We start from the raw sequence: 63,620 nt of genomic DNA on the forward strand, positions 1-63,620 counted from the left end.
TTGAGTGAAGTAAGTCAGACAGAGAGGGACAAATATCGTGTAGGATATCACTTATATGTGGAATCTAAAAAAAGTGGTACAGGGCTTCCCTGGTGGCGCAGTGGTTGAGGGTCCGCCTGCCAGTGCAGGGGACGTGGGTTCGTGCCCCAGTCCGGGAGGATCCCGCGTGCCACGGAGTGGCTGGGCCCGTGAGCCATGGCTGCTGAGCCTGCACGTCCGGAACCTGTGCTCCGCGGCGGGAGAGGCTGCAGCGGTGAGAGGCCCGCGTGCAGCAAAGGGAAAAAAAATAAAAAATAAAAAAAGTGGTACAAATGAACTTATTTACAAAACAGAAATAGAGTTACAGATGTAGAAAACAATCTTGTGATTAGCAAGAGGGAAAGGGGGGAAGGGATAAATTGGGAGATTGGGATTGACACATACACACTACTATATATAAAATTGATAACTAATAAGGACCTACCATACAGCACAGGGAACTCTACTCAATATTCTGTAATGACTATATGGGAAAAGAATCTTAAAAAGAGTGGATAGATGTGTATGTATAACTGATTCACTTTGCTGTACAGCAGAGGCTAACAAAACATTGTAAATCAACCATACTCCAGTAAAAATTAATTTAAAAAAAACTATATGCCAAAAAAAACAAAAACAGAAAACCAAAAATCTGAGCTTAGAAGTCAAAGCCAAGGATACTCGGCCTCTCCTGATGCAACAAACGGCAGCTTCTTTAATAATGAAAGAGTCACAGGATAGAGAGGAAGTACGGAGAATAATGACATTTCAAGATATTCTGCTTCATCAACATCAACAGATGTAATGATTCATGTGTCTCAGAGCATGTTCAGGGAATAAGCAAACAGAGGAAAGAAATAGAATTAAGCAACCTTGGCCCTACTTTGCCTCCTAACTTCTTCAATGTGACATGGCACTCGTCATGTTTGTTTAAGCCACTTTTCCTCACGGCGCTAGGGACTTCTTGATCACTCTTAAGAGCGATACTGATTTTGATTACATCTTTGAAGATTACGTCTTTGATTACATCTTTTTAAAATTTTATTTATTTATTTATTTATGGCTATGTTGGGTCTTCGTTTCTGTGTGAGGGCTTTCTCTAGTTGCGGCAAGCAGGGGCCACTCTTCATCGCGGTGCGCGGGCCTCTCACTATCGCGGCCTCTCTTGTTGCGGAGCGCAGGCTCAGTAGTTGTGGCTCACGGGCCCAGTTGCTCCGCGGCACGTGGGATCCTCCCAGACCAGGGCTTGAACCCGTGTCCCCTGCATTGGCAGGCAGATTCTCAACCCCTGCGCCACCAGGGAAGCCCCGGATTACATCTTTGATTACATCTTTGTAATTTTGATTACAACTGATGATACCGTAATAAGGAGAAAAACGGATAAAAACGTAAACAAATGATTCATCGTGTGGACACCGGCAATTGATTCAGCCCTGTTACCACTGTGTGTGCAGCGCATTTCCCACAGTCAGGGAGAAAAAACACTTTGTACCTTCATACAAAATAAAAATAATACAGCCACTCTGTCTAGTTTTGGTCTCACCAAAGAACAAAATCTCGAGCATTTCCTGTAAGCCTGGCCTCTCAGCAGGGACCACGTCTTCCTGGCTTTGGGGTTAATGTCTGAGACAGTAGAACAACATCAGGGTGTGAGGAGCTGATCCTTTCCCACCATGAACAGACAGATGTAAACAGGCAATCTTGTGCGGTTTTATCACATTAGATACTTGTTGGATTTTTTTATTGGATGAGCTGGTCTTATTGAAGCCTGGCTCCCTTGCCCTTTTTGCAAATAAAAAAATTTTTTTCATCCTGAAATACTTTTTGCCTCTGAACCTTGCCTTGACAGACTCAATGAATTTGATCTCACAGTTTTGAAAAGCCATACATGTCGCTCTTTGTAGAGCCATGTGGAACATCTAAGGGGCCCCAGAGCCCCAGTGCCCGCTTTCCCATGGCTCCATCCCAGGGCTGCCACCCTCCTTCATGGTGAAACTGGCATCAAGGCTCAAGGGACAGCAACGGCCTCACTGGAAGCCTGGAAACTCCACGGGGCTGCCTCTCTCAGCCCACTGTGTATTCCATGCAATTGACAGTGCTCAGCTTCATCTCCTTGAGAGAGTGTTAGCCCTGGGACTGCAGGTGGGCAAGATGTTGCTGGAGGAGTTTGGTGACCTTTGAACCAAGTCCCCATCACCTAGGGCCATTTGTAGGCATCCATGTATTTGGAAAGAAACATGGAGATCCATGGCCTGGTCCCTGGACCAGCCACAACGTGTCTGAAACCACCTCTGCCCTGCAAATCCAGGGCTGTGCTCGCCCCACCTGTGTGTCTGCTTTCCATCGGGGCTCCTGGACCCGGGAGGCTGCCCTCACTAGAGGAAGCTCTGCAGGCGGCATGTCAGCTCTGATGGAGGGAGGGCCGTCCCATCAGTGTGTCCTAGCTCAATGTCAAAGCTCCGGGGTTCTAAGGGTCCCCATGGTCCTGTGGCAGCTGCCTGTATCACGCCTGCGTTACACGGTAACTGAAGTCTTCTTACCATAGCAGGGGGTCACTAGCAGAGCACCTGTCCCGTCCCTGCTGTTCGGCCTCAGTGAGAGGACCTGAGCGCTGACAATCCCCCGCGTGGACCTTTCTGTGGGGAGAAGAACTGCTGCGCGCAGACCTGGCGGAAGTGCTGCGCGCGCCGCGCAGGCGCAGGACGGGTGCTGAGACTGGCGGGTGCTTTCTGGTAGCCGTCTGTCCACACCCTTCTGTCCTCCTGGGGACTGGCCCTCGATGCTGCCCTGCACTGTCAATCACATTGTGGTGCACCGCCACCCCCACCCCGCCAAATCGGAACCGGGCACCTGACCCGGGGTCAGCTGGAAGCAGCATTTGGTCCTGGATGAGACCGTGATCCAAATGGTCCAGTCGTCTCCCAGATTGGTCTGTGGAGTGCAGAGATGGGGGGGGCTGCTTCTGCGGGGCTGGGGCGTGCCATGTGGGGGTGGCGGTGCTGTGCGGCTAGGACCCCGCCCGGGGAGGGAGCTGGGAGACAGAGACAGGTGGAGGCGCTCGAATCGGGTCTGAGGACCCAGTCATGCCCGCGTCCATTCCCTTTGCTTGAGTAATGGGAATTTACTTCCTTCCCACCTTTGGCTTCAGCTAGTTTGATTTGGGCTTCTGTCATTTTCAACTAAAACAGTCCTAGCTGTCCCTTGTACCCAGGCAGCTACCTAGTGGTTAAAGGCACAGATGCCCGGGTTCTGATCCTGGTTCCACCTCTCCAGGTGTAGGGCTCTGACGCCCCAGCCTGTTTCCTCAGGTGCGAGGTGACCCTGGTCGCTGTTAAAGAGCCTGTTGGTCACGCCCAGGTGATAACGGGTAAGAAAGCTTCCAACACCTGCCAATCATTATGACTGGGTTCTTTCAAGGCCTCCAGCTGTTAGGTGCTCCAAAGAAGAGCTTTCCTTTGGAAAGAATGTTCTTATTTTTGAGGCAGTTTTAAGTGTAACTGGATTAACCTGAAGACCTCTACTTGCTTATTATAGGGAAATGTATCCAGAGGAAAGGAACACATTCCCATTTCTCCAGAGAGCTCTTCAAGAAAGGAAATCCTCCTTTACCCCAAACTTTCTGCTAAATTCCAAGGCAGAGGTGTTTTAATTAAGTGTGTAATAAATACCTATCATGGCCAGGACAGTAGTAGGTCATGTTCGTCATCCAGCTGCAGAGCCTCTTTTAAGAGCTGCAGGGCATTGTTTTGTAGAGTTCTGATTGCTTTTTGTGAAATTGCTGTAGGCGTTCATTCACATAGTGATTTGTACGCAAATCCTTGCAGGAGGCTGAAATGCTGTTTGTTTGCTTTCTTATTGTTTTTATGTTTGTTTTTGTACACTTTCTTGTTCCAGAAAAGGTTTATGATAAGTTATACAAGATTATAAAAGATAAAATAAAAACAAATAAGTGAAGAAATTGGACCATGGAGGGTGGAAAACTAAGATAAATCTAGGAGTAAGATTTATAGGCAGATATAAATAAACCATAAATTTAATTCTGAGCTTAGTAGCAGTTTACACAGAGAGGGAAATACAAGCAGGTATATGTTTGTGTTAATCATGCCTTTTTTAAAAAAAAACATCTTTATTGGAGTATAATTGCTTTACGATGTAATCATGCCTTTTTATTTTGATGCTTTGACACCTTGGGGTCTTGATGACCTTGTGAAGACCCTGCCGCCCTCCCCCTACAAGGGCTGGCTAATTCCTGGAGATAGTAAACAACTGGCCTTCAAGCACCTTCCAAATGCAAACCAACCAGTACCACACCCCAACTACCTCCTCTAAGGGTCTCTCACTCTGGGCCACATCCCCCTGCCCTAGTCACCCAGGGCCAGGTAGCAGACACCTAGGGACAGCTCCTATGCCCCAAAGCCCACTGAGATTATTCAAACTCAATTACCCAAAATCAAATTAGCCAGTATTATACCTGCTTCCCCTGCCTCTTGCCTTGCTTGCAGAAACCACAATAAAGGCTCCTGACTGAATTTTCCCCACTCCCTCTGTCTTCTGGCTGACCCTGGTACTTCCCTGTAATGGTCGTGCCTCTTATTTCTAGGGACTTGTGGATATACAAAAATTTTTCCTTCATGACAGATATTTCCATGTCTGCGTGTCTTACCATACCTGAGTAAAACAAATCCCTGGCACATTCTACAATAGTGCTTCATGACATCCAAGGAGAAAAACAAGCCAGAAGCACAATTATTCATAAAAGTGAGGCCAGAGGTAATTATCTCCTGTGAGTCCTCTTAAAGAGGACATTGTGCCATGGTGTAAACAAAGCCTCAAAGGCAAATCCACAACAGAATGCCTTGGTATCAGGACACTTTCAGCAGCAAGTGATAGAAAACTGACTGAAAGAGGAATAGACACCAAAAGTTCAGAGGTAGGGCGGTTCCACAGAATTTACATCTCCAGGGGAGCTTGGTTTCTTTGTGATTCTTTGGGGGTTTTTTTTCTTTTTTTTTTTGCGGTATGTGGGCCTGTCACTGTTGTGGCCTCTCCCGTTGCGGAGCACAGGCTCTGGACGCACAGCCTCAGCGGCCATGGCTCACGGGCCCAGCCGCTCTGCGGCATGTGGGATCTTCCCGGACTGGGGCACGAACCCGTGTCCCCTGCATCGGCAGGCAGACTCTCAACCACTGTGCCACCAGGGAAGCCCGTAAGAAAATATTTTGACGTATTAACTGATCATTTTTACTTTTGGTATTCCTGTCTACCCTGTGGCCTTTCTTTTTAACATTAGAGGCTAAGTCCAGAGACAAAAAAATGGAGTCAAAATCTTAGCCTTGACTCTAAATAAAATAGGCTTGTGAAAACCATAGCAGAGGTAATGTCTTGAAAACTAAGGATTTCAACTGACAAGAACCTGGCCTTTGGAGGAGGATCAAAAAGATCACAGTGAAGAGATGAGTGCATGATATTTACCTGGAAATGACAACTGGAAGATCACCTACCAGCCCATTCTCTCCACCACAGAGCGAGGGGAGGAAGGCCCTTTCTGGGCTACAGGGAGGAGAGTTTCTCCAAATTTCGGAGAGTAGGATAGTAGGGAAGGCTACTGATGCTGAGAGTCTCCGAGAAGGAACTCTGTGTCAGGCACGCCCAGGCTGAATGAGCCATGATAATGACCCTTTGATAAGTTGGTAGGACCCCCGAGCACTGGGATCTGTGTCCTAAGAAATGGCCAGTGTGGACCAGGGCTCAGAGCATCATCTAAGCAGGGTCTGTGCGTGGCCAAGGCTATGGTTCTCAGGGTAAATCAGGGAAAGGTCCTGAGACTCCAGGAGGTCCCAGAGGTGCTGAGAGAGCTGGGGGAGCCTTGTGGTTCTGGTGAGGGGGTGTAGCTACTTACAGAACTGGGGATCTGGCATCCAGGACCATAGCAAGGCTGCGGGGGATGCAGAGGCATGGGAATGAGGACCAAGAAGGGCTAGGTGGGCAGAGATGGACTGAGGCCAGCACCGTCTCCTCATAACTGCAGCACTTACCTGGGTCCCCCAGAACCTTGACCCATCCCTAGGGTAGAGCAGGGGAGAAACATCTGAACTTAAATCCTGAAATGGCTCCATAGGCATTAATAGAGTTCGTCTGGAAATACCAAGATTATTTTTGCTTTTGGGAGAAAATAGGGGCTCAAAACAAAAGGAAACATGATCATGGAAAAATACTGTTTCGTTTTCTCATGGTTGAGCTCACAGATCCTAGGGAAGCTCGGTGTAAGGTATTTTGGTGTTTAGTAAAATAGTTGTTTCACTCCAACTAATACCCAATTATTGGTTATTAGCTGTAGGCAGGACTCAAATGAGTCTTAAATTTTCTCTTTTATCCTTATAGGAAAAGAGCTTGCCTATATTTCCTCATTTTTATTAATTTTCTATAGTGAACATTATTGCTGTGGCATTTATTCATTCAGTAAACACGACTGGGGACTTCTAGGCACCAAAGGCATCATGCATCAGTTTGGCATGAGAGACAAAATATCAGTGACTTGAATAAGATAGAAAAGTATTTCTCTTTCTTATAAAATTCTGGGAATAGACAGTCCAGGACTGGAGTTGTGGCTCCACAAGGTCTCAGGCACTCAGGACTCTTCTCTTGCCGTGTATGGTCTCATTTCACATAATCACTTCCTGGTCTAACATGGCTCCCCAGGTCCAGTCATCACACCCATATTCTGGCTAGTGGGAAGGAGGAAAACAAAGGACATGCCTAGCTGTCTTCTATGGAAAGCTCCTGGAGGCTGCCATGTGATACTGCTATTTACATTTCCTTGGGCGAATCTTGGTCAAAATGCATTGCTTTAAGAGTGACACAGCAAAGTAATTTTTATTCTGAGTGGCCATGTACTCAAAAAAGTGGCAGTTCTATAAAGATGCAAGAAAGGGGAATGATTTAACAGGATAACTATCAATCTCTAACAAGCACTAACAAAATCTCTTGGCATGTTTCATTTATGTCAATTTAATTCAACAAACACTGATGGAGCATTTATCACAAGCCAGAAACTGGCAAGACAGGTGCTGGCGGGGTCCTGCCTGGCTGGCCTTCATCCCATCGTGCTGCTTTCCCTCTGATGAGGCAACTGTCTTCTCATTCCCTTCTGATCTGATTTGGCTTTGCAGAGACAGATTTCTTTAGACAATATTTTCTGCTAGCAATGTTGCCTAATGCTGAACTTTGAGGGTAAAGAATTGTTTTACTTACCTGCCACTTTGATTCTTTATGAGGAATCACCTAGCCTACAATTACCTCTAGGCTTTGAGTATGAATCATCAATTGATACTAAATCACTTAGACCCAGAATTACAGAATTTTAAAGCTAGAATGGTCTCAGAGAATACTGAGCCCACCCCACTCATATACCCAGGAAGAGATGCAGAGGCTGGCCAGTGCCAGAGGGTGCCCGGGGTTTGGGGTCCTCTCCAGGCCCTCTTCCTAGCCCTCCACAATGGGAGCGGCAGCATCCTGCTAGAGGCCAGTGCGCAGTACAATCCCAGGCCTCTGTCACATGTCAGCAGGCAGTGCAAAGGGAGGCTGTAATTGATGCTTCATCCTGCTCTTTCATCCCCAGGTGGCTTGTCCCAGTTCTGCTGATACACATTTCTGAGCCCTGCTGGAGGCAAAACTTGATTCTTGTTGCCTCTCTCCATCCTCCTCCCCTCACCTCATCTGAGCCTTCCAGCCACCCACGTCACCGTCCACCCCCTTAGCACTTGTCCATCTGTCCATCCCTGGGTGCAGGGGGAGGGGGCAGAACTTCCCTGCACCCGGCCCGGGCAGCATGTCCTGTAGGCGGGTTGCGTGTAATTTGTTGTCCTAATAGTAAAAAAAATCTGGTGGTAAGTGACTGAGCGGGTGTATAAAGAGTTAAAATTACCAAGGTCATTCTTACTTGGGCTGAAGTTACAGCCAGGAGGGTTGGGGATTAGCCTGGTCCTGGCACACCTGGAGGCTGAATCAGAGATGCTCCTGGCATCTCCCCCAGCCCCACCCTGGTCACACAGCCTCCCGCCTGCGATCGTGTCCCGCACCTGGCCGGCCGGCGCTGCCTGCCGCCCCTTCCCCGCGGTTTCCGTCCTCGGAGAGGAGCGCATCCTCTCCTTGGCCCCTCGCGGGCACCACCTACGCTTCGCTCGAGCTTTCCGGGCACGCGCGGGAGCCAGGGTGGCCAGCGTTCTCCCCTCCTGTGCGTGAGTAACCCAGAGGTGCAGACAGGGCAGTGGGACACGTCGGGATAGAAAAAGACTATGGGAGCATCTCACTCCAACGGATGCAAGATGAGTCCCCTTCCAGTCCCAGTCTCGGGGAGCTGGTCGTCAGATGTCTCCCTGATCCGGATTCATCTGACTCAAGGTTCCAACTGCTTGCCACAGGGCAGGGGTCGCTCAGGGCTGTCAACACTCTGCTTTTGAGCCATCCTTTAAAGAACTGGGGCGGGGGTGTGCGATGGGGCATAAACGTTGATAAGTGTTGGGGGAAGGGTGTGTGTATTCTCCACAAGGAGGTTGAGAAAGTGTTGCCTGAGTTACAGAAACTCCTTTTTTCCACACGCTTTGTTGTTCTCTCTGTGTGTGTCTCGTGCATTTCAGAATTCCCCGCAGAGAATCGAACCAGAATGGAAAAAACAAATATTCCGGGCTGAAAAAGAAAGATGCTTCCCGGAAGTTATGATGGTATCGCATCGCGTGGGAGCGCCTTCCTTCTGTGGCCAAGAAAATGGAGGGCTATTAATGGATACAGATTGTGGGTGGCCTATTTCCTTGCAAGTCATCCTAAGTGGAAGGCCTAACTGTGCTCCGTCAAGCTCTTTTCCTCGAATTCATTTGCAAAAAATTGCTTCCAGAGTTTCCCTGCAGAGGAAGAATACACCATATTATTTTAGAGAAAGCCAAACACCGCCCGAGAATTCCTGGTCCCCTAGCCTTGTCTTCCACACCCTTGTGCATCCCTGACTGCAGGCTTGCATCTACTTGGTGCTCACTGTGGCTGGCAGGCTGGGGTGGGGGAGGGCGGCCTCCGTTTCCAGGCTCCACCACTCTTTTAGGGCACAGATGAAGGAGGGGTGAAGTGTGTTCCTAGGCCCTCGTCCTCAACACAAAGGTCCTGGTCTAGTGCATTTTGGATGTGACTTCGAGAGACACCTATGTCCACAAAAATGTTCCCAGGTAGCAGTAGCCAGAGTCTGGGAAGGCCCTAGGGCCAGAGGTCCATTTGGCTACCTTGGGATCTGTCCTTAAGGCCACAGAACAGCCTCAGCTGGGGTCCCACTGGAGCCTGTACTCGCACTTTTTCTTCTTCTAGTCCCGATTCCCTATCAGAAACCTAGTGTTTAAGGTGGGAAGACAGAGGTGGTGAGGAAGAATTAGACTTGGTCAGTGAATCTTCTTTTTAGTCTGAGAAATAAGTGAAGATCTATTTCGGGTCATCTTATCCTAGCTTTAGACTTAACAAGACAGGCTATCCAATGCCACAGGTGGAGGAGATGTTATTCATTGAAAGTTCTCTTAGGGAAAGTTCTCTTAGGTATTTATTTGGAAGCATGTGTCCACAGAATGAAATCCCAAGGGTATAATGAAACCGCAGAAGGTGATTCCCAAACTGATAAAAGACCAGAGGTACTTGCTTTGCTTGGTGGCGGAATGGGGATGGCTAGGGAGAGATAGAGGGAAAGGGACCAGTGAAAAACATGAGCCCTCTGCATTATCCCCAATCTTCAGAAAATACACTTTACTGATGAACTCACCAAATGCTCAGAGGCTGGATGGGGGAGGGTAATGGGGTCACAGACATTGGGGGCTTCTATTCTGATGGGCCCCAAGATTGATAGTTGGGTTGGGGATGGGTCTCAGCCAAACAAACTTAGACCTTAGGGTGTAAGGTGATGCCAGTGGACATGTGTGTTCCATCACAAATAAACAAGTGAGTGTGGAATGAAAAGCAAAATCAACCTGCACTTTCCTTTTTATGCTACTTGAGAATGTCACCCATTTCCAAGTGGCAGGCTTTGGTCTTTGAATGTGTTTGTGCTTGACAATGAGTGTCCAACATCCCTGCTCACCCATGTGGATCACGTGAAACATGCATCCTTGTCCATGGCAGGCAGGGGGTACGATTCTCAATCTGCCTCCTTGACTGAGAATTCACACCCAGGGGGCGACACTGTGCCTCCGAATACCTCCAACTTTTCCCGTGGTGACTTGGGTTTCCTTTTGAATCTTGCAGGACCCCCTTTCTGCCTTTTTCTCAATTCTCCCTCCCTCACAGTTGGGTCAGTAGGTCTCAAGTTTTTGGTGCAGAGTATTGCCCGGGGGTCCTATTAAAATGCAGGTTCGAATTCAGTAGATCTGGGTGGTCTGAGATTGTATTTTTAACACACTCCAGGTGAGGCAGGATGCTGGTTTGTGGACCACAGTTTCAGTGCTGACCCTCTAGATCCCAGATGAATTTCTCAGCCCAGTGTGGTCCTCAGACCGTCGGCATCAGAGTCCCGGGGAGGTGGGGTGGGGAGGAGGGACTGGGCTCCAAACAGAATCTAGGGAGGACACCTGGCACCCACAGTCTAATAAAGTCCCAGATGACGCCTGTGCAGACAGACGTTGATGAGCAGCTGCTCCAGGAGAAGAAAGACTCACAGCCTGGCCCCCCGAGCCCCCCAGCCCCTCCCCGGGCAGAGCCGAGGTCGCAATGACCCATGGGCTTGTGCTGCTGCTATGTGCACAGCCTCCTCCACCTGGGCCCCCAGGTTTTGGCCTCGCGAGTCCTGGAAATAGGAGATCGTCTTCGTGGGATGGCTCCAATAAGTAGCACTTCAGATCTTGGCATAAAGAAGCCCTCCTCGAGGGGAATACCACATAAAAGAAAAATCAGCCAGGAAAGCACTGGAGGGGGGCAGGGTGGGGAAGGAACCTCCCCCGACTTTGTTCCATGGAGCATCCCTCAGCACAGGGGAATCCCCTGAGCCATCGCTGAGGCCGTGAGGATGGTGAGCCAGGCAGAGCTGGTCAGCAGGACCCTGGCTGCCAACCCAGGATGCCGCCTCGGGGCAGCACCAGCACCCTCCATGGTGGACGCAGAACTTCCCAGGAGATGCGCCTTCCCGCGGGGCAGAGTCAGGCATTTAGCCCGGTAGACCCTGCCCTGCCCCAGCCCCCAGCAGAGCATGCACTGGATCCCATGCCTGAAAAACACAGGTGACAAACCATGTACAAATCTGATCACATGAGTAGATGGTGTGGTCCCCTTGGCATTCATACCTGGTGGCTGCTGAAACCCTAGAGAGTGTAATTAGAGCGTAATTTCACCATGCTTGCTTCATACATTCATTTCCCTTGTCAAGTGAGAAGTCTCATCCTTAACCAATGGTTTTATCTTTCCTGAAGGCTGTCTGCCTGCCCAGAGTGGACCTACGGATGATTTCCACTTTCATTTTAACGTATACGTAATAACGACCCTAATGGTACCACCACCTCCCATAGCAATGATGGTGCCCCTCGTGTGTGAAAGGACTTGCACTTTGAAAGCATGGTTCCCCAGCACCAGATCCCCGGAGACTCCGAGCCGCCTTCCTACCCCCTTCCTCCAAGTACGCAGGGTGCCTGCCAGGTGCGGGCATGGAGAAGTGCAGAGACAGACAGCCAGTTAGACCCCCTGTGATGAGTGCGATGAGGAGGGCACAGTGGGAGGGAGGCTTCTAGAAGCCCCCCATGCCTGGACTGAGCCCTGGAGACCGAGCGGGAGTTTTATAGGGAAACACACCAAGGCTGGAAGGTCTCTCCCATTCAGGGAACCAGAAGCAGCCAGCACTGCTGTCGCTGAAGATGAGCATGGGCTGGGGAAGGTGAGGAGAGAAAGGCAGGCAGGGGCCAGAGCAGGAAAAGCTTCCTATGTCCTGCCTAAGGTTTTGCCCCCTCCTCCCCCTTCCCACCCCCACCCCCGCAGGAGCCCCTGTAAGGCATTACGCAGAGGAGCCTTTAGGAGTGGGTCCTGGTGGAGGCACGAGCTGGCAGTGCGCTGCTGCCCGCCTGGAGAGGATGGCCTTGGCATGCATCAGCTCTGCGCTTGCATGGGCGGAGAGGTCTTTGCAGACTTTGGTGCTTGGCTCTTCATAGGTCAGTTCCCCCACTACCCTTCACGCCCCGGTTGGTGCCCTGAATGGATCTAGAGTTTGCCATATGTCTGCGATGGTGGCGGCAGGACTGAGGGAACCCAGCCATCACTTGGCACAATTAGAGAAATGGTTAATATAGTCTTACTTAAAATGGAAAATTGACCTTAACAAAAAATCCAACAGAAAAACAAGCAAAGGACATGTGTAAACAAATTAGTTAAGATAATATATAGAAGCACAAAGACCATAAATAAATACATAAAATAAACAATACACACGAAAAATATTTAATACTATTTGTGACCAAAGTCATGACCATTTAATCAGAGAGTTGCCACTTTTTGTATATCAATTTGGCCATATTTAAGAAGCAAACACCCAATTCAGTACTGAGAAGAGTGCTGAGGTATGCCCTCCCCAACACTGGGGGCATGGAAATTGGAAACTTTTCTGAAAGCAATTGGGGAAATTAAACCCAAAAGCCATGACAATTTCTTGTTCTGTGATTTTACTTTCAGGAATTTCTCTTAAGGGAATAATAAATGCGGCAGCAGATGTATTCTCTAGGACACTGCAGTGTTAAGTGGTGAACCTTGGAACATAGAAGTTAAATGTTTGACAAACAAAACAAAACCAAGAAACACAAAAAGTCCTCTATGAGGAAGTGTTTCAGGCCATGGGACAGGCCAAAGGGGAGTGCAGGCCACGGTCCACCAGCTCACGCCTCAGGGCAGGCATTCCCCAACCTGTGTTTCCTGATGCCATCCTGGATACATGACCCTGAACAGTTAGGGCTGGTAATGAAAACCTGCCCCAGTGACCCTGGGTGCAGTTGGGGTCAGCCCTGGACCCCCTAAGGAGCTGACTCCTTCTAGGGTGCAGTTGGGTCTAGGTAATGTTTGTTAGGTGTTTGCTGAGTCCTGGCAAACCCACAGGGCAGGGGGCTTGTCTGTTTTGCTCACAGCCGTACCCCCAGTGCTTGGAAGAATTATCTGCCAGAGCAAGCCCATGGTCAGCGCCAGGGCCGGGGTCCCTGGGCCTGAAGCTTGCACGATTTGGGAGGGCCTCTTTAAGACAGAGCATTCAAAATTTTTTAAAAAATGGTTCAAAATAAATAATTTATTTAGCATGAGAAAACATAGCACATTCTAAGATTTTAAAAGCCTACAAAGGCCACAAATATACAAGATACAGGAAAATAGTAGAATCGTATTAACTAGCTGACTGACTCATCTCTAATATGTTCACACAGACCAGCTTCTGTCACCTAGTTTTGAGGCTGTGGCTCCACATCTTCCAGGGCTGGGCTCAGTAAGGCCCACTTTGTCACAGTGCTGTCCCTGTGCTGTGTGGTAGCCTCAGGGTCCCAGTGGGTCAGCAGGGGGCAGGGTCCCAGAGCCACCCTGAGATGACTAGCAATGACGGAGGTGACCACATACACAAGCACCCCCTCCAACTCAAACTCAAGCGTCCCCATCTCAACATCTCACCAGCCAGGTCCCAAATTACCAGCAGCCATCCCCATCCCATATGAAGCGAAATGCACTGGACGGAAAGTTGTGGTTAAATATCTCACGTTTGCAAATTTCACCAAAATCTATGACTTTCTAAAAGTGTTGCTAGAGTCCCTCCCAGAGCTGGTCCCAACAGGGACCAGTTCAAGTGGGGGTCCCCGAAGCGAAAGACCACTTCTGTGCTTAGTAAATAGGTTTGCTTTGAGTAAAGGACACTGTGATATTGTGATTTATAATAAGAAATACTCATTTGGTCTTTGTCCCTGTTTCTGATTCTCAACTCCCAAAACCCTTGGAATTTCCTGAGCAGTAAGAGCTCCAGGAGCATCTTTTGTTCTACTTGGTCTCTTGTCCTCTGAGCCACAAAGGTGACATGGGTGTCTTGTTGTTCACAAGCCCCTTTCCACCACTACTGGGCTTATGTCCATGAGGTTTTTGGAAGCACCTGCGTATGGGAGCTGGTTGCCAGGGGAACCAACCATAAACAGAGGGGTGCAAATTTCAGTCCCACCCCCGATTTCCTGGGAGGAGAGGGGCTGGAAATTGACTCAATCACCAATGGCCTATGACTTAATCAATCATGCCTATGGAGTGAAGCCTCCGTGAAAACCCAAAAGGCCCATTCAGAGAGCTTCTGGGTTGGGGAACGCATGGAGGTGTTGGAAAGCTCCACACCTTTTCCCCATGCCTCACCTTCTGCGTCTTCTCCACCTGGCTATTCCTGGGTTATATCCTTTTATAAAAAACCAGTGATCTAGTAAGTAAAGGGTTTCTCTCACTTCTGTGAGCTGCTCTAGCAAATTAATCAAACCCCAGGAGGGTATCCTTGGAACCTCCAAATTATAGGCAGCTGGTCCGAAGCACAGGTGCACTTGCAGCTGGCGTCTGAAGTGGCGGCAGTCTTGTGGGGCTGAGTCCTCAGCCTGCGGGACCTGATGCCGTCTCCGGGTAGAGAGTGGCAGAACCGAGTTGAATTGTAGGACCCCCAGCTGCCGTCAGAGCGTTGCTTGTTGGCAGTGTAGGGAAAAGCTTCCCGCACGCTGGACTCGGTACTAGAATCGTCAGACCTGCACCTGGCCTTGGAGGAGCTCTGGTTCCAGAGCTGAGACCCAGGGCATCTGGTCCAGGTTGGACTCCTGAGTCTTCCTGGGCATCACCTGGGCAGCAGGGACCCTGGAGCTGACCTCAAAGCCCCAGCCGAGGCCTGGGGCACTCGGACGTGGAACGCTGTTCACAGAGGTACTTGGGGTCCCTCGTTGCCTTGAGTCTTGCTGCAGGGCAGGTCCTCACACTTACATCTGGGAACTCAGCCTTTGAGGCTGGGGGATGCTCTTCCTGCTTCTCCAGTCCGTGTGGTGGTCGGAAGGGGAAATGGGGGGACACAGCATGTTTGCTCAAAGGACCTGCTGAAGTCTGAAGGCTCAGGTTTCTGAACTCTGAGTGGAAACCAGAGCCCTATGGGGCCCTCAGGTTACGACGGACAGACCTGGAAAAGGTATTTTCATGGACCCTGTGGTGGATTTGGGAACCAAGGTCGTTAAGCTGGTGGCCATCACGATTTAACTGTAGTGGGAGCAGAGGGACCAGGGGTCGGGGGGCTCCAAGAGAGGAAAGCCATGCAGTTTGCTTTCACCCATGCAGTTTGGCTGGTATCCACCAGCCCAGTGTACTCAGCTGTCTGACCTGCTGGCAGGAAAGCAATCTCAGGCACTCATTTAGAAATCAACACTGTTCCTCTGGCCCCCACGAGGGAGGTGGTCCTGAAAGTCCCCACTGGATGGATACTGTTCTCTGGGGACTGCAAACCTTGCACTCACCCAGCCCGGCTCCTGCATCACCCCTCAGCAGGATGGCCGTGCCCTCCCTGGCGGCCTACAGGGGACAGTCTCGGCCCCTCCCCACCCTGCTCCAGCTCAGGTGTGCCTCGCTTCTCGCAGGACCGAGGGGCAGGCTAGAACCTGGTCTGCTGCCCACTGCAGTTGGGCCTTGGTGCATCCCACACTCTGGTCCACACCTGTGGGGCTGTGGTCAGCGATAAACAGTGATGCTGACCCAGGGTGATGGTTCTCCGGGTTGGGGTCCACACTGAAAGCAGCCTCCTGCTGAGCAAACAAGCCGGCCATGCAGTTGCTCAGTGGACAGTCAGTCAGCATCTTTGAGGCCTTAGACCTCCTCCACGGGTGATGTGTTTCTGTTTCAGACCACAGTCCTGGGTGCTTTACGAGCTGCCTGGGTTTGTGTAGAATACTATCGGGCAAAGATTTTGGCAGTTAGGATCCATCGATTCTCCTGGCCACTCTTCAGACAAATTCCCCAGTCAAATCCACCTTTGTTTCTCCAGAGAAACCGGATCTGTATCTTCAGCCCCCGTCAGTGAGAAGGTGCTGAGTCTGCCCTCCTGGCCGAGATGCCGGAGAGGACCAGGCTGAACATAGCGTCAGATCAGAAAGCGGAGAACCGGGTTCCAGCTTCTCAAAAAAATCAAGCCGTCAGCCTCTTCGGGAGCTAAGTCTTCTTTTCAACATCTCAGTTATTACACACCCCCAAACTTAGTTCCCTAACCTCTGAGAAAACTTCCGGTCCGGTGCTGACAACTGTTGTCAAACCCCCCAAATCTAACTTCAGAAAGGAGTTTATCTGAACATCCTCGGTTCTGTATGGGCTTGGTTCAATGCTTTTATTTCATGCAAAGCAACCGCTGAAGAAGGACAGCCATTTCCTTTGTGCCCAGGAGCCCCTGGCCCCTCCAGAGATGTTTGGATCTATTTATAAATGTGACATACAATGATGCCTGCCTTGGCAAGCGGGTCATACAGAACTTGAATTTGGGGAGGTCGGAACAGATACCTCAGTCTGAATCTGGCCATGATGTCATTTGCCTTCTAATTCCAGGTGGCCTGCTGCCCGGGGAAGCCATCTGAGCCCTTGAGGGAACCAGGGCCCCGTGGGAAATTTTGGTCCCTGAGGACCCCCGCTGGTAGGTTGGGAAACGTCTGGACCTGTAACAGGTCCTGGGGTGGGAAGGCTCCAGCACTCCATTTTGTCAGTTTATGCCCCCAGGGAAGTTCTCAGGCGTTTTAATGGAAATCAGTTTCCCTCTGCCTCACCATCCTCTGCCTTGTCCTTTTAGGCAACAGCACAACCCAGGGCAGAGCAACATGCTTTAACCACCCAGACCCCAGACCCAGATAATCTACAGCTGGGCCTTCTGAAGATGCTCCTGGATGTAATTTGGAACTGTTTTTTTGGCGATTTTTAAGGCATCATTGAGAATAGTAGAAATGACAAAAATATTAGAATCAGACAAGCATTTTTTTAAGGAAAATATAATAGATTCTAAGAAACTGTATGTCTGCTTGGCATTGCTTCCCAGAAAACTCCTGGGATTGATTGTTGCACATATGCTTCGTGACTATCTTGCAAAGTACACAGAGATGGCTGGGGGTCTGCGCCAGTTCAGACAGTGCAGGTCGTGCCAGCCTGGCACCCCTCCGTGTTCAGGTCTTGCTGCTCAGTTAATACCTCAGGTGGAGCACATAGAGAGTATTTTTCTTATTTCATAAAATATGAAATATAAAGTATGAAGTAGATCAGATCAATGAATAAAATACCAACCAAGATGAATGTCAAGTTTGGATTTCAAATTTTAAATATGAAAAAAAGAGTGCATATATGTATAACTGATTCACTTTGCTGTACACCTGAAACTAACACAAGATTGTAAATCAACTATATTCCAATAAAAATTCAAAACAAAACAAAACAAAAATTTTAAATATGGGAGAAACATATTGGCAATTCATGGAAAAATAACTGCGGAGTTGTTAAATAAACCACAGTGTGGTGTGATTAAAAAGCACACATAAACCTGCCCTGCCTGCCTGAGCAGCTATGTCCTCCTTGAGGGTGGGTCCTGTTCACATTGTCACATCTGTTCCTACACCAGTGCCGGTCACACGCTGGGGGCTCAGCCGTTTCTGGCGGTTCCTGCCTCAGCCCTTGTGGGCTGGAGGGAGAGGGACAGTCCTGACGCCAAGGTGGGTCCCAAAGGCTGGGAGGAGAAACGCTCGGTGTCCCCTGTGAGAGGCAGTGCAGCAGCTGGAGGACCGAAGGCCTGCACTGAGTTTAGGGACAAGTCGGTGCTCGCCCAGGTGACAGCAGCCGGAGGGGCTCCCGGTGGAGCTGTGCAGAGGGGCCCGTTTGCAGGTCCAGGTGGCTGACCTTGGCAGACACAGTGCTCAGCGAACAACCACGGGCTCCTCTACATTTTCCTCTGCGGTTGGTTGAGTTCAAGGGACCAGATCTAAAACGGATGTGTCACCTCACGGCCATGGATGTTACGAGCTGGTGTGTCTCCTCCATCCCTCTGAAATTATCGAATATATATATATATATACACATATATAGTCTCTGTCCCTGGTTCCAGTCACAGAACTCCTAAAATCCAGGTAACTTCCTAAGTGGTAAGAACACTTGGAGCATCCTTTGATCTAATATTTGGTCTCTGACTTCGGTTCCCGACACAGATCTCTTAAATCCTGTGGAATTTCCTGGGCGATAGGCATGTCTGCTGTTCTAATGAGGCGACTTTTGTGGGTTCCTGGGTGGCTTCCAGATGCGGGCTGGTCACGAGAAAGGTCAAGCCATTCCAATCATGCTTAGAATGTCCAGCCCTACCCCTACAGCCTCCGGGAAGGCCAGAGAGCTGGAGATGGAGTCAATGATTGATCTTGCCTGTATGATAAAGCCTGTATAAAGACTCCCAGAGTGTGGGGTTCTAAGAGCTTCCAGGCTGATGAACACATCTACGTGCAAGAAGGTGGTGCCCCCCGACTCCACAGGGACAGAAACTCCTGTGCTCGGGACCCTTCTGGACCTTGCCTTACGTGTCTCTTCATCTAGCTGTTCATTCATATCTTCTACTATCTCCTTTTTAACAGACCAGCAAATGTAAATGTTTCCCTGAGTTCTGTGAGCCATTCTAGCAACTGATCAAATCCAAGGAGGGGCTCATGGGAACCTCTGATTTTCAGCTAAGTCAGACAGAAGGTGTGGGTCACCTGGGGACCAACTACGGGTTCCTGGCATCTGAAGTGGAGGCAGTCTTGTGGGACTGAGCCCTTAACCTGTGGGGTCTGATGCTAAATTTCAGGTAGACAGGGTCAGAACTGAACTGCTGGACACCCAGCTGGTGTCACAGGTTTTCCTGGTGTGTGGAAAACCTACATTTCTGGTGTCGGGAGTGTTGTGAGTGAGTGGTATCGTGAGAGTGAAGGTGAAACACGCAGGGAATGATTTTCTCCAAGGAAACCCTCCCTTCCCTTCTCCTTGTGTCCTGGAAGCTATGTGTCGTGATGGCTGTGTCACAAGATGAAGGGATCTGGTATCTCTGACTCATGCTGGGAGGACAGTCCCTCTTTGTTTGAGTGAGAAATAGACTTCTATTGTTTTTAATACTGAGACTTTTTTTTTTTTTTTTTTTTTTGCGGTACGCGGGCCTCTCACTGCTGTGGCCTCTCCCGTTGTGGAGCACAGGCTCCGGACGCGCAGGCTCAGTGGCCATGGCTCACGGGCCCAGCCGCTCCGTGGCATGTGGGATCTTCCCGGACTGGGGCACGAACCCGTGTCCCCTGCATCAGCAGGCGGACTCTCAACCACTGCGCCACCAGGGAAGCCCCTAATACTGAGACTTTTACAATTGAAGTAGAGTTGATTTACAATGTTGTGTTAATTTCTCTTGTACAGCAAAGTGACTCAGTTATACACATATATACATTCTTTTTTCATATTCTTTTCCATTATGGTTTATCATAGAATATTGAATATAATTCCCTGTGCTCTACAGTAGGGCCTTGTTGTTTATCCATCCTATAGATAATCGTTTGCATCTGCTAATCCCAAACTCCCAATCCATCCCTCCCTCACCCCCCTCCCCCTTGGCAACCACAAGTCTGTTCTCTATGTCTGTGAGTCTGTTTCTGTTTTGTAAATAAGTTCATGCATATCATTTTTTTAGATTCCACATGTAAGTGATATCATATGGTATTTGTCTTTCTCTGTCTGACTTACTTCACTTAGTATGACAATCTCTAGCATTCATGTTGCTGCAAATGGCATTATTTCATTCTTTTGTATGGTTGAGTTGTAAATATTGAGATGTTTGGATTTGTCTACTATAGAAGCTGGTGGTTCCTTGTTCTGTCTAATACACTGACCAAGTAGGAAGTGTTTACAGGGACTATTGTCTTATCCAGATGTGATGAAAGGCAGCCTGCTCAGATTTCCCTACTTTTCTAGAGAATGAGGATTGTCACCTTGGTTTCATCTATCTGCTTTACTTGTTCAAGCTCCTTTGGTCAGATTGTCTTTAATAAAAGGCTTCTGCTGTTTTTTCAAAGGGCATAAAATAAATGAAATTTTCTAGCATTTATGGAGGGCTTGTGAAGCCCCCAGTGTGCATCTTGCTTCATCTTCCCAGCAACCCTATGACACAGGTGCTGTTACCAACCCCATTTTTCAGGTTCAGAAGCTGAGGTGACAGAGGCAGGTGGCTCCCCTGGGCACAGTGGAGGTAGGTGGGGAGCTAGGTTCTCAGCCCTAGTCCATCTGACTGCAGAGCCCTCTCTCCTGATGGCTAAGTGACTCCGCTGATCTCATTTATCCTCCACTAATGCTTGAGTCCCCAACAAGTGTCTTCCATAGTATCTCTGGTAGAGCCCTCAAACACATTTCTGGTCCATTTTAATTTGCCAGAAAGTTCTTTATCCTGAGGTGAAATCTTAGTCCCAGACCTCCAGTAAATGAATCATGAAGCATTCATGAGTCATCGTTGTCCTTCTACACTATATTCTGTATGCACCTTTCCATTTTATTTATTTATTTATTTATTTGCGGTAGGCGGGCCTCTCACTGTTGTGGCGTCTCCCGTTGCGGAGCACAGGCTCCGGACACGCAGGCTCAGCAGCCATGGCTCACAGGCCCAGCCGCTCCGCGGCATGTGGGATCTTCCCGGACCGGGGCACGAACCCATGCCCCCTGCATCGGCAGGCGGACTCTCAACCACTGCGCCACCAGAGAAGCCCGCCCCTTTCCATTTTAAGAAGACAAAGAATCTGCACAGGAAAAAGAAAGAGCTAAAGGAGAGTTTCCAACCAGCCGTCCATTGCAGAGAGAGGCATCACACAACAGAACTGGTGAGTATTACGTAGTGCATTTCAAAGTCATGGTGAGGGGTGCATGGTGATGTTCGCCATTGGTCTCAGGATCTTGTGCTGTGCTTTTGTTGCTATTTGAACATCCTGTACATCGAAATTATTTTTCGAAACATCTTTATCATGAACCATAGACAATTGTATTCTTCGGAATCACCTTTGGGGTTTATAGCAGGTGGCTTTCACAGAACGTAATATATTTTCTTCCATGTGAATAAGTCAAATGAAGGAGTGGATTCTGCAGCTCTGTCAGTAAAGGTATGATCTTGGGACACTCACTTACCTTCGCTAGGGCCTTGTAAATGTGCTCTCAGCTTCCAAGACTAACGGGATGTGGTGTAAGGAATATCTAAGCAGCCTCTGAATTTCAGAGGACCCATGAGGGAATATTTTTTATATTTAATCCCACCTCCACCGCTCCTAAACCCCACCAACAGGGATTCTAATTTAACTTTGCAGTCTTGATCAGAAGGCTCGGATACTTTTCCTCTACTATCTATGCTTTTTAATCAAGATTTCTTGATGACCTGTGTCCGTGTGTTTAATCTCTAGTAGTGAGAAGTTAGGGAGCACAGTTCACAAGACCACTTTCCCTTTGGACTCTAGTAGTGAGAAGTTAGGGAGCACAGTTCACAAGACCACTTTCCCTTTGGACACTTGAGTTTGGTAATTCTCTAGAAGGATTCACAGAACTCATTGAAAGCTGATATACTCATGGTTACAGTTTATAACAACAAAAGGATGTAGATTAAAATCACATAAGTGGAGAAGCGCATGGGCAGAGTCCAGGAGGGAGGGCTCCTGACTCGGGACTTCCAGTCTCCTCTCCCCATGGAGCCATGAACAGTGCTAACTCCTCCCAGCAACTATGTGTGACAGTATGCGAGGAATATTGCCAACCAGGGAAGTTCACCCAAGCCTTGGTGTCCAGAGCCTTTATTGGAGCTCCAGGGTCAACTGTCCGTGTGGCTGACCTCGGTCTCTAAACCTTCTGGAGGTTGAGCTGTTACTGCATGACTCAAAAGCCCCCCACCATCAACACACTGCTAGACACTCCAAAACCCCGGCTCAACAAAAGCCCCACTCATTGGTAGGGCATTCCAAAGGCTTAGAAATTACCCACCAGGGGGTGAGGGCAAAGGTCAGCCCTCCTACTGGTCAAGGTTAAAATTCTTACTACATATGCAGAAATGTTTTCTTTTAGATAAGCTTGCAAACACCAGTCTTTTTTTTTTTTTTAAATCTTGTTTTCTGTTTGAGACAAAACAGTCAACGGCTTCATCCACAGTAAATGCACTTTGAACACCTGCTATTGTGCTTGGAGAATCCTGTGTTTATTGTTGACATATTTTACCTTGCCATATCTCAGCCATGTCTTCTCTATCAGCAGGTCATGGCATGTGACATGTTACATGCACCAGCAGCACACATGGATGGAGTTGTGGAAGGGTTACCATCCCTTGACCACAGAGTGGTCAAGGCTTAAGCTGGCTTCTGACCAGTACTGTTATTTTGGTCGTGTTTGCCAATTCCCAGGGTTCTGAAAAGAAGGCATGATGAGATGCAGAACAATGTCAGCAGCCTCAAAATCTGCAGTTGATTTGTCACTGTCACTCGATTCCCTTTCACATACCCGTTTTCTCCTTCTCTCCAGGCTCAGAAAATGGGCAACACTCTGGCTCCACAAGGCTAGGACCTCTGCCTGTGCGTGAGGTCTCATTTATCCCACTTTTAGCCCCTTTCTCTCCTCGATTTCTTCCCTTCTCCAAATATGAACAAGTTACCCCTGTCTCTGATAAACATTTTTATTTGACCTAATTATATCCCAATTTTCTGTTAGAGTAATTTATTTGTTTGTTTATTAGATTAAACACAAGCCAAAGATTTATTTAACTCATGATTGAAGGAGCCAGTGAGCTGAGAGAGCTGTTTCAAGGGGCTATGGGAGATACAGAAGTATTTATAGGCACAGAAAGAATGCTGGAAGATTACAAAATTCCATACAAATTGGTTAATGTTCTATAGTGGAATAATAACTTTTGGAGTCTTCTTTTCTGTAAGGTATAAATCATTTGCATCTCTACAGGACAAAATTCTTTGGATAACAATAATTTGTGAGTGATATTAGCAAAATTATTTTGTACCTATTTCTGTTAAGCCACATACAAAATATCTTTTCTGATCACAATTGAATAAAACTAGAAGTCAATAACAAAATGAAAACTGGAAAATTCACAAATATATGGAAATTAAACAATACTCTCAAACAACCAATGGGTCAAGGAAAAAATTACAAGTGAAATTAGAAAATATCTTGCAAGAAATGAAAATGAAAACAAAACATAATTATGGGAGGCCAAAACTTATGGGAGGCAGCAAACACAATGCTAAGAGGGAAATCTCTAGCTGTTAACACATTTAAAAAGGAAGATCTCAATTCAACAACCTAACTTTACAGTTGAGAAAAAGAAGAAAAAACTAAACCCAAAGCTAACAAAAGGAAAGAAGTCATAAACACTAGAGTGGAGATAAATAAGATGGAGAATAGAAAAACAATAGAAAAAAATCAGTGAAACCAAAAGTTGGTTCTTGAAAAAGATGAACAAAATTGACAAATCTTTTCTTTCTATATAAATTTATTTATTTATTTATATTTATTTTTGGCTGTGTTGGGTCTTTGTTGCTGTGCACGAGCTTTCTTTTAGTTGCAGTGAGCCGGGGCTACTCTTTGTTGCAGTGTGTGGGCTTCTCATTGTCGTGGCTTTTCTTGTTGCAGAGCATGGGCTCTAGGCGCATGGGCTTCAGTAGTTGTGGCATGTGGGCTTAGTAGCTGTGGCTTGCGGGCTCTAGAGCTCAGGCTCAGTAGTTGTGGCGCACGGGCTTAGCTGCTCCTCGGCATGTGGGATCTTCCCAGGCCAGGTCTCGAACCCATGTCCCTTGCACTGGCAGGCAGATTCTTAACCACTGCGCCACCAGGGAAGCCCAAAATTGACGAATCTTTAGCTAAATCGATTAGGAAGAAAAGGGGAGAGAAGAAAAGTCAAGTTACGAAAGTCAGAAATGAAAGTGGGGCTGTTACTACTTATTTTATAGAAATAAAAAGGATTATAAGAGAGTAGTAGGAACAATTGTATGTCGACAAATTGAATAGCCTAGGTGAAATTTACAAATTCCTAGAAACACACAACCTACTGAGACTGAATCATGATGAAATAGGACATAAAAATAGACCTCTAACTAGTAAGGAGATTGTATCAGTAATCAAAAATCTTCCAACACAGAAAAATCCTGGGTCAGATTGCTTCTCTCATGAATTCTACCAAACATTTAAAGAGGGATTACCACCAGTCCTTCTCAAACTGGGCTGAAATATTGAAGAGGAGGGAACACTTCCTAACCTGTTCTATAAAACCAGAATTTCTCTGATACCAAAGCCAGACAAAGACATTACAAGAAAAGAAAACTACACACCTTTACTTTTGAATATTATGTAAAAACCCCTAACAAAATACTAGCAAACCAAAATTAGCAGCATGTTAAAAGGATTATACGCTGTGACCAAGTGGGATTGTGGGATTTATTCTCAGAATGCAAGGATGGCTCAACATATGAAAATCAATTAATGTAATATATATTAACAGAATGAAGGAAACAAATTGCATGATCATCTTAACTGATTCAGAAAAATATTTTTGACAAAATTCAACACCCTTTTATGATAAAAAGACTCAATAAACTAGTAATGGAAAGAAACTTCCTCAAATCCATAGTGTTTCTATACAATAATAATGACAATCCAGAAAGGAAATTAAGAAAACAATTCTATTTACAATAGCATCAGAAATAATAAAATTCTTAGGAATAAACTTAATCAAGGTGGCAAAGGACTTGTACACTGAAAATTATAAAACATTGCTTAAAGAAATTAAAGAATATACAAATGAGTGGGAAGACATCCTTTGTTCACAGATTGAAAAGACTTAATATTGTAAGATGCCAATACTACCCAAAGTGATCTACAGATTCAATGCAATCCTTATCAAAATTCCAATGATATTTTTCCAGATATAGAAAAACTCATCTTAAAATTCAAGGAACCCTGAACAGCCAAAGCAATCTGACAAAGAAAAACAAAGTTGGAGGACTCACAATTCTGGATTTTAAAACTTATTACAAAGCTACAGTAATTTAAAAAAGTGTGATACTGGCATAAAGACATATATATCAGTGGAATAGAATAGACAGCCCCCAAATAAACCCTTTCACATAAATAAACCTTGGCACAAGGGTGCCAAGACCTTTCAATATGGAAAAGACAGATTTCTCAACAAATGGTGCTGAGAAAACTGGATACCCTCATGCAAAAGAATGAAGTTGTACCCTTACCTTACACCATATACAAAAAATCAACTCAAAATGGATCAAAGAGTTAACTGTTAGAGCTAAAACTGTAAAACTCCTAGAAGAAAACGGAAAAGCTTCATAACATTAGCTTTGGCAACAATTTCCTGGCTATGCCACTGAAAGCACAAGCAACAAAAGAAAACATACATAAATTGGACTTCATCAAAATTTAAAATTTTGTGCATCAAAGTACACTATTAACAGAGGGAAAACACAACCCATGGATTGGGAGAAAATATTTGCAAACCATATGTCTGATAAGGGGTTAATATCCAGAATATATAAAGAATTCCTGCAACTTAACAACAATTAAAACAACCTGATTTAAAAATAGGCAAAATACTTAAATAGACATATATCCAAATAAGATATACAAAGGCCAGTAAGCACATGAAAAAAATGCTCTGCAGTCTACATTAATGACTGTTAGGGAGATACAAATCAAAACCACTATGCGATACCACTTCACACCCATTAGGAGTATTGGCAAGGATGTGGAGAAATTGGAATCCTTGTGCATTGCTGGTGGGATTGTAAAATGGTGAAGCTGCTGTATAAAACACAGAATCACTATATGACCCAGCAATTCCACTTCTGGGTATACACTCAAAAGAATTGAAAGCAGGGACTTGGACAGATATTTGTACACCCATGTTCCCAGCAGCATTAGTCATAATAGCCAAAAGGTGATAACAACACAAATGTCTATTGACGGATGAATGGATGAACAAAATGTGGTCTACAAAATGTGGAATATTATTAAGCTTTAAAAAGGAAGGAAATTCTAATACATGCTACAAAATTGATGAACTTTCAAGACATTATGCTAATTGATATGTCAGTCACAGAAGGATAAATACCCTGTGATTCCACTTATATGAGGTGGAATTTGACTTAGAATAGTCAAAAGTCATAGAGATAGAAAGCAGAATGGTGGTTGCCAGGGGCTGGGTGAGGAGGGAAAGAGGAGTTAGTGTTTAATGTGTATGGAGTTTGAGTTTGGGAAGATGAAAAAGTTCTGGAGATGAGATTCACAGCAATGTGAATGCACTTAATGTCACTACAATTAAAATGGTAAAATTTGGGTTACATATATTTTACCACAATAAATAATAATTTGCATTTTTACAAGTTAACACCAATCCTTACACAATTAAAAAAATTTTAATCAATAACTAAGCAAGATACATACCACTAGCGCAGGGTTTCCCAGCCTTGGCACTACTGATATTTTGGGCCAGATGATTAATTGTTGTGGGCATTGTCTTGTGTATCGTAGGGTGTTTAGCAGCATCTCTGCCCTCTTCCCACTAAATGCCACTAGCACCCCTCTCCCCTTGTGACAACCAAAAATGTCTTCAGACATTGCCAAATGCCACATCTCTATTGGTTGGGAACCACTAATAAGGCTTCTGGAAATTCTGACTTAATCTCTGATATTGGATGTTGTCTAAGCAGCATCAGCTTGGAAGTCTATAGCCATAAATTTATTCCTTGAGCTATCGATCATTAGAAGTTTCTGGTGGAGTCCTTTGCACCAACATCCTTTAGACCATCATCCTCTGCTGTAATCCAGCTTCCAGAGTCTGTAGTTTAGAGCAGAGCAAGTCCATACCTCAGAGAACTGATCTCGTTTACGGTGTGCATGAAATATTTACGTGATTGACTTGAGTTCATAGACAGACAAGACTATTAAGCGCCCCACCCTCACAAAGACTGTTAACCTCAAGCCTTTACTGTATTTCATGTGGCAGAGAAAGATTCTCATCATCTTCCTATATGCTTAGACCATAAAGCCAGATTCCTAATCATCGCTGCCAGTGGGGAATAAATTATTCGCCACATGCAAATCAGAACCAGAAACAAACTAGTCTAAGGACCAGAAATAGAACCAAAAATCATGGGACAGGGGTGGAGTGAAGAGAAACAGAGAGTCAAAGAGGTGAATTCTATCACCACTTGGGATTCACTCCAGGCACCAATATGTTCCTGGGCTTACCTGGCCTAGGAGGTGCACCCTTTTGGGCAATGACGCTCTGAAAGTTGGATCCACTTGGACATCACAATGGGATCTCCAAAACTGTCAAAGTCCCAGATGCGTACGTTGAAGCTCCAACCCCAATGTGACTGGGTTTAGAGTTAGGGCCTGTGAGGAAGTGATAAGGGTGCCCTAATCTGGCAAGGCTGGTGTCCTTATAAGAAGAGGAAGAGACACCAGAGCTCTCTCTCCACCATGTAAGGACACGGCAAGAAAGCGGCCATCTACAAGCCAGGAAGAGAGCTCTCAGCAGAATCTCATCATGCCAGACCTTGATCTTGAATTTATAAGCTCCAGAACTGTGAGAAATAAGTTTCCATTGTTTAAGCACTCCATCTATGGTATTTCGTTATGGCAGCCTGAGCAGACTCATACAGTGTAATGCCCCAAAGTTGTCAGCATGACTTACAAATACAGGAAGAACATGTGTCCAAGATACATTTAGCCCTTCAATGGGGGCCCAGCGTGATGGGCCTGGATTCATCCCCAAGGCCCGGGGTCATCCTGCTGTGCTGCTTTCTAATAAAAAGACCTACCATCTATCGATTGCTTATTAAATGCAGACACAGTTCGAACTACTTCATAAACTGTACTTTTATCTAATCCACACAAGAACTGCTGTTAAGCTTATTTTATACCTAAGATCATTGATGCACAAAGAAGTTAAATTACTTGACCAGGGTCATGGAGTTAGTGGCAGAGCCAAGATTGAAACTCATGCAACCTGGCCCCAGTGTCCTGTATACTTACACCCACACCACGTTGTCTGCACCCTCTCTTCTCTCTGTCTCAGAGTGCCTGGCTGATTATTCCTCTGTTGAATTCCTTTTGTCTTAATCAATCCCTTCTTGCAACATGAGTGTTAACTCTGGAGCCAGCCATACCTGAGTTCTAGTTCTGTCTCTGTTACTTACTAGCTGTGTAATCTTGGTCAAATTATTTATTAGGTCTAGTCCTCAGTTTCCTCATCTGTGAAATGGGTGTAATAGTAGATTCTATTTCAAAGAGTTGCTGTGAGAATTAATTGAGACAATGTAAGGAAAATGTCTGATATATAGTGGGCATTTGATGCCAGTTCTATTAGAAAGCTAATCATATATTGTTTTTCTCTTGAATACAGGATAGGGGCTCTTGTTCTAGGATCCATAAGCCAGCACGGGGAGAGGCTGACAGGCAAGCAAATGTCTTGTGTGTACCTTTATTTTTTTCTGGGGAGAAACCTACAGCTTTTATTATATTCCCAAGAGAGTATCGACCTCCCTGAAAGTTGGGAACCACTGAACTTTGAGTCTGGAGGTTGAGGCCGGAGTCCTTCACATGTCCTGCCCTCAGCACAGCTGGGCCACAGCAGGACCTGGGTCTTTCAGGTCTCCTCCCCTGAGCGCAGCGCTGGGCACACAGAAAGCTTTCAGCAACGTGCATGGAATTGAATTCCATTGGAATTTAGCAGCTATGTCATGGCCTGGGACAGTGACGTCCCTGATGTTACCAGCCTGTCCTCATTCCATTCAAAGATGCCCATGGTTAAAAGATTTCCAGATCACATTTAGTCCAATAACAATATTTCAAAGCTGAATATCCCAAATGCTGCATTGGAAAAGGATACTGATTACATCGATCAAGCTGCACTATGACCTTTATTGCTAGCTGACTACCACATGGGTGGAGGGGATGACTGTGTGTATGGCAAGTCTCTATTATCCCTCTTTGTCCTGACTTCACTGGAGTACCTTAAAATAATAGCAGCTATCATGTAAAGAGTAGAAACGCAAACTATTCATTTTAATTTTTACCCTTCTACTTGGGGTTTGTTATACCCATCCCCAATTCAAAAAGGATTCATACATACATATATATATATATATATATATACACACACATATATATATTTATTTTTTGAAGTATAGTTGAATTACAATGTTGTGTTAGCTTCAGGTGTACAGCAAAGTGATTCATTTATGCATACATATATATGTGTATGTGTGTATACATATGTAGGTGTAATGAATAGATATACATATATACATATACAGTATTCATGTGTATTTAGATATTGATTTCCAATTAAGGTATTTAATATATCTTATGTATCTTATATACCTATATGAGATCTGTGTAGTTTTATATTACACATTTCCTGCAAGTCTCACTGAATTAAAAAGTTCACATTTTACATGAATTCTGGAAAATAAATAACAATTTTCAAACATTTAAAAAAGCATTTAAGTCAGCTTCCAAAATACACATGACACAAAAGGATCAAATCCATAAGACAGGATATCAGAGTGAGGAAAAGAAAAAAATATAAAACAGAATAAAACTGTGGTATGTTAATGTACAAAACTGGGACACAAATTTGGCTCTATACTTTATAGCAGCTGAAGCAAAGAAAAAAACCAAAAACAAACAACCCCCCCCAAGAATTCCAGTGTCCAAAATGTAAAAAACTAGTCAGCTCGTCAATAAAAGCCCGAGACGAATTTCTGCCATGAGTTGTCACAGGGGGTCACAGGCGAAGCGTGGACCAGGTCACCTCCCTTCATGGATCTAAGAGTTCCGTCTGCCTGTTTCTGGTCCAGTGCTTCAGGGAAGCTGATGCCCTGACACTAAGTGCAATTCAGAAAAAGCAATTCTGTGAGGGGCCAGAGCAGTGCTCTTGAAGTACTGTTTTCTAGTAAATTGGCTAGAAGGCAAGGGAAAAAAAAATAGACTTTGGAATCCTAGAGCAATGGAGAGAGTGCATATTCATTAGCAACCCTCCATGAAGGATATTTTCTTGCTCCCCAGCCTGGCACTGTTTTCTAGGGGGAAAACCTGAAGCGTAGGGAGTCTGTGCTGCTCAACTAAGAATGTCATCCTCTCATGAATATTCTGAAGCCTCAGAAAATGATCGGTTTCCTGATGTGCATGGTGACGGGCTGATGGAGTATGGGCAGTGTGGTTGAGAATGCCTTCAGAAATGCACACAACTAGGCAGCCCAGGGCTCAGCAGTCCACCACACAGAGCAAGACAGACGGAATTCGAGCCTGGGCACGCCCTCAAGGCAGGCATTCCGGATGCTGCCGGAGGACACACACGTAGAATTCTGTTCTGACGAATTGCCATGGTTATCACACCGCTTTTCTGGATTTGATGGCTTATTATCGAGTAGTCAGGAAATTGGGGATATTTTGGCTTCTCTGTTAGATGGAACCGAGAGTGGGAACAGCAGGGAAGGGGAGTTTTCTGGAGGGAGACAGAGGCACTGCTGGAAGTGGAGGGGGGGAGGGAGGGGGAAAGTTGGGGGGCCATGCAGGAGAGGCCCTAGAAGATAAGAAGCTGCAGCAGGGGAGGAAGGGCAGAGGACAAGTGTTGCTCTGGTCTGAATGTCCACGTCTCCCTAAAATTCATATGTGAAGCCTACTCCCCAAGGTGATGGTATTAAGAGGTGGGGCTTTTGGGGAGCCCTCGTGAATGGGATTCCTGCTCTAAGAGAAAAAGCCCCAGAGAGCTCCCTGGCCCCTTTGCCCACCATGTGAGGGCCCAGTCTGTGAGAGGGAGGAAGCGGATTCTCCCCAGAACTCGACCATGCTGGCGGGCACCTTGATGTCAGCGCTGTCAGAAATAAATGTCTGTCGATGTTAAGCTGACCAACTTGTGGTACTTTGTTATAGTGGCCCGATCGGACAGAGACGGGTCTTCACCTGAGAGCCTGTCCCAGGGCTGAGTAGCCTCTCAGGGAAGAGCTCAGCTGGTGGTCCAGGTCAGGGTCTGTGGTCAGTGGGGGCCAGCACAGAGCATCTTTGCCTCTTCTCAGGAAGTGAAGGACTCCAGAAGCCCCTGAGATAAGCAGGGGTCTGGACACCCTCACTGCTGCATAGACAGGGTGTGTTCTGCACTGAGGCTGGGGTTTGCTGTTTGGGAACCCTCTTCCCGTGAACAGGGCTCCAGGCTACCAAGTTGGGGGTATTTCCTCCAGGCTTCTTGGTAGGAACTCAAGCTAAATACTTCGTTGTTTTCAATGCAGATTCTTGATTTTTCCTGTGGCCGGTATGGCCTTGAGACAAAAGGTTATGACCACCAGGACTAATCCAGTGACACAAAGGCTTTGCCCAGAACTTGTCCACATAAAAGGAACTGTTCATATGCATTTTTCTACATGATAGTCCCTGGCTACATCCACTGTAGACAAGAAGGGAAAGAGGGCAGTTAAACAGTACTGAGCTGCACTTGAGGATTTTTTGGTTTTAATATTGTTTTGCTTTGCCCTCATTGAGCAGTCTAGACCAGCCTGTGGCTCTGACAGTCCCCTCTGGGGTCACGGGAGGGGCTTCCCCAGCAGTCGTGCAGGGGGCGGGGCTGAGGGTGCAGTAACTAGCCGGGCCTGCTCGGGCTGCAGACCCCTTGTTTGGATCAGGTCCTCTCTCTCTGCAGGGCCACAAAGGGGGCTTGATGCTTGTGAGTGTGCCTCCATCCCCGACCAAGGTGATGAGGGGAGGGGGATGGACATGTGAGACACCATCTGATGGACATGATTGCCCTAGCCAGTGATTGCATGTGGGCAGCCAGGCTCAAGGATGACCCTGACATTTTGACCCTGTGACTGGGAGAATGAAAATGCTGTTAACAGAAATAGGGAAAGGAGACAAAGGGATTGGTGGGGAGAGCAAGATGGTAAATATGAACACTGAACATGAGCTGTTGGCAAGCTATGCACCAGGGGAGAATGGCCAGTGAGCTGGACGGTGGTCTGCAGGGTGGGGGCCATGGAGGTATTGATGCCCCGGTAGAGAGCAGTAATCACTGCTATGTGGTCCCTTGTGCAGAGATGGCAGGCGGAGAGAGGTGAGGAAAGAATGAGGAATCCTTAGTTTAAGAAAGAGGAGGAGGGCTTCCCTGGTGGCGCAGTGGTTGAGAGTCTGCCTGCTGATGCAGGGGACACGGGTTCGTGCCCCGGTCCGGGAGGATCCCACATGCCGCGGAGCAGCTGGGCCCGTGAGCCATGGCCGCTGAGCCTGCGCGTCCAGAGCCCGTGCTCTGCAACGGGAGAGGCCACAACAGTGAGAGGCCCACATACCACAAAAATAAAAATTAAAATTAAAAAAAATTTAAAAAAATGAAAAAAGAAAGAGGAGGAGGAGGAATAGGAAGCTGCTAAGGAAACCGGAAGCCCATCAGAGAGGAGGAAGGAGTCAGGACAGACTAGTGTATCGAACGAAGTGCTCGATTGCTCTCAGAGAAATCAACTCTGCTCATTTCAGCAGAAAAGACACAGATTTAAAGGTCACTTGGGTGGCTTCCAGAATCTCTGGAAGAGGTCTGGGGCTCTGAGAGGAAGAACATCAATGGAGACCAATGGGGCTTGCATCGCTGACACTATTGGCTCTGGACGCTGGCATTTCTGCAAGCACTGGGGTCACTGCGGCTCCAGGAACTAGGTTCTGAAACTGGCATTTCAGCCAAAGAGAGACCCTCCTGGTCCTTGCTTCTCTGCACCAGCAGACCCTGATTCTAAGCCTGGGGGCAGGAGTATCTGATTAGCAGAATTTAGGCCTCAGGACTACTCTAGCTGCAAGGGAGGCTGGGGGAAATATAGCATCTGTAGCTTCCACACTGGGAGATAGGTTTGTAAAAAGGGTAGAGGGAATAGGGGACTCCTGAGTCTTGTTTGTGTTTGGAGAGAGAAGGAGAGGGAAAAGGCGAGGGAGGGGGAGGGAGGGAGGGAGAGAGACAGAGACAGAGAGAGGCGAAGTCCAGAGACGAATGGGAAGATGGAGGCTGATGGAGGGAGCCCCGGCTGAGAGGGGTCAGGAGAGGCAGGAGGCGAGCATATGACATGGAAAGAACAACTTGGGAGGAAGGAAGGGTGAAGTCAGGGAAGCTCTTGGAAGATCGCCTCCCTTGGCTCAGAAGGATACGACTGACACAGGATGGGATGGCACCCTGAGGGGAGGGAGTGATGGTGCCAGGGGCGGCAGGTGGCAGGGCTCTGGAAGTAGGGAGTGCAGGAAGTTCAGCCCAGCACCCCAGAAAGAGGACAGCCTGCAGGGTTTGCCACTTTGTGAGGCTGCCATCCCAGTGCTGCCAGACTTAGTCAGTAGCAGGCTTCTTATGTGGAATCTGTATGTCTAGGTAGCAAATCTCTATTATCTTTCTATGATCTTTCAGGAGTCCGGCATTGACCTTCCTTTCTATTGGCTCCGACTCTCCCTCATGGAGGGGCCCGCCCAGGGTTGCCTCTCACTGAAGGCTCCTTCTACCAAAGTCCTCTCCTCTCCAGGCGGGGACCCTGCTGCCCAGCCTCTGAGGTCCCTTTGCTGCCTGCCCATTTTCTACTCTCTCTGCTTCTTCTGTGAGCTCCTTAGGCCAGTCCTAAAGTTTCCCTCTTGCTTCAGAAACCAGTTGCAAGTCCACAACATTTGCCACAGTTGTGTCTTGTAATCTCTGCTCGTTGGTCCTGATTCTACCTGCAGAACAAATCAATACCGTCATCCACACGGGCAGTCCTTCAGTGCCGTATGAACAGAGGATTCTCTGGAGGAAAGGTTTACCTCCCCTGATATAGAAATACAACTTTGTAGTTATTGCTTATGATTGTGTTCAATTTCTTAACAGCCATACTTTACTTACAGTCAAATAGATCCCAGAAGACTTCCCCTCACAAATGCTGTCAAATTAAATCTTTCTCATCCTGTTATTCTTCCAAACACAAAGATGAATATATAGATGGGCATATGTTGTTTTGTCTGCCTACCGTTCCCTCCTCTGGGAAGCCACTTCTTCCTTGTTCCCTGTGGTTCTCCTGGCAATTTCAGCCTCCCACCCTATCCCCATTTACAGGGATGGGCACATGACCCATGCCTGGCCAATCACATCACCTCCTACCCCTGGCAACAGCTAAGCATGTGACAAGAATCTGTCTCTATAATTGGAATACCAAGAAGTGCTCTTTTGCTGGTGGTCCTCAGCGAAGACAACATAAGCTTGGGGTACAAGTGGCGCTTTCTCCAGCTGTGTGCAGGAAGTCCATTGCAGTGCGAGAAGAGGCCAGCCCTCTTCCCACCCTCACCCCCCAGGAAAGCAGAGGTCAAAAAACCAAGAGAAAGAAGTAGAGTCCCAGTGACATTGATGGATCCCCGGGTCTAGGTCTGCTGGAGCCAGTAAATATTCTTTCTGTTTAAGCTAGTTGAATCGGGTTTTCGTCACTTCCAAGTGGGTGAGCCCTGACTAATAATAACACTTTACAAAATTAGAATGAATGTAATCCACTTAACTGTGCAAAATAGGGAAAAGTAAAACAAAACAAAAAAAAATCATTCCTAACCCTATTTTTCAGTTATACAAAAAATGGTATCGTACCTTATATACTTTGTGCGTGTGTGCTTGTGATTGTAAGATACAGCCGCACATTCCTCCATCCAGTATGAATGCCCCTTTGCAATATAAGTTTGCCGCTGCTACTCCCCGTGGAGGGGTGGAATTTCTCTCTCTCTGGATCTCGGCTAGCCTTGTGACTTATTTGAGCATTAGAATGCAGCAGAAGAGATGTATATGACCTTCAGAGGGCTTCCAACTTCTGCTATTAACCTCTTGGAAGAAAGGGCCAGGTGAAGAAGCCAGGCTAACCTCTTGGAGGATGAGACCGCAAGGAGGAGATCAAGACAGCCCATCCCACAGCCAGCCTCAGTGCCAGGTGTGTGAGTGAGGCCATCTTGAACCTTCCAGCCCAACTCTCCCTCCAGCTGAATGCAACTGTTTAAATGAGTCTAAAGCAGCAGAGGAACTGCCCAGCTAACCCATAAAATCGTGAGAAATAATACACCGTAGTTGTTTTAAACCACAACAGGTGGTTAATTATGCAACCAAAGCTAACTGAAACAGATTGTGTTCAGAATTTTTCGTGTAACTGCACATCGTCATTTCCCCCACGTTATTAATATCAATATTAAGGTTCTTTTGTTTGTAACCATGGGAAACCAGTTTAAATAAAAGGGGGATACATTAGAAGGTTCTTGGGGGTATTTCAAGCTACAGAAGGTAAAGTTGGGGAGGGGAGAAGTCAGGGCCACCATGGGGGTGTCAACAGTAGGAGGTCACAAGTGTCTCTCCAGAAAACTGCCATTAACAATGAATGTTAATGACTTCTGGACAACTAAACTTCAAGTTCTCAGAGTAGGCTTGGGCCGCGCGTCTACCTCTGGATCTTTTGGCTATGATGGGGGGCGGGGCAGGATGCAGAGACAGGAGACAGAAGGGCAAACAGCCCTGAGTCGGTGGACATCCAGGATGGTGGCCGGAACCGTGTAACTCATCACGGCCCCGGGCCTTTTTTTCAATTGCTAATGTTTTGATTTCCCCGAACTTCTTTTCTCTCAGATCTTTTTTGTTACTAATGTATCCAGGCTCCTTTTAATAAAGGGGAAGAATCTGCATGGGGCCACGTTGGAAACTGTAACAACCAGAGCAACGTTGTATACTTAGCACAACGCAACTGAGTCCGCCAACGTTTTCTGTGCAAACGAGTCTCTGAGAGGGTGGCTTGGCAGTTTGAATCAATAGCTTCAAAAACGTTCGGGGTGTAGACGAGAAAGGAGTTGTACCAAAGCGTTGAAAAGGGGTTAAAGCCAGAGTAACAGGTGTTGTGAACAGAGGAGGAAGCAAGAGCCAACGTGCGGACTTGGGGTTGTTTCTGGGGAGCGCGGCCGGCGCAGGTGTCGGGAGGAGACCACAGAACGTCGCGGGCTGGGGGGGGGGCGGCCTCGTTCCCGGATGTGTCCTGCGGCGGCGGGGGCCCGGGCCAGCCGAGTCGCCCGCGTCCCCGCGCGCAGCGCCGAAGCCGCCGCCCACACCGAGCGGGGCGGGGGCCGGGGCTTGGGGCCCGGGGCTCGGGAGCGCGCGCGGGAGGCATCTGCTCCCGGGACTGAGGCGGCGCCTTGCCCTCCCGGCTGCTGCAGGAGCGCGGGCCGCCGCGCCGGCAGCGACATCTTGCTCGGCAGGAAAGCGCAGGGAGAGCGGGCGGCTCCGGGCTGCTGCGCCGACCGGCCGGCGCCGCAGGGCCGGGGGCGCACGGAGGAGGTAAGCGGGTCCGACTCTCCCGCCCGCACGCCGCGCTCGGAGGGCTCTCCTGGGACCGCGAGGCCGTCCCGCTCCCCGCGCCCACGCCTCCTTCGTCTCCCTCCTCCACCGCCCATCCGCGGGCTCCCGCGGCTTCTGCCTTCCGAGCTCCGCGGCCGCCCTCCCGGCTGACCCCCCCACACGCCCCGCAGCCGCTGCCACTCTGCCCCCACCCCCGCCGGGGCCTCCCACCCGGGTCCCCTCCCCCCTCCTCCTCCCCTCCCCCCTCCCCCTCCCCCCCCCGGGCAGGCCGCGCGCTCCCTCCGCCCTTGCCCCGCCCACCGCCCCGGCCCGCCCCCGCCGTGCCCGCCCCCACGCCCCGCCCCCGCCCGCGCTCCCGGCCCCACGTCCCGCCCCGTGCGGGCGGGGCTCCGGGTTTAAACGTCGCGGCGGGCCGGGCGAGTGGAGGGGCGGGGCGCGCCTCTGTGTTGTGCCGCGGGTTCCGTAGGCGACAGCGCGGCGCGGAACGGCGGGCACTCGGGGCCGGCGGGCGGCACCATGTCCCCGGGAAGCGGCGTGAAGAGCGAGTACATGAAGCGCTACCAGGAGCCGCGCTGGGACGAGTACGGGCCGTGCTACCGCGCGCTGCTCCACTACCGCCTGGGCCGCCGGCTGCTGGAGCAGGCGCACGCGCCCTGGCTCTGGGACGACTGGGGCCCGGCCTGCGCCTCGGACGACTCGGCGTCGTCGGCGTCCTCGGGCGCCGGGGCCCCCGCGCCCCAGTGCGCCCCCGCCTCGCCGCCGCCGCCGGTGGAGCCAGCGGCGCGCGAGGAGCCGGAGCAGCGGGCGCGCGCGGCCCCGGAGGAGGAGCGGGGCGCGGAGGCCGCGGGGGACGCGGAGGCCAGGGACGCGGAGGACGCGGAGGACTCGGCGCTGCCAGGTACCTGGCCGGGGAGGGCCCCGCTCGCGGGACTGGATTTGCTCTTGGGTCTCCTCTGAACCGCCCAGCTGTTTGTCGCAGCGCTCAGAGAAGGCGCTTCCTTGATTTTATTTAATCTATTTTGGGTAGGCGGAGAATGCGCCTCCCTTGACAAAATAAGGAAGGTGGCTGCCCCGCCTCCGCCCTCCCACCCTTTATTCCGTAATGAGGTGGCTCTGGGTTGAGCCCAATGTGAACGCCTTTGACGTGTCCCTGGCGAAGTCCCCGGGTCTTCATCCGCTGGCCTTGGTGGCCTCTGGACCACTGAACTCCCATCTGTTTATTTCTGAGCGCCCGTTTGTTTATGAGAGGCGCCCAGCTTTCATCAGATTCTCGAAGGTGACCGCCAGAGGTTAGGAACCACTGAGCTAAGCGCTCTGTCTTGTGAATGGGGCCGTTGTTTTCTGTGTTAACTCCCTGACCTCGCCGCGCTGTCCCTAAGGAATATTTTGCATTGTTTACTCAGACTGTTGCGTAACTCCCGGCTGGTGGGAGATAATCCTTGTAAGTGCCTGGTTCCCTCCGCTTCTCGCCACCCCTCCTCCGGCTGCTGCTGTGAGCGGGAGGAGAGGCAGCTGGAAAATGGCTCTTGGGGGCGGTGCATCTGCAGTTGCTGCCGGGGCCCCGCGCCTTCTCTCCTGCCCGGAGGAGCTCAGAGCTGGGGTGACTCTCGGCGTGTGAGGCGGGCTGGCTGGTCACTGGTGCTAAGGGCCAGGTTGAATGGATGCCCCAGATACCGCCTGGAGGAACCCCTGGTTTCTTCCTGATACTCTAACGTGGGCCAGGCACCACCCGGCGTCGCTCAGTTTTAAAGAGGCTCTGGTGAGCAAAATAACTAAAAGGTACTGAGAGCTTGTCATGCATCCATTCACTGATCTTAGAATATGTATTTTCTCATTCAACGTTCAAAACAATTCTAAGAGATGGGACCATAGCTTTTATCTCAGTTTTATAGATGAAACTCAGGATAAATCATTAGTGATTTTATTTTTGTTTGTCAAATTGCAAGTGGTACTCAGTAAGACTCTCATCCTAGCTTCTCTGTGAGACGCTGAGCAGGAGAGGAAATTGAGTCTTGTTATACTGTTTTCAGCTACTCTCGGTTCATTATCGGTGGCAGAGCTGCCCCTCCATCCTCAGGTTACTTGTGAATTCCTACCCATTCCTAACCTTTGCTAGAAGTTCGCATACAGAAGGTGGAGAGGGTAAGGGGGCACTGCTGTACCAGCTTAGTTATGAGATGTACTTTATCAGGCTGAATGGGCTTTTCTCTCCCCGCCTCTTCCCCTTCATTGTTTGCAAAAGAGCTGTCAGTTATTTCCATACGTAGATAAATGCAGTTTTTAGACAGCACTGTAGTATGGATGGGGTCTGTGTTTGCAAGAGTTCGTGATTATTTTGATTTCCTTAGAGACACTAAGTCTTCCCAGTGGCTAAAGTAGTTACTTTTTCTCTGCTAATATTTCTGGTTTAGGCATCCAGGAGAAGAAAGGATGTTTCTGCTTTCAGGACTCCCAATCCCAGGATCTTTTGGTTTGCTCATGCCTGTCACAGCCCCTGTCTATCCCTGTGAATGGCAGGATTGAAAGTCCTTGTTTTTATTTATTTTTATTATTAGTATTTTTTTGCGGTACGCGGGCCTCTCACTGTTGTGGCCTCTCTCGTTGCGGAGCACAGGCTCTGGACGCGCAGGCTCAGCGGCCGTGGCTCAGGGGCCCAGCCGCTCCGCGGCATGTGGGGTCTTCCCGGACCGGGGCATGAACCCGTGTCCCCTGCATCGGCAGGCGGACTCTCCACCACTGCGCCACCAGGGAAGCCCGAAAGTCCTTGTTTTTAAGTGGACAGTCTTTCTGGAATGATGAGCACGCTTTTGAGTTTCTATAAAACGTAAGCGCTTAGCCCTTGTCTTTACTGAAGCCATGTGTACGCACAGAATCGTGTAGCTCTATATGGCTGAGTACCGCTATAGCAGCTCCCCTCACCACCAATAGCGCATTCCCTAGGCGGCCACTTCCCACTCCTCTGGTTTTCCTTAATGCGTATTTCTGTTTCTCCAGGTAACATGGCTTTTATTGATACTTCTTGATCTTTTTCAGTTTTTAGCACCATCTATTGGCTTTAATTCTTTTTAGTGATCTCCTAACCCATACACATGGCCTATCACCACCCTCTCAGTACCGTCATCATAGAGTTTGTTAGATTCACAGTTAGTGCCTGTGGAAAGGTGGCTCACAGCTGCCCTATATTGTTTTTGCCGTGATTCCCTTTTCTTTCTTTCGCAACACCACGGACACATCAGGTTCACTGTCACCCTCCCCATCTTATGACGTCCCTCCCGGGGCCTCTGACCTACTTTCATCTGGCCTGGTTGCATCTTGGGAAGGCCCTTGGCCACCGCCGCAGGGACTCCCTGGCTTCTCTCTTGGGTAGGACCCTCTGTTGTGTGGCTCTCACATCGTCTTCTTTCTTGGTTTACCCTCTCCTGACAAAGATTATCTTCTAGTACCTTCCTGAGAAAGGGTGTGTGAGAGGTTTAACTTTCTGAGACCTTGCATGTCAAAAGATTCTATCCTCACTATTCCATAGTTTGTGGCTGGGCATGAAATTCTAGGTTAGAAGTAATTGTCTCTAAAAAATCTGGAGGCGTTGCTGTCCAGTGTTGGAACTTCTGATGTTGCCGTTACACTCCTGTGTCATTCTTTGTTGATAACACGTTCCCCGCCTCGGGAAGCTTTTCAGGTCTTCTCTTTGTCCTCTGTGCTCTGAAAAGTTTCCCCAATCCAGGCCTCTTTTCCTCCAATGTGCTTTCATGGGTCCTTGCAGTCAAACTCATGTTTTGTAATTCTGGGAAGTTTTCTTGAATTGTTTTCTCATTTCTATTTTTTTTTTCTATTCCTTTCTTTTTGAACTCCTTAGTTGGATGTCAGACTTAACAAATGTATCCTATCATTTTCTACCCCGGCCCCCATTCCATCTGTCTTTTTCTTCTATTTTTCTGGACAGTATTCTCAACCTCATCTTCCAACTCTTCGATTACATTTTTCATTTGTGGGGTCCTATTTATTTTTTAATATAAGAGCTGTTGAATTGTTTTCTAGGTTTTCCTCCCTCCCTTCCTTCCCTCCCTCTCTTTATTCTTCTTTAAAAAAACAGTATTTTGTTCTTGATTCGTGCACATAGTATCCTCTCTTATCTTGCTGAGAATATCACTAGGAGTTTTTTGTCCATTTTCTTCTTGCAGTGTTTCTTCAGCACAGTCTGTTTCCCCTCCGTCTCCCTGCATTTGTTTCTTTTGCTTGTAATCCTGCATTTCCTGTTAGAAGCTATTCTCAAACGTCTAATGATCCTTGGCTTCTCATTCTTATTTAAGAAATGGGTATAAGAAGCTGTCGGGAAGTTCCCTGTGTGTAGGGGGTGTGGGTGGAGGTGCTTGTTCACTGCGAAGTCCCTTCTCTCCGTAGCAGCATGCTTCAAAGAGGGTCTAGAATGTCTCCAATTCCTTTCTTCATATTCACATTTCTTTTTAAATTAAATTTTATTTTTTAACCAGTTATACATATGCATAATTTTTTAAAAATAGGCTTAAAATGAAAAAATAATCCTGACCCATCTACCACCCATGCCCCTCGCTCCCTAGGGGCCTCCTTCCAACTCTCTACCTTTCGTTTCAGCATTGTGGGCAACACTCTTTTCATTCAGACCAATGTTGGCTTTTTTAGTTTAAACATTATATATTGACTTCCCGTCAGTATATTTATGATGATTTAGCTCGAGATCTTAGCTTGGCCATCCCCACCCCTAGACACATACCAGCACCTACTTTGTACCACAGTATTAACTATGTGACTGTTTCATTAAAGCACTATTCTGTGTTTGGATGATCATGACTATGTAAATGTTATTTGCAGGTAATCCATGTAGTACATGCTGATTACATTTTCTTGGTTATTATTTATGTTTTTCCTGGAGTTAATCATTGCTTTACTTTTATGTTTGTTTGTTTGTTTTTGGTACTCCCATCACTCATTCAGCCTGAAAGAGTCTGGTAGTACTGTAAAACTTTTCATATGCCAGGCACATTAGGTGTTCTGTTCGTTTCATTATTTTCCTTGGAGACATTTTTGTGGAACCCTTGGTTCTCCTGTTTTAATTTAGACTTTATGCTGTCCAGACCTGACATAGCTGTCAAACTGAGGCTTCTCTTCACTGATTGCCTGAGTATTCCTTTTGCTAAACTCCTTTATGCAGCCCCATCTCACAAGTCTCAAATCTCCCTTCCTTTTGGTGGGGAAATGTTGAAGGGGAGTAAGCATTTTGTCACCTTGCAGTCTGAAAATGCCTTTATCCAAGGGCTGGGCTGCCATTTTGGCAAGATAGAGACTTCCTAGATTAGAAATTTCAGTATTTGAAGGCATTATTATGTTGAATCCTAGGTTTAGGTCTTACTGTTGAGAAGCACCATGCTATTCTGATGCTTATTTTGGGTACGTGACCTCTTTTCTTTCTTTCTTTTTTTTTGGTGGGGGGGACGTTTTGGGACATTCTCTTCATCCTAGGTGCTCTAAAATTCTATGTGTATGTCATTTTTCATTCATTGGGCTGACAACTTGGTGGGCCTTTTTAATCTGGAAACATTTCTTTCCATTCCATGATATTTTCTAGTACTGTTTAAAATAATTTCCTCCACTCTATTCATTTTTTCTTTCTATAATTATTTTTAGTTGGATGGTGTACTTCCTGGATCAAACCGCTAACATTTTTATTTAACAATTTTTTGATATTGGAATTTTTGGTTCTATTTTCCAGGAGAACTCTTTAATTTTATCTTCTAACTTTCTTATAGAAATGTTAATTCTAGTTTTTAATTTCAAAGAGATTACTTTTTTGTCCCAAGTGTTCTTTAAAAATTTTTTTTTAAATAGCATCCTATTCTCTCTGGATTTCTTTTAACTACCCCCATCCCCCGCCCCAAAGCCATAAATATCCTTTGAGTGCTCTCTTATATTCCCAGCCTAGTCTTTTTCTCTATATTTTGGTCTCTTTCTTATTAAAGGATGTACTTGAATGCTTGCTCTTAGCCTGTCTGCCCATATTTAAGAGTGAGGCTTGAAGGGCTTTTCGGGAGCTGTGTTCCTGGGGGAGCTTGTGACCGTAATTGCAGGAGGACCCCGCTGTTTCTCTGGGGGCTGCCAATGTCAGTACCTGCCCATTTCTCTAGTGTCAGCTTCTCAGACAGTGTCCTCCATCCTCCTACCTGGGAGGGCACAAGCCTGGCTCTCAGCATCCCGGCAGCAGAGTTGTGGGAACGGAGGAGGGATCCCGTTCTTTACCACGTCATCCTGTTCTCAGGAAGGTGACCCCTTACTTCTGCTGTGCCTGGTGCCCTCTAGTCCTCCCTCTCCAGGCTGTAGGGCACCTGCATTCTGGGGCGGGGGCAGGGCGGTCGCCTGGCCTGAGGAGCAGAGGAAGGACTGTTGAAGAAGTATGCATTGCTGCACAACAGAATTACCCTGGAAACTAGTGCTTCAGACTCCAATTCTTACTTTATTATTATTATTATTATTTTTTTTTTTTTTTTTTTTGCTGTACGCGGGCCTCTCACTGCTGTGGCCTCTCCCGTTGCGGAGCACAGGCTCCGGACACACAGGCTCCGCGGCCATGGCTCGCGGGCCCAGCCGCTCCGCGGCATGTGGGATCTTCCGGGATCGGGGCACGAACCCGTGTCCCCTGCATCGGCAGGCGGACTCTCAACCACTGCGCCACCAGGGAAGCCCCTTACTTTATTATTGCTCATGGTTTCTGTGTGTTAGAATTTGGCCCCAGGCACAGGACGTGCCTTGTCTCTGCTGCGTGGGACTGCAGCCATCTGCTAGGACACTTGCAGGTGACATCTTCAGGTGCCTGGCCCTCCTCGTCACATGCAGGCTGGCCTCCAAGGGCGAGCGTTCCTGAGAGAGAGCTGGGCACCTGCTGTATTGTCCTTGACGACTTATTGCCAGGAGCCATGTGGCACCTCTTTCACCCCATTCTTTGCTCACAGAAGTCTGCCCAGGTTCAAGGGGAAGCAGCATGGACCCTGGTTCTCAGCAGAGGCACATTCATATTACACTGTCAGAGGAACATCTGGGGCACTGATCGATGCCGGACCTTTGGGAAGGCAGTCTGCCGCACTAGCCTTCTGGGGAGTCTGGTGCCTCAGTGCCAGTTCCTGTGGGGCTCCGCTGTGTCCTGGGCCCTTCTCCTGCAGGGAGTCAGCAGCATCCTGCTCCTTCCTGTGAGTCGCTTCTATCTCTTTGTCACTTTCCATCTTCCAAAATTTGTCTGATGTCATCGCCTCCTTGCTCTTTGTCCTGTGGGTTGATACCTTTTTTCCTTCACTTTAGTGGGGTTTTGGGAGGAAGGGACTATATGCATGTGTCGCCAGTGCACATTTAGCCTGCTGACCCCATTTGCTCTATTTTTACTTATTTTTATTTTTCACTTTATTTATTAGTCTTAGAGGTTTGTGAATTCTGTGAATTTTTTTCCCAAACTAACTCTTGGCTGTGTCGGTTTTCTTTATTTTATGTTTATAATTCATGATCTTTTTTCCTTACTCTAATTTTTTAATGCTTACTTTTTTTTTAGTTTTTTATTTTTTAATTTATTTGTTTTGGCTGCATTGGATCTTTGTTGCTGTACGCGGGCTTTCTCTAGTTGTGGCGAGCGGGGGCTACTCTTCGCTGTGGTGTGAGGGCTTCTCATTGTGGTGGCTTCTCTTGTGGTGGGGCACGGGCTCTAGGTGCACGGGCTTCAGTTGTTGTGGCAGACGGGCTCAGCAGTTGTGGCTCATGGGCTCTAGAGCGCAGGCTCAGTAGTTGTGGCGCACGGGCTTAGTTGCTCCACAGCATGTGGGATCTTCCCAGACCAGGACTCAAACCCATGTGCCCTGCATTGGCAGGCAGATTCTTAACCACTGCGCCAACCAGGGAAGCCCCTAATGCTTATTTTTATAACATTTTAAGATGGATGCTTATCATTGATTTTTTCCCCTGCCCTTTTTTTTGATATATTGATTTAAGGCTATACATTGCATTCTGATTACTGCTTTAGCTGCATCATGCTTAATGAGGAAACTGTAGAAACATTTCTAATAGGAACAGGATTAACAACACAGATTACCGTTTTAACCATTTTTAAGTGTATAGCTTAGTGGCATTGAGTACATTCACATTTTTGTGCAATTGTATGATTTGTTTTTGACCCATGCATTATTTAGAAATGTTTTTAGGGGGAGGGATAAATTAGGAGCATGGGGTTAACAGATACAAACTACTATATATAAAACAGATAAGTGACAAGGATTTCCTGTATAGCACAGGGAACTATATTCAATACCTTGTAATAACCTGTAATGGAATACAATCTGGAAAAAAATATGTGTGTGTGTGTGTGTGTGTGTATATCTGAATTACTTTGCTGTACACCTGAAACTAACACAATATTGTAAATCAACTATACTTCAATTAAAAAAGGTTTTAAATTTCAAAACGAGATTTAAAAAAGTAATTTATTTTTGTTGTTGTATCTAGCTTAATTACATGATAGAGAATACATTCTATATGATTTCAATTTTGTAAATGTATTAAGATTTGCTTTATGACCTTGCTTGGATAAGTAGATTTCTGTAAATGTTCCATATGTGCTTGACAAAATTGTATATTCTGCAGTTGTTGGGTGCAGTGTTCTGTATATACCCATTGGGTCAAATGTGTTAATTCTGTTGTTCAAATAGTTTAAAAAATCAATCTGTTCAATCAGACTTTCTGTGATGAGGGGCAGGTTCTCTGTCTGCACCATCCAGCGTGGCAGCCATGAGCCATATGTGGGAATTGAGCACCTGAACTTTGATTGGTGTAACTGAGGAGCTGAATATTTATTTTACTTAATTTTAATTAATTTAAACATATTTAATAGCCACATGTGGTTAATGGCTTTTGTATTGCATAGCATAGTCCTAAATCAAGACTGAGCTTATTTTTCAGTTACTGAGAAAGCGGGTATTAGAATTTTTCACAGTAACTGGTGGTGACACTGTTTTGTCTGTCTGGAAATGTCTTTATTTAAAACTTTGAATAGGATTTTGAAACATATACGTGTATACACTTATCTTGTACCAGGCACTATTTCAAGAGTTTTATAAATATTAATTTTATAGTTATATGTTCTGTCTCTTGTGTGTTTCCCATCTTCTGTCTCCCGCTGCAGATATTTTTGAGCTTGTTTTTTCTTTAAGTACAGAGCGTGAACATGGTTGTTTTATGGTCAGTGATCATCCCATTATCCCAAGTCTCTCGCTGCTGCTGGGCCTTCCTTACCGTCTTGTCTCTTGTGTGCCTGGTCATCGTCCCAGGACACTCATCGTTGTGTGTGGAAGATTATCTGTAGGAATAATCTGAGGCCTAGGCTCTCTGGAGAGGATTTTAGTTTCTTGTGTTGGGTGCTTGTGGACTCTGCTGTTTTTAGTGTCAGCCCTTTTAGTGCTCTGTGGTGAGGAGAGTTGGTGCATTACCTGCATTGGGGTCTCCCCACTCTTCACTCTGCAGCCTGCTGTGACCTGCTTCCCCACCCCTATGCTCCCCTACATCCCCCGTGAGACAGCCTGGCTGCCCAGTGCTGAGTCTTTCTTTAAAAAAAAAAAACAAAAAACTGAATACTTTATGTTTAATTGTGGTAAAACACATGTAACATAAAAGTTACCATCCTATTTTTTTTTTTGTTGAGGTATAGTTGATTCACAATATTATATAAGTTTCAGGTGTACAACATAGTGATTCACAATTTTAAAGGTTACGCTCCATCTATAATTGTTACAAAGTGTCGGCTGTATTCCCTGTGCCGTTCAGTACACCCTGGCAGCTCTTCATTTTTTACGCAGTAGCTGGTGCATCCTAAGCCCCTGCCCCTAGAATGCCCTGTCTCTTTTCTTCTGCATCCTCCCGCCCTCTCTGTAGTGTCTGGCCCTGTTCACTGCTCTCTCCTTTTCTGGGAGTCCTTCTCCGGCTTCTCTCCTGGAAGCTTTTCGACTTTGCTGACTGTTCTCTCCCTGGCTCCCTGGCTGCTCCGTCTGCCAGCTCAGCCCCGGGGCCGCCCTCCGCCCCCTTTTCCCTCACTCCCACCGCCTACTCCGCGTCCCCGCTGGGGGACCTGCTCTCCGTCTGAGCCTCGGCCCCCACCCACCTGCTCAGGACCCCCTTCGATTCCACATTCTCTTCTCGGCCCCAGATTAAGGGTCCAGCTGCTGCCTTCTTGGTGGCTCCAGGGGCATCTCACACCGGAGGCGTCAAGCACCCTTTCCCCATCCTTTGGCAGCCTTCTGCTGGAGGACAGCATGACTAGCCACTCCCAGCCCCTGAGGACGCAGACTCCTCTTCGCCTGCCAGCATCCTCGCGGTGTCCGTCGCCCGCTCCCCTGTCCATCTCGCCCTCTGCTGCTGGGCTCTCCGCGCTGTGGTCTGATCAGTGTGCAGTTCACAGGTGCCCGGGTGAGTCTGAGCACCGGCCAGGTGTGGTGGACGCTATTCCGGTCTTTCTCACCGCTCCTCCCCTGCCGTCACTGTAGGTTACCCTCCCCTCCCCGGACTCTGCTATTTTTTCCTAGCTGTCCTTTCTGTCCCCACCACTCTGATCTAACCCGTCCTTCATGTTCGTTGCTAGAGACCTCATTCCCGAAATGAAAATAGGACCACATCATTTTTCAGCCTAAAACCCTTCAGTGATTCTTCTTCATTTTCAGGAAAAAATAAAACTTCTGAGCTTGGCACAGAAAGTCTTTTCTCCCCACCGCTACCCGCCACCCCCGCCCCATGCCTTCATCCCTAGTATCTCTGTGTGCCTTTCAGTTTGAACCACGTATATTCTTTCTTCTGTCCAGGCCGTTGAACAAGCCAGTCCCTCTTTCTGGAATTCACTTTCCTAACCTCTTCGTGGCTGGCGTTACCTTGTCCTTTGAACCAAATCATTATTGTCTTCTCTGGGCAGGCTCCCTACGTGGGTTAGAGGAAGAGAAGGAAGGGAAATGAATCGATGAAGATGATTTAGGTGGTTCCCGTCTCTCTCAGTGTTGTGACTACACCAGCCTCGGTCCCCCTTCTACTCTCTGTTGTCTTGGTCCTGATGGGCTCTTTTCTCTTCTCCTACATCCAGGGAAGAGAAGCGGACAGGGTGTGGACACATCGCTCAGAGGAGTGTGTGAGTGATGGGTGGATTTGGGTTCTCATGATACAGCAGAAGGCTGGCATCTCACCTCATCCCTAGATAGCACAGGGCTGGGTTTATGGATATGGCGCATGGGGGTGCAAAGCACTGAGCCCCAGGGTCAGATGCAGGCTGTCTGCTCCCTAAAATGCTTAGTAATAAATGAAACAATTTGGTAGATCAGGGTCATTGCTGAAGACAGAAATGACGGTGATCTGTCAGGATTCACACGTGTGCATTTTGTGTGAGGGCCTCTACTTCCGCGGGGACATGGATGTCGGCAAGGAAGGATCCACTAAAGGGGTGAGGGACCCGAGCGTGTCCTAAAAGTGATGGGGTTTGGGAATAGCAACCTGGAAAATCATCACCTATAGCCAAATTCTGGAGCCTCGGAAACGAGGGATTTCCCACATATGTGAACAAGGGGGTCTGTGAAATGGAGCCTGGATGCACAAGGAGCTCTTATTTGGACATAAGTTTAGTCTGAGATGAAACACAGGCTCGCTAGGGGTTTACACAAAGAATACAACCTTTACAAGATCATAAAGTGCTTATAAAAATAATGAATGGAAAGTCATGAAGGGTAATTAAGGGACATAGGTACGTTTTGGACTGTGTTCTTAGTATCTGAGTTCACCTCAGGCAGGTCTATTCCCCACTGGAGTTTCCCCAGCCCCGCTGAGAGATTTAGGACTGTGTAGACCAGGGGCCCTGGTTCACGTCAAGAACAAGAGCCCCCTTCCCAGCTGCTCACACTGGGGGCGCCCAGCTGTGTGTGTGTGTGTGTGAGTGTGTGAGTAGCTATGGAAACCCTCCCTATCGTGATGGAGGGCTTTTGAAGCTAAGGTCACTGGCCAGCTCTTACAAGGAGCACAGGAGAGCTGAGAGGAGCGTTTTCCATAATCATGGAGCATCACAAAGAAATGCAGTCCTGGAACTCCAGTTGAGTAATTTGAAAACTAACCTTTTGCAGCTGTTGAATGATTGTCACAGGCCCAGATCTGGCCCTGAAGTAAGACGATAAGCTGATTGGACTTATCATGGGGGAAGCCATTAGGCTGAGTTGCTTTCTAGCTTTTAGTATTTAATTAAGATGCTTAATCTCAGAATGTGAGTGATAGTTGTTACTTTTGAATAGGCTTGGTTCAATCTTGGTGTATTTATGGTTGATCTTAAAATGGGATAGGCTGAAAATTATTATACTAATGTGTTTCTGTCCTTACGTTTTAAGTGAAACTTGTGAGTTGAGCTATAAGTGAAAAAGTTACTGACTTCATTAAGCATTATGAATTTTTCATCCCAAATATTTAAATCATATGTAATTATATGTAAACCGGAATTTAAAGCATTCATCTTGTTTTATCTCCTTTTTCAAAAAGCACTGCCAGCGAAAGACATAAAAGAAAAACCTGAACGACAGATCAGGACCAGAGAGCCTGACAAATTACCCAGCAGTACCGAACCTCAACCACCACCAAGTGCCTTACCTGCCAGAGGAAGTAGGAGAGCGGTCAAGAGTCCTCAAAGGTCATCAACTAAAATAAAAGAACATAAGCATCCGTTTGCCCTTTATGGGTGGGGAGAAAAACAGACGGATACAGGAAGCCAAAAAACTCACAACGTCTGTGCTTCTGCCCCAGTGCACGAGGTGGGTGCCAGTGAACGGGCTTCTCTGCTTTCCCCCTGGAGGATGGGGGATGGCCTCGCCTTTGTCATTGGCTTCATACCCTGTGATCACTGTGATGCTTTGGGACATGGTAGGTCTTAGGTGGCCCAAGGAAAGCCTAGAACTGGGCATCTGATTTGCAAACAGGATGCAGGATGTTAGCTGCCTGGAGGTCAGGGGGTTTTGCTGGTACCTGGAAGGGTTTACCGACACCAAGCCAGGCGGAGAAGTGCCAGGACTCAGGGTTCTCAAGTTCTTGGGGGGCCAGGAGGTGCACCTGAGGGGCATGGGCAGGGTTGGCAGCTGCCCGTCTCGATTTGCCTCTGGCCTCCTGAGAGGCCCCTGCTCCATCAGCCTTGATAACTGGTATCCATCCCCTTGACCCCTTTGTTACTGTCTGTCTGTTAGATCACATCTCCTGCATTCTCGACATCTATCTAGACTCTCGTTTTCTCTTTGGATTAAATTAGAGTGATTGCGTTTCCCCTGCTCATCCATCCCCCGGAGGTCTGGTTCTCCTCAGACTCAGCCCTGGAGTGTCCCTGTGCGAAGGCCTGAGGACACGGCAGACGAGGGGGGCCTCACGTGTGGAGCCACAAAGCAATGACTGTGTTAGCACTAACACTGTCACTCCAGCCCAAAGCAAAGAGGGAATGAAAAGAAGCAGAAAGTTCAGGCTGTTTGAATTCTGGTTAAATACCAGGATCCAGTGTTCACCGAACAGGCTTCTGAGCCCTAGCAGATGGTGCCGTTTAGAGTGATATTTGAGAAAACAGAGCTGTCCTCTGGTAACCCGGTGGGATTAAGTTGAACAGGTTCATTAAACGTCTTAGCTGGTAAAATCCTTTGAGATTTGTTAGTATTTTGCTGTAAGATGTTATTTATTTTTTAATTTATTTTTTGGCTGTGTTGGGTCTTCGCTGCTGCGTGCGTGCTTTCTCCAGTTGCGGCGAGCAGGGGCTACTCTTCGTTGCGGTGCACGGGCTTCTCATTGCGGGGGCTTCTCTTGTTGCGGAGCACGGGCGCTAGGCGCGCGGGCTTCAGTAGTTGCAGTGCATGGGCTCAGTAGTTGTGGCTCGCGGGCTCTAGGGTGCAGGCTCAGTAGTTGTGGCTCATGGGCTTCGTTGCTCCGCGACATGTGGGATCTTCCCGGACCAGGGCTCGAACCCGTGTCCCTTGCATTGGCAGGCGGATTCCTAACCACTGTGCCACCAGGGAAGTCCCTGTAAAACATTTAAATTCCTTCAATGGAATACTGATCCATGCTTAATGCTAAGGAGTTCCAGTAATATTCCAGAGCCAGTTTCTCGAGGTACCTGCAGATTAGTTGCTTACTATTTATATCTGAAATTTCGTCTGGTGGACATTTTCTGTTGCCTAGTTTCTTTATTGCTGACGATGGGTAAGACAGAATCCAGGGCAGTGGCTCTTCTGGAGAAGCTTTTATACACAGAAGTCCTGAATATGGTGAGTCTGGCTTGCCTCTGCCCTGCTCCAGGTGACGGGGAAGCTTCACTGTAAATGTTCTGGAAAATTAGCGCCAAAGCCACCTGAGTGAGTGTACGTTTATTCTGACTCCCTTAGATTCATGAATCGGCGTTGCGAGCCAAGAGCAGAAGGCAGGTGGAGAAGAGGCGGCTGGCGGCTCAGAGGCAGCGGGCTCACTCCGCCGACGTGGACAAAAACAGGCGGGTCAAGCCTGCCTCGTCGGAGAACCCGTGGATGACGGAGTACATGAGATGCTACTCCGCCAGAGCTTGAGGGGAGGGACAGTTGCTCAGACAACCTCTTTTAAAAAGTGTAAATGAAAGAAAGGAAAAAACAAAACAAAAACCATCAAAAGAAACTGGACACAGGTTTAAGAAACCAACTGATTATGCAAGATTTTTCTTAGGGAATTTCCAAAAGATTGTCTCTTTTGATGAATCCTGGTCACCTACCTCAGCAGTAGGGTGACAGCTGAAAGCCATAGACATTTGGTTATTTATGAGAATTCCCTAAATCTTTGATATTCTTATAAGGGTTTTGTTATAAAGCATCTTAATCTTTTCAGATACTGACACCAAATGCCTTTAAATGGCTTACAGATTCTTAACTTCAGTATCTTCCCTCAGTTTAGGTGGAGCCTGTGTTGCTCCTGTTCTGAACGACTTCTGAGATTCCATAGCTGGTAAGGTCACGCCAGCTTGCGGCAGAAGACTCATTTTCCTTATGTGTAGATTTCTTTGTGAAAGAATATCAAGTTAAAAGTGAGTTTCAACGCTAGTACTGATTCAATGTATAGTGAAAGTAGAGCTTTGGTAGCTCCTAACAGTTAACTTTCTTTTGCATTTCAGTTCAGCACCACTTCACGTGGACTGTGATATTTAAGAATTACTGGGCTGGGTGAGGGTCATCTTTTCTCTTTAAATTGTCATCTAGGCACTTATTAATAGTTTAATAGTTCAGGTGCATTCCAGTAAACAAAGTGCCAGTGCAGTGTGTTTAGAAGTAGTACTGGTTTCTTTTGAGTCAAAGACTGTCTGTCACTTTTTATTGTGAGATTTTTTAAGAACACATAATGGGGTACCGTTCACTTGCTGCAGTCTGGCCTTTTGACACACACTCACTGTGGACTTTTGCCTCCTTTCTGATAGTTTGGCGACGACATTTAGAATTTAATTGTCCTGCTCATTGGGGATGGGGACAGATTTTAAGATACCCATTAGAGATGTGGACCACCCCTACTTTCTCCTCCATAGAACTCACCAGTAACAAAGCCTTGATGATGTACATTGTTCAGACTTTTGGTTGAAATACATTCCTCTTAGGTTGCTAACCGGTAGGCCTTGTGTAGAACCTAATGCGAGAGGATGCTGGTGTGTGCGTGGGCAGAGGTGTATGTAAATGACGTGCTCCTTCTCTCTAGTACATTTGCTTTTGTGGTAGAAAGTGATTTTGAGAAACACTGGTTTCCATCCAGGAGAGATAGGAATCTGCAGGATGAATGGTAAACTCCTCATAGGAGAGAAGGAAGTACTTTGCCAACTTAGCACGTGCAGATGTGTGAATGAAAATCTGGTGTTTGATGTGAGTTTGAGCATTTCCTTGACATTTTTACTCTGGGTCTTTGAAGTATTATGGTCAATTTTTAGAACACAAATGTTTTATTCCATGTAAAATCTTCACACAGTATCATCTTATACAACTGTATTAAGTTTTGCAAACTCATACTGAAAAATCATGAGCTTTTTTAAAAAAAAAAACTTTAAAAATATTTGCATTGTTTTTAGGTGAATACATCGTGAGCTCTCCTGGTCACTGTGATGTATATTTAGTACGAAGAAGGTCTGAGTGTTGTCCAAAACAACCTCGCTAGTGATTCTGGTGAATCTTGCTGTTATTATAGTCCTTAAACATTGCAGGTACCTAAAGATGAAATTCCTGTGGCGTTGTGATGGTGGAAACTGTTTCTTTAAAATCACTTCCTGCATGTTCGGTTTCAACCACCGGCTCTGGCGTTCCATTCCCGTTGCAGCTGACAATCTTAGGAAGAGGCCGAGGGGAGTAGCTCGGGTCCACACTGATGGACTGTCTTAGAAACCCGACCCTTCGAGGCTCTGAGCAAGCCAGACTCTCTCCTTTAGAAAACAGACTCATATTCAATGTGCTTACTTATTACTGCAAACTCCAGATGCAGATCTGGAAGAACCTAGAGGGCAATACTGGCCAATTTTTCCCCATTTTTAAGTAGAGGACAAATGAACAAAATTTTTAAAGTACTTTTAATGTGCATGAACAATGAATGAGTCAATATGAAGTACTTGTGAGTTCCCTTCCTATGTCCAAGTCATTAGTTGGTTAGGGTTTCTTTACTTTTCTTTCTCTTTAGGGGTAAAGATTATCTTTTAAGCCTACAGAATTTTTTAAGTTGTAACTTCCCAGCCGCTCCGCGGCATGTGGGATCTTCCCGGACCGGGGCACGAACCCGCGTCCCCTGCATCGGCAGGCGGACTCTGAACCACTGCGCCACCAGGGAAGCCCAAGTTGTAACAATCTGATGTCCTACTTTTTCCTTCTCATTCTAGAAACTGATGTTGTGATCATGTTCCCATTTCTTTGGACAACTTATAAGACAGCAAGGTAGTTTAAAATTACCTATCATGTTGAAAAGTTTGAAACTGAGAATCCAGTGATATTTAAAATATAGAATAAAATAATTGCTACATAAGACTGTTTTTAAAATTTTGGTTTTAAGTTCTTAATTAAAACAATTTGCCATAAACATGTTTTCTGTGTTACTTTTATGAAAAGCAATAATAGAATATTGAGTAACACCTGAATACCTCCACTGGACCGAGGTGAGTGAGAACTAAATAGGAATCTGTCCGTTTTCTTTCTTTTAAAACCTAAAAGATCGCTCTTATTTAGGAGGTGTCAAAATGCTTGTACTCCCCTACTGTCAGAAAATTTCCAAGTACATATATACATTTTTTCAAGTTTACTAAAAGTAAAATAGGGCATAGGTTATCTGAATTAACTTGTAAGGTAGTAAGCACACATTTGTGGTGCTTCTTATGAAATAGCTTTGTCATTGATTCATCAAATGTAAATTGCTAGTAACCTGAAAGGTGTGTATACTGGGTCACATAAACTCAACCAACTAAACTGCACAAAAGAAAGGTGGCTTTTGAGTTCTAAGGCTGTGCTGGGCGTAAACTTTATCAACGGAAGGTTAGTACTTGATAAAGTGTTCAAATGTATTATTGGCAAAGAGGGAGAGAGGCCAAGCCTATGTTAGAAGTAAAAACAACTTTCCTTGTTGACTGCTTCAGTAGAAAATAGTTTAGTGGATAGTTTTACATTTCACTGGACTAGATAAAAAATGGTGCTAATATTTACACAGTCTGATTCTGTAGTTGGTTTGGGATCAAACTGTCAATGCCTGACTTATAAGGTTCTTACTCTAGTCTTGTGATCAGCTAAATATTTAAAAAGTGATCCTAAAAGTGTGACCTTGTATTTGAAATGGATTTTGTACAATAGGATGAATAGGGAGCTCTTCAACGTAAGGTGTGTGCTTAATACCAAATCCTGTGCAAGGAGTGATGTCTAGGTTTTGGGCCCAGATTTGCTCCCTTCCAGCCTGCTAGTGTGAGAGGGGGGAAAGCTGCTTGTCTATTACTTATTTCCATTTTGAAAGTCGGGACACCTGAGTGAAGACAGTAGAGGCCTCTTTTTGGATTTCTTTTATAATTAGCAAAACTGTATTTAAGAACAGTCTCTCTGTGTTGTTGTATATTTATTTTGAGCACTGCATTCACTTTAACATTCTGAAGAACAAAGGCTGGGCACTTACCATCCCAAGGCTCGGGCAGTGGGAATCTGGGGCTGTGTTTTCTAAGAACTATGTATTGCTTTTCGCTTGTATTGAATATTGCAGTTACTTGGAAAAATGTGAATAAAATTCATTAATGTTACAGGCTGAAACTTCTGTTTTGTGGAAAATAATTCTGATTAGCACATAAATGGTTGAAGAAAGTGGATGATCACATTGATCCCTAAATGGATTTTTCATTAGATAAATGTTTAACAAGATACGTTAGATACATCCAGGAAAAGACACGTTCTGTGTATATACTTTGCCTTAAATGCCACATTTTCCTCAGTCTTTCCCTCACACCTTCTTATTGTTTTGAAAATGACAAAAGTGATAGGGCATGGGTAAAGTAACTCAAAGAGAAGTTATAGAGTAAAAAGTGCAGGTTCCTTTCAGTACCACCCCCTTACCAAAATTCTACACCCCTCCTTAGAGGAAACCAGTGTTAAGTTTGGTGTGTAAACTTCCAGACCTTTTTTCCAGGCACTTGGAGGTACATACACACTTTTTCTTTTTTTTTTTTGCACAAACATGGAATAATGTTATACACATTCTGTAACTCCCCAGCTTTCCCCCACCTGCTCCCTTGTTCACACGTCCCCCCATGGAGCTGATCCTAATTAGCCTACCAAGCACCCTTGAGACTGGCCTGACTGGCAGACCCCCTCCTCGGGTCTCAGACTGACCACAAGATGGTGTACACATGGGGTAGGTCCAAATAGCACTGCCAAAGCTTTGAAGACTGAACTGACATTGGAACCAACACCCACAGGACTTGGGGCCTGAGCCTAAATAGGTTGATTACTTGCTAAAACAAAAATACCAGCATTCTCCACAGGACTTGGTCATGTCTTATCATGTAATATTCAGATGCCTAAGATTCAATCCCAAGTTACTCAGCATATGAAAACCATGAAAATGGCTCTCATGGAAAAAGAAAATCAGTAGCTGCCCTCATAGGCTTGATGGAAGCTATTATTGAAAAGTTCAAATGAGAAATCACCCTCTTGAAATAAGCATTGAAATAGAAATTATCAGTAGAGAAACAGATGATAGGGGAACTAAATGAAAATATTAGAACTGAAAAATACTCCAACTGAAATTAAAAAAAACCTTACTGGATAGACTCAACAGAAGATTGAAGATGACAAAATAAAGATAATCAATACAAATCATCCAGTCTGAACAACAGAGAGGAAAAAAGGGCTGAAGAAAAAGTTTCCGGGTTGTGTTATAGGAGTCCTAGAAGGATAAGAGGAAGAATGTAGTGCTTTAAAAACGTGTGGAAATGGTGGCTAAAAACCTCCCAAGTAAGCTAAGTGAAGCTGAAACAGGATAAACCAGGAAATCCAAGCCTAGATACATTGAAAACTGTTGAAAACTAACAGACACCTTGAAAGCAGCCAGAGAAAAATGAAAGATGACCTACAAGGGAACAACAATTCAAATGCCCATGCGTTTTTTCATCAGAAACTACAGAGGCCAGAAGGAAGTGGCACGTTTCTTAAAGTGCTGAAAGAAAAGAACTGTCAACTCAGAATTCTGTATCCAGTGAAATATCCCTCAGGAATGAGAGAGAAATAAGGATATACTCATATGCAGGAAAACTAAGAATTGATAGCCAGGAGACCTGCTTTAAAGGAATAGTCAAAGGATGTGCTTCAGACAGAAGAGAAGTGATACCAAAAGGAAACTGGGAACACGGGGAATGAGAACAACAGTTCTAGAATTTGGTCTTTTGTTCTCAGTTCCTGAAACAGCTCCAGAGCCAGAAAGGTGAAAGGAGTGCCTTGTTATTCATAACAAGCCCCTTCCCAACACACCTTTTGAGATGACTTCTGGCCAGCCCCTAAGAATGGGGGCTGGTTGCCAGGGAAACCAACTGGGAGGAGAGGGTTGGAACTTTCAGACCCATCCCTGACCTCTGGGGAGGACAGAGGGGCTGGAGATTGAGTCAATCACCAATGGCCAGTGACTTAATCACTCACACCTATGTGATGAAGCCTCCGTAAAACCCAGAAGGACGGGGTTCGAGTGGCGAACAGATGGGAGATGTGAGGAAAGTGGTACCCACAGAGCATGTAAACTGCACTCTTTCCCTGTACCGTGCCCATGCATCTCTTCCATCCTGCTGTTCTTGAGTTATATCTTCTGTAATAAAGCAGTAATCCAGTAAGTAAACTGTTTTCCTGATTTCTGTGAGCTGCTCTAGCAAATTAATTGAACCCAAGGGAGGGGGTCCCGGGACCTTCCAGTTTACAGCTGGTTGGTCAGAAGCACAGGTAACAACCTGGACCTGGATTGGCGTCTGAAGGGGGGGGGGGCAATCTTGTGGGGCTGAGCCCTTAACCCGTGGGACCTGCCACTGTTTCCAGGTAGACAGTGTCAGCACGGAGCTGAATTGTAGGACACCCAGCTGGTGTCAAAGGATTGCTTGATGTGTGGGAAGCTCCCACTCACCTGGGGTCAGAGGTGGAAGAGTGCTGTCATGGAGGAGACACAGCAGTGGATTTTTCCTGAGAACCTAACAAGAGCTTCCAAACACATAAGTGTCTGAGCCCACAGTGAATGAGTGTGAGCGCGTGAACGTTCCTAAAACCTGGCAGGCTCCTATGGGAAGCACGGCAGACATCATCCCTACAAATGACAGAATGCAAGACCAACAAGGGTTCTCTGCATGCACAGGGAAAGCTGCACTACGAAAGTAAACAGAGTGGCTACAGAGGGCAGATTAAGCTGATCTTCTGGGAAAAAGGCTAAAACTACAAAGAAGACTGTCCTGAGGCAAAATACGATATATGAAGGAACATCTGACCCCCGAAAGGAGAACTAGACAAATGTACAACTATAGTTAGAGACATCAACATGCCTATCAGTAACAGAACTAGTAGACAAAAGATTGGTGAAGACACAGAAGAACTAAACAGCACCATTAATAACCAAATCATTCTGACATATATAGAACACTCTACCCAGCAAAAGCAGAACACAAAGTTTTCATGTTCACATGGAACATTCATCAAGACAGTTCAGATCCTGGTTATTAAAATAACCTAAAATTTAAAATCATACAAAGTATGTTTCTGACTATAATGGAATTAAACTAGAAATCAGTAAAGGTAGGAAAATCTCAAATCAGTCGGAAATTAAACAACCTGCTCATAAATAATCCACCAAAAACATGGTCTCAAGAGGAATTAGAAGATATTTTAAATGGAAGAAAATACAATATATTAAAATTTGTGGGCACAGTTAAAGGAAGTAGTACTTAGAAGGAATTTATAGCATTGAGAGCTTATATTAGGAAAGCAGGCCTCAGATGAATAATCTAAGCTTCCATCTTAAGAGACAAAAGTAAGCCCACATCTTCCAGAATGAAGGAAAAAGAGCAGAAATCAATAAAATGGATAACAAAAACAAATGAAGCCAAAAGCTGGTTCTTTGAAAAGATTAGTAAAATTGATAAGCCTCTAGCAAGCTTGACAAAAAAGAACAAGCCATACGTTAGCAATATCAGGAGTAAAACGTGATTATCTGAATTTGCATTTCACTGACTATTAGTGAGGGTTACCTTCTTTTTCATGTTGATGAATCATCTATTTCTTTGATGAGTGGCCTATTTATGTGCTTTGCCAAGCTTAAAATTATTTTGGGAAAACTAGAAAAGCACACTGCCTTCCCCCTCCCTCCCTCCACCGTGGGTATCTGTCTGTTTAACTAGCTAGGATCTCTGTATTATCTATCTGACCCCAATCTTGTGTCAAACGTGTTGCAAATGCTTTGTCATAGCCCGTTGCTAACTGTATGCTTTCTTTTGTATAGAAAATACTAATACGCAGAGTCAAACCTCAAACCCTTTCTTTATGGGGTATTTTGAGTCACCTACAGAAAGATTCACCGTTCGGTCATAAAAAAATTCTTATGTTCTTCCAATGCCTTTAAAAAAATCGTACCCTTTGCTTTTAGATCTTTAATCCAACTGGAATTAACTTTTTTGGTGAATATGAATTAGGGATCCAACCTTTTTTTTTTAAAAGTTCAATTAAATGGGTAGAAAAAGTTCCTAACACCATCCAGTGAAGAGCCCTTACTGATGTAAAATGTCACATCATACTTTTTCATAAATTGCCACAGATACAAGGGAAAGTTTCTAGACGCTGCTCTTCTGTGGATCAACTGGTCTACACCTGAGCTCATAGCATTGTTTTAACTTAAGTTTGCAGTGCATTTTAGTATTTTGTATGGCAAGTCTCCCTACCCCACCTTGTTCTTTGCTTTCCTTGGCAATTTTCTTTTTTTTTTTTTTTTTTTTTTTTTTGCGGTACGCGGGCCTCTCACTGCCGTGGCCTCTCCCGTTGCGGAGCACAGGCTCCGGACGTGCAGGCTCAAGCAGCCATGACTCATGGGCCCAGCCGCTCCGCGGCATGTGGGATCTTCCCTGACCGGGGCACGAACCCGTGTCCCCTGCATCGGCAGGTGGACTCCCAACCACTGCGCCACCAGGGAAGCCCGGCAATTTTCTTTTTTATATGAACTTTAGAATGAGCTTGTCGATTTCTATTTTAACATTCCATTTGGGAATTTTATTAAACTGCATTGAACTTACTAATTTTGGAGGACTGACATCTTTATAATATTGACTCTTTCTATCCCCAAATAGAGTATGTCTCCATTTAAGTTGGTCTTCTTATATTTATTTCTATAATGTTTTCATCAAAAAGGTCTTTCACATTTTTTCTGGATTTTTTTCCCCCTTCCATCAAATTTTGTAAATGCTTCTTGCCTCTGCATAGGAAAGGGGCTGAACTGGGAGGAATGCTGTTACTTTTTCTAATGAATGAAGGAAGGAGACAGAAATGTGGGGGAAGACAGAACTTGACGATGCTGTCATTAATCATGTATTTTGGAATTACCTCAGAAGAACCAGGGAATTGGAAAGGACCCAATTGTTTATCAGCAAGGAAGTGGTTAAAGAAAACATGGCATATTCACACAATGGAACATTATTCAGCCTTTGATAAGAAGGAGAAAGCTCTCAATGTACCCAGACGTGCCAAGAGCTCCAAGATGCAGTATAGATGGAAAAAGACTGTGTGTAACATGTTGCCTTTTGTTTGAGGAAGGGAGGAGGAATAATACCTGTATCCACGTCAAGGAACTCTGGAAGGATACACACACTAGCCAGTGGTTACTGTAGGTGTGGGGTGAGGAGGGAGTGAGGGAGAGGCAAGGAGGCCCCAGGGTGACCTTGCATACTGCTTTGATTTTTGACATGTAAGAATGTATTAGCTATTTTTAAAAATCCTAGAGAAAATAGGAAAAGAAACCCAAAACTGAATACCCACTCTTTGAAGGTATGTCTCCCCCCTGAAAACTCCAAGCTGTGTGTGGTTAAGCTAGGCTGACAGAGCCAGCTAGGGGCCTGTAGGGCCAGCAATTGCAGCACCCCCCCCGCCCCCCGCCCCGGGCCTGAACCTGGCTGGAAGGGTACTTTGAACCTTACCATATTCAAAACACGTAGATTTTTGGATAGTGAGGTGTAAATCCTGTATTTTCACCAAAAAAACTAACCTGTCCTAGGAATAACATTTGAACTTGATTACACCAACAATAGAAGCTTATCGAGTTTTTCAGAAGGACCAGGGCTTGCTTAGGTGGGCCAGGCTGCTCGCTTTTCCATGTGTTCTGATTGGGACACAGACCCTGTTCCACTTTCCTCCACAGCAGGACTGATTTCCCAGGGATGCCCGCGGTGTGCCCTTCATAACAACAGTGCTCCTGTAGCCTGTGACTGCTGTTTATGGATTAAAGGACACCTGCTTCATGACTGCCACAGTATGTACGGCAAAGGTTAAAATTTAATAATACAAAATATAAACCTTAATTTTTTTAAAAATGGCTTTTTCTTACGTACAGCATGGATTTAAGTTTGGGCCTCCTGCACGACTAGTGGGAGGGTAAATTGGCACAAGTTCTCTGGAGGGCAGTTTGGCTTTACGGCTCTTAAAAAGGAGCACATCTTTGACTTGGCAATTCCGCCCCTAAGCGTTTCCCCACATACCCACGTGGGCCCAGGGAGGTGACCACAGCACAGCATCCCGGGCAGATGGGGCACATCTGCACGCTGCCCCCATGGGAGCTCCTACGGTGGTGGGGAATGAGGAAAGGGAAGTGTGGGCAGCCCTGAGCATCTGGAAGACCCAGCCGACGCTCTCTGCTCATGCTTGCACAGGTTCAGGAAGCCCGGTGGCCCACGGGCAGGGGACACCACGCCTGCTGCCTGGGATCTTGCTGTGAGTGTGGCTTCAACTTAAACCCAAAACACTGGCCGTGTTGACTGTGACTGGTAGTGTGAACCAGTTAAGAGTGGCTGCTTCTGACAGCTAACATCGCCATTAATCCATCTTTTACTAGTTTTACGACCTAGGTGTTGGCTAGGGCCCGAGACAGACAGCCTGTCTCACTTGAGGATTTCAAGGGAACTGGAGGTTCTTCTGTCTCTGTGCTGCCTTCTGCTCCTTGAGAGGAATCCTGGGGGTCAGGATCAAATGCCTTCTTCCTGCCAAGAGCCCCCTCCAACAGCCCACCTTGCTGGGGGCCCCGGCCTGGCACCACACACCCCTCCCTCATGGATGGATCCCGACACTGCCCGCTGTGCTTTCTACGTTTTCTGTGGACTCGACTCGTACCCACGCCCAGCCGAGTGCTCTGCTGTGTGGCGTCACCCTGTGAGAACGGCTCTGACAATGGGTGAGACACCATCTCACCGCGACATCCCCGGGGACAAACACCAGACCCAGCCTAAAGCCGAGGCCGCTACATGGATCCCAAAACGTAACTACATTGGGTAAAAGTCTGAAGTCACGGGCTAGTGCTTAAAGCCAACATTACTCCTGGAAACAAAGAGGAAGACAGGAAGGCCAGAGTACAGTAATCGGATAGTTGCAGATCAAGTAAAAAAATCCGAGTACCTAAGGACATTTTTCTTCTATTCTTGCTCAAGGACTCAGTCAAATAAACAGAGAAGAGAAGCAGCACAGGCGAGGGCCAGCCGGGTCAGGAGTTTATTGGCAGAGAGCACAGGAGCGTTGCCACAGTAACTGCAGACGTTAGATGCTGCTGGGCAAGGGGCGTCAGGCAGAGACCACCCTCCTACGGGCGAAGGGCGACAGCCACGGCACAGGCCCCCAGGCACTGCCTCACCTTCACAGAGAAATATCCGACTCACAAGCGACTTCGGTACAGCTTTAACCACCAAATACAAAACGACTGTGACAAGCATTCGAAAACCAGTTGGCATGCATTTGAGTCATGCATTTTTAATTGATAGTATTTTCAGTGTACTGAAGGCAGGGACAAAAAGGCAAGTTATCAAGCTTGCAGGTTTCTTTTTCTTTTCTTTTTAAATCAAAGTATGGTTTCACAGTGATGAAATCAACTTATTTCCCATCTCCAACAACTTGGCACTAAAGGTATGTTAAACATGGAAAATACTCTTAACAGTTAAAATAAGAACGCTTTATAGTCCTTGAAATTCCAGTAAACACGTGTGTTTGAAATTTCCATGAATTTTGAAGAAAAAAGGTGCCAGTCAACAGAAACCCCGGTGCCTTGTCCTACTGTGCCTTGCTGTGGAGACCACAGGGCTGTCCCCCGGGGCCTGCCGTCCACCTCCTGGGAGTGGCAGCCCTGGCCTCTGCATCTCGGGCCTCTGTACTCTGAGCCACTGCAAAGGGCTATTTTGAAGGTTAAATCAGATGTTAAATGTGAGAACACCTTTAAGTTGTAAAAAAGTGCTATGCCCCTTCAAGGCTTTATGATAGACATTTCAAATGACAGAATTAAAAATGAGGAATCTGTTAAACAAAAATTCTCCAGTAATTTCTCAATAAACTATGTTTTCTTTTAAAAGAAGAAAAGAAAAGTGGGCATGAAATCCTATACTTTAATCGGAGACACACTGAACAACCAATGCAGCACTTGGGTACTGGATTTCTCCAAGTGCAGAAGTATATTTCTCACGGCTCAGATAGGGCTAAAGTTTGAAGAATCAGGTAAAAACATGTATAAACAACCTAAAGAGAAAACCAAACTTAAAAGCTTCAGGTGAAATCATTTCATCTTAAAATTAGAGTAGGAAAACTATTATTTGCCATTCCTCTCCTACTGCTTTGAAAAGGTGGCAGTTACTGAGTTTTTATACCTCTGGCTTCTGCTTCAATGTGAGGACCTGTCAACTGTAACAGAGTGTCTGTAATTAACAGAATTGAGAGATTGGACACATTTCACCCCAAGCATTTATGGCCCATCCTACAAGTCTTGGACAGCTGAGCAGGCCTAGCCCTGAAAGCAGACGTTTATCGACAAATCATCTGTTCCATTGCTTCTCACAGCCTCAAGTTACCGGTCAGTGCACACGGACAGCACAGCAGTCTGGACGCCTGCTTGCCCACAGGCTGTACCGTCAGGTACCAAGAGGCCAACTAAGAGTGCACAGACAGCGTTCCCAAGAAATACTGATCCAAACAACAAAACCTGCAACCTAAACAGCAAAGCTCTTAACCCTAGAATGTAAAACAAGACAACTGGGTAACTAGGCACTGAAGTCAACAGTTGCAAACAAAGAGGCTGCTCTGAGAGTTACGATTTTAGACAGTTTCATTACCATGTGTCTTGGAAAGAGAGTTGTGGACTGAAGCTTGGACTCCAAATGCCTCCCAAGGTTTGGGAAGTTCTCAGCCATCATTTCTTTAAACAAGCTTCCCGCCCTCCCTCCCTGTCTTCTCCTCCCGGGGCTCCAGTGATGTGTAGACTGTCTCTTAATGGTGTCCTGTAAGTCCTGGAGGCTTTTCATTCTTCCCCCCACCCCACCCCCCGCCCCTTTGCTCCTCTGTTTGAATAATTTCAAGTGATATGTCTTCAAGCTCACTGTTTCTTTCCTCTGTTGCTGTTGAAGCTCTGTTTAAATTCTTCGGTTCAGTCGTTGTATTCTTCAGCTCCAAAATGT

At 46.5% G+C, this 63,620-nt stretch overlaps 1 protein-coding gene across 2 annotated transcripts; it reads left to right on the top strand.

Moving 5' to 3' along the window:
- The first annotated feature begins 36,233 nt into the window (after positions 1 to 36,233).
- On the top strand, positions 36,234 to 54,713 carry CCSAP (centriole, cilia and spindle associated protein). 2 transcript variants are annotated; one of them, XM_082609436.1, is made up of 4 exons: positions 36,234 to 36,394; positions 36,882 to 37,313; positions 48,968 to 49,236; positions 50,839 to 54,713. In XM_082609436.1, exons 2-4 carry the CDS (start codon positions 36,932 to 36,934, stop codon positions 51,013 to 51,015), a joined length of 828 nt encoding a protein of 275 aa, XP_082465562.1. In that variant the 5' UTR covers positions 36,234 to 36,394; positions 36,882 to 36,931; the 3' UTR covers positions 51,016 to 54,713. The 2 variants fall into 2 exon arrangements, 1 of the variants encoding a protein (XP_082465562.1); XR_014292441.1 differs by lacking the exon at positions 36,234 to 36,394 and adding an exon at positions 50,636 to 50,721 and having other exon boundaries at positions 36,787 to 37,313; positions 50,839 to 50,916.
- The last annotated feature ends 8,907 nt before the right edge of the window (positions 54,714 to 63,620 follow it).

Source organism: Mesoplodon mirus (genome assembly GCF_964341445.2).
Source record: "Mesoplodon mirus genome assembly, chromosome: 2".
Classification (NCBI taxonomy): domain Eukaryota; kingdom Metazoa; phylum Chordata; class Mammalia; order Artiodactyla; family Ziphiidae; genus Mesoplodon; species Mesoplodon mirus.

Coding starts and splice junctions, on each gene's coding strand:
- CCSAP (XM_082609436.1), top strand. CDS start 36,932: ATGTCCCCGGGAAGCGGCGTGAAGAGCGAGTACATGAAGCGCTACCAG. Junction 37,314..48,967: donor GGAGGACTCGGCGCTGCCAG/GTACCTGGCCGG, acceptor TTTTTCAAAAAG/CACTGCCAGCGAAAGACATA. Junction 49,237..50,838: donor CTTCTGCCCCAGTGCACGAG/GTGGGTGCCAGT, acceptor TGACTCCCTTAG/ATTCATGAATCGGCGTTGCG.